The sequence below is a fragment of the Pavona decussata genome, unplaced genomic scaffold, assembly GCF_977016875.1.
Source record: "Pavona decussata unplaced genomic scaffold, jaPavDecu1.1 SCAFFOLD_6, whole genome shotgun sequence".
Lineage (NCBI taxonomy): Eukaryota > Metazoa > Cnidaria > Anthozoa > Scleractinia > Agariciidae > Pavona > Pavona decussata.
The window spans coordinates 3405826-3476475 of record NW_028145430.1 but is presented as its reverse complement, the minus strand read 5'-3'; the positions used below and the strand labels follow the sequence as shown (position 1 = coordinate 3476475).

General features: G+C 39.7%; 6 protein-coding genes across 8 annotated transcripts in view; 3 read left to right on the top strand and 3 right to left on the bottom strand.

Annotated features, from left to right (window-relative positions):
* The window catches only part of LOC146489221 (protein-glucosylgalactosylhydroxylysine glucosidase-like), a 7857-nt gene extending 2313 nt beyond the window's left edge, over nt 1-5544 (top strand). For both annotated transcript variants that reach the window (XM_085107189.1, XM_085107182.1), the window contains 4 exons: nt 680-1017; nt 1937-2454; nt 3634-3795; nt 4329-5544. In XM_085107189.1, coding sequence (XP_084963315.1) covers nt 680-1017; nt 1937-2454; nt 3634-3795; nt 4329-4784 — 1474 coding nt within the window. In that variant the 3' untranslated portion in view covers nt 4785-5544. The remainder of the gene's footprint in view (nt 1-679; nt 1018-1936; nt 2455-3633; nt 3796-4328) is intronic.
* A 3212-nt stretch (nt 5545-8756) lies between these two features.
* On the top strand, nt 8757-15639 carry LOC146489220 (protein-glucosylgalactosylhydroxylysine glucosidase-like). Of its 2 annotated transcripts, XM_085107171.1 has the most exons (7): nt 8758-9502; nt 10265-10464; nt 11105-11442; nt 12521-13038; nt 14012-14173; nt 14620-14964; nt 15537-15639. In XM_085107171.1, the coding sequence occupies exons 1-7, from the start codon at nt 8891-8893 to the stop codon at nt 15549-15551; spliced, it is 2190 nt and encodes a 729-aa protein (XP_084963297.1). In that variant the 5' UTR covers nt 8758-8890; the 3' UTR covers nt 15552-15639. The 2 variants fall into 2 exon arrangements, with proteins under 2 accessions (XP_084963290.1, XP_084963297.1); XM_085107164.1 differs by lacking the exon at nt 15537-15639 and having other exon boundaries at nt 8757-9502; nt 14620-15125.
* A 2878-nt stretch (nt 15640-18517) lies between these two features.
* On the bottom strand, nt 18518-30886 carry LOC146489218 (uncharacterized). Its single transcript, XM_085107143.1, has 3 exons — nt 30752-30886; nt 20654-20904; nt 18518-20041 (listed from the first exon to the last, which is right to left on the bottom strand). Exons 2-3 carry the CDS (start codon nt 20724-20726, stop codon nt 18777-18779), a joined length of 1338 nt encoding a protein of 445 aa, XP_084963269.1. The 5' UTR covers nt 20727-20904; nt 30752-30886; the 3' UTR covers nt 18518-18776.
* Nucleotides 22780-28338, top strand: LOC146489219 (uncharacterized). The gene is made up of 2 exons (XM_085107152.1): nt 22780-23713; nt 27738-28338. Exons 1-2 carry the CDS (start codon nt 23319-23321, stop codon nt 27895-27897), a joined length of 555 nt encoding a protein of 184 aa, XP_084963278.1. The 5' UTR covers nt 22780-23318; the 3' UTR covers nt 27898-28338.
* A 4158-nt stretch (nt 30887-35044) lies between the features above and the next one.
* On the bottom strand, nt 35045-58308 carry LOC146489217 (protein transport protein Sec23A-like). Its single transcript, XM_085106732.1, has 23 exons — nt 58111-58308; nt 57910-58028; nt 57723-57780; nt 53977-54063; nt 52681-52761; nt 52061-52132; nt 50972-51058; nt 50411-50514; nt 49811-49955; nt 48832-48891; nt 48428-48526; nt 45342-45457; nt 44585-44708; nt 44412-44492; nt 43855-43944; nt 42046-42242; nt 41041-41179; nt 40264-40337; nt 39499-39586; nt 38744-38830; nt 38295-38450; nt 37644-37936; nt 35045-35885 (listed from the first exon to the last, which is right to left on the bottom strand). The coding sequence occupies exons 1-22, from the start codon at nt 58210-58212 to the stop codon at nt 37778-37780; spliced, it is 2325 nt and encodes a 774-aa protein (XP_084962858.1). The 5' UTR covers nt 58213-58308; the 3' UTR covers nt 35045-35885; nt 37644-37777.
* A 2271-nt stretch (nt 58309-60579) lies between these two features.
* Nucleotides 60580-66004, bottom strand: LOC146489216 (tumor necrosis factor family member eiger-like). The gene is made up of 3 exons (XM_085106696.1): nt 65847-66004; nt 62124-62274; nt 60580-61088 (listed from the first exon to the last, which is right to left on the bottom strand). The coding sequence occupies exons 2-3, from the start codon at nt 62257-62259 to the stop codon at nt 60733-60735; spliced, it is 492 nt and encodes a 163-aa protein (XP_084962822.1). The 5' UTR covers nt 62260-62274; nt 65847-66004; the 3' UTR covers nt 60580-60732.
* Nucleotides 66005-70650: the final 4646 nt, after the last annotated feature.

The window sequence follows — 70650 nt, the reverse complement described above, 5'->3', positions numbered from 1 at the left end:
TATTTACCGTTACAGAAACAGCAAAAAACAACAAAAGACAAAAACAAAACTTAAATAACTAGTTGGTCGGTGATTTTAGACACGTTGTTTCGGAATTGAGCAGGTTCAACAGAGAAAGTAAAAACAACCGGAGGCAGGGAGTTCCACTGGACTATAGTTCTAGGATAAAAGGAAAGTCTGTGAAAGGTAGTAGAAGTGGAAATCGGGATGAAGGAGTGATCATGGACATGTCTATACTTCTGCGGGTTGGTGAACGCAAATTGTCGCCTGGGTTCACTGCGACTAAGTTGTTGAAGGTCAGGCGCGCATCGACTCTCCTCTGCTCTAGGGTTTGCCAGTTGAGCTCTGTAAGCATCTCTGTCAAGCTTGCTAATTGCTGGTATCTCCCTAGTGCCCATCTGGCGGCCCGTCGCTGCACCATTTCCAACCTGTAGGGACGATTTGTTTCTAGTTGATTCAATTTCGTCAAATTAGGTGCATGACTAAGTGACCAGTATTATGCTCTATTTCGGTCTTCAAAGATTGGAGTGAGAATACGGTGTAAAACAGCTTTCAACAACGCTGGGTTTACATTAGTGAGCATCAATAAGTGTCTTTGGTATTTACGTAAGCATAGTTGCTGGTGCTCATTTAGCTAATTGGGAATGGACGAACTCATCTTCCTGCGCGTTGCTTTTAGAGTCAAGGAGCAGCTGCTCGCAGAACACAAGGCGGCTTGGAAGGCATTATGGGACTCTGGCCGTATAGAGATTGAAGGCGACTTAGAAATGGCCCAGGCGGTGTACGGCAGCATGTATTACATTCTAAGCTCTACCCGGCATGACTGGCCGTACGGGTTGAGTCCTGGGGGTCTACCTGCTGGAGAGGAGTACATGGGGCATACATTTTGGGATCAGGATATTTGGATGTACCCCCCTCTCGTCCTGCTACATCCGGACTTGGCCAGAAGTTCTCTGAGATATCGTAAAGATCGCCTGCCGGCAGCGCGCAGAATCGCCAAACAGTACGGCTATAAAGGTAATGGCGCAAACACATCACGTGATTATCCTAACAATCGTCAGACATTTACAGTGCGGCTACTGTTACCAATCAGACTACAGGACAAGAACAATGAATTTCAACCAAAGCCGATTGAACCAATCACTAGTCAGTGGTAGGAAAACAACAATTGAAACCCCAAAGTTTTGAGTTATTCACTGTTCGTATCGCGTATTCTGATTAATAAGTTTTGTTTAAGAGACCCCGGTAATAGTAGCCGCACTGTGACAGGCCTGATCGATTCTTCTGAACCAAGAGAATACCGTGAACGTCATAATTTGTTATCGGTTCTTGTTTTATTGTACTTTTCAAAACTCGATCAGCCGTTGTTTCACATTTTACTAGAGCAGACTGATGAAGCAATTCTTGTTTTGTTATGACTTAGACGATTCCTAGTCAAAACAGCTCTATCGATTTCTACGATTTCAGTCATAGTACACTACACCACAGAAAGCGTAACTGGGCTTAGATACATAATTCCATGTTTTCAATATAAATTTTACATATTATATAATCTCCTGTTGGGAGCACTCGGATTTCTTTTTTCCTAGTATGCCAGTGTCACTCACTGAATAATACATCATTCTCGTATATTTGAAGTACACGCAGATTTTTTGCAGCAATCGGCTACTGAACAATGGAAAATAGCAACGTTTGTGAGGAGCAAATCACAAAGTTTATTTGGAGACGAGTTTTGTTAAAAAATAACGATGGGAAAGTTTGTTCTGTCATAATGTAGTTCAATTAGATATTACCTTTGGCGATAAACAGCTTGTTTAAACAGTACAATATCTTAAGATAATTTGTACCCCGGCTAACTTAAACCTTCAGGCTAATTAGAACGAAAAGTGTTATCCCATCTTTTACCGTTTGGCAGTAATTCAACTATATTCTTTAGGCGCAATGTTTCCTTGGGAAAGTTCCTTCACAGGCTTGGAGACGTCCCCAGGGGAAAGATACGGGAAAGCCCAGATCCACATTACCGGGGACATTGCTTTTGCCGCTAAGCAGTTCTGGAGTGCCAGCAAGGATCTCAACTGGCTGCGGGAGATTGGGTATCCACTTGTCTATCAGACCGCGGAGTACTGGGCCAGCAGAGTGGAGTACGACATAGTCAACGATAGATACGTCATCAATCACGTGATGCCGCCGGACGAGTATCACTACCCTGTCAATAACTCGGTGTATACTAATGTGGTGGCTAAAATAAACCTTTTGTTTGCCAAAGAAGCTGCCGGAATATTAGGAAAGGAAGTTCCAAAGGAGTGGTTAACTATTGCGGAAAAGTTGACCATTCCTTTTGATAGCGAAAACAATTATCACCCAGAATATGAAGGTTACACGTTAGACAAGGAGGTCAAACAGGCAGACGCAATTTTGATTGGATTTCCACTTATGTACGAAATGGACAAACAGGTCAGTGTTTTTATTTCCAGTGGTGAGAGCACTCGCCTCCCACCAATGTGGCCCGGGTTCGATTCCAGGACTAGGCGTCATATGTGGGTTCAGTTTGTTGTTGATTCTGGTCCTTGCTCCGAGAGGTTTTTCCCCTCTCCTCGAAAACCAACATTTCTAAATTCCAATTCGATTTGGAAGTGTCCCTAATCAGTGCTCTGCGCTAAAGACATTGACACTTAAATAAAGCGATTTTTAACGCCCGCGACTCTTCAGTGGCTTATAACAGCTCCGTGCTCAGGCTCCTAATAACACCAATGAGGACCCAGGAGCTCGTGTATGATGGGGATACGAAGTAAAAATATTTCAGGATCTAAAATAATAAAATAGGTCTTCTCGGGAATTTTTGACAAATCAGCCATTGTAGAAACGGACTAAATTTTCTCAAACTAACCATGCAACCAACCAGTCATCCACCCACCCACCCACCCACCCAACCAACCAACCAATAGCCTGCAAATACAGCCGCTTCTCATCGCTCCCGGCCCCCCGAGGGGCGCCCCTCGATGAGAGCCGGCTGTATTCGTAGGCTAACGAACGAACTGGCCAGCTACAATTGGCAGTTCAAATCTTGAAACGCTGTCTGTTCAAAACTTATCCCTTAACTTCTTTCACGTTATTAAAAGTACAACACAGGCGGTAACGACGCGTGCCCCGATTTGGCAGTGAACCAGGAGAAAGTGGAAGAGTGTTGCAACGACTCTTGAGAGTCGTTGTATCTATTATAGATAGCTAGCAAACTAACTAATGGATGACTGACTTATTCGCTGACTGACTGACTAACTAAATAACCAACGACCCAATTGACTGACTGATTGACTGGCCATGAGTGATTTACTGTCCGTCCGACCGACTGACTACAAAACTACTTACCTGTACTGACTTACTTAGTTATTGTACTGTACTTACCTGTACTTTTAAGTAACGTACTTACTATACCGTGCTTACCGGTACTTTTAAGTAGCCTGGTTATTTTCTTGACTGTTTGTTTGATTGGCTAACTAACTGATTAATTGATTTACTAGCTCAGTAAATAACAGACTGTATTACCGGATCTTCAGTTTGTGAATTGTTGGTTGCGGTTTTCTGGTTTCTCTTTTTACCTGTATCCAGTAACTACTTTTCTTTTGTGTTACGCAGGTTCGTTATAACGACTTGAAGCTGTATGAGGAGCGCACGGACCCTGATGGCCCGGCCATGACACACTCAATGTTTGCTATTGGTTGGCTTGATTTAGGAGAAAAACAAAGAGCTGAGAAACCGTTTAAAAAGAATTACGCCAATATCCGAGGCCCATTTAAGGTAACGATATAATTCAGTCGTTGTCACTGGGACCAAATCAGGAGCGTTCAGATGGCCTTGAAAAGGGATTTCGCGCAAAACAAAACATTTTGATATGTTTGGACTCTTTATTTGAATGTTTTGAAGACAATAACTTTTGCCCGGGAACGAAATTTACGCGCTGAGGTCGCCTTTCAGAAAATCTTTCTGGCCAGTTTTTTACAGTAAACTCTTCCGAACAGATATTTCACCCAAACAATACAAATTAAAGTGAGTATAAGGTCAATTTTTCAACTTTGCTTATAGTATCACCGACGTCCTTTGCTAAGCGTTTTAAACTCACTCTTAATAATCGAGTTTTGAACCGTAGAGTTTGCGATCCATTAAAGGTGCCAGTAACCCTACCTTCCCATCAGAGTTTGAAACAAAAAGATGCAACTAGTGCAAGGCGCGGTGGTGTCATGGTTACCATTGATTGACAGTTTGAAAGAAACACATAAAACACTGTGTCTTGTCAGTCGAACGTTTGTCTAATAATTACTTGTGATTGCCAGGTATGGTCAGAGCGTCGTGATATCTGGGGAGCTGTCAACTTCATCACAGGAGCTGGTGGCTTTTTGCAGGCTGTAGTTTATGGTTACGGAGGATTCCGGCTGAAGGATTCTGAACTGGCTTTTAATCCTACGCTGCCTCCAAAAGTCACAAAACTGACAATCAGCGTACACTATCTAGGAAGTCTGATGGATTTTGGGATTAATGAAGGAAAAATCATGATCACCCTGGTGTCTGCCGGTCCCATAGCACCTAGCCTAGAGGTTTCAACAGCTGAAGGAGTACTGAGCTTGGAGCGTGGTAAACCTGTTACTGTTAGTAGAGACAGGGGCGTGGTGCGCATGTCGGATTCTAAGCCACACATCTACAGCAGGTCATGTGACCATGCTCCGTTTCACCTTTGCCTGTTGTTGTTGCTTAGCTTTTGTTTGTATCTTCTTTTGACGCGATACTATTAGTGATAATGATCAAAAAGGTACTGCTTACCAGCAAAGAGATGTCTCTAAATTGAACCAAAGCCGGCAGCCGCCTCCGCCCGCCCTACATCACTCTATTACAGTAACCCCCACTAGTGTTTCTCCAATAGTAATTCGTCTTACCAATGGTGATTGATCTGTATGTCCTCTGAGGATAGACATCTCTGATCATCTCCTCTGCATTCCTAGCCGTGACCAGCGATTCGAACTAAACTGATTAGTGGAACAGTGGAACATTGTACGGCTGATTGTAGAATTGATTTTTTTTTAATTTGTGCTAATATAGGAATGGCAGTTAGCTCATCACCAACCAAAGCCGTCTCTTGCTACATTTCCTATCGTTGCCTAAATGCATGAACACCACAGACACAGATATATTACGCGCTCCGGGTAACTGAATTCCTTTTATGGCGTGTTTGATTACCAGGGAAGTTAAGCAATGACGACAGCAACGACAACGCGGCAAAACTGAATAGGTTTAATGACGAAAAACAGTCGCCCTGCGCGTGCGTTTTAAATTTTGCTACATTTCTTTTCCGTCCTCTGCAAAACACCGACGTGAAATTACCCAATTCAAGGTTTTGTGGAGAACGTAAACACACGACGGTGAATTTTCAAATCTCTTTCTTAACTCGAATGCCACGCCTACCAGTTTGGTTCCTGGGTAGTTCGCCATTTTTGTACAAGTTGAATGACTTAAAATAATCGCGAAGTAGCACAAATAAAATAGTTATATTTACAAGTGATGTTTTCGTTGCTTATTTCAAAGGCCTTTCAAAGTGACGGATAATGGCGTTTTCGTTTCTGAACTATTCCGAGGGCTTTTCTCGTTCCAGAGATATGACATCACAAATAGTCTCAGTGCAAAGATAAATCACAAAATCAAGAATATCTCGGTAAATATTAGAGTGATGCTGCTCAGACTTGGTACCAGTAATGGACCACAAAATGACGCCTACTGTGGCAACAATTTTATTTTTGGATCTATTTCATGCTCGATTGACGTTCTCATATTTTGTCTTAATCAGACATCGTTTACTCCCAATGAGCTGGTGAGGAGACGTAGGACAATATGGGCACCTCGTGCGTTTCAAGTAGGACTGTCTGCCTCTCCTTATATCGAAAATAGAGATATTTGGTTCATAATAGAAAGGGACTGGGGCCGAAAGTAATACCATGGCAACGTCAAAATGGGTGTCATTTTGTTTCTTTTAGAATTTTGTTTTTTTAGAATTTTTAGAATTTAGTTAGGTGTCCACTATTAGTAGAGGGGACTTCTCCCCTCAGCTACATTTCTTGACACGTTAATAAAGTTATTATTATTATTATTATTATTATTATTATTATTATTAATATTATTATTATTATTATTATTCTTACCTGGCGTAGATTATTAGTGCCAAGTTTGAGCTCACTCCAATATTTTCCGAGATATTCTTGATTTCTTAATATATCTTTGCACAAATACGATTTGTGACGTCATCAGTTTTTGAACAAAAAAAAAAGAATATCTCTGGAACGAGAGAAGATATACATGCAAAGGAAACGCCATTCTTGCTCTCTTTGAAACGACTTTTTGAAAGACTGATTTTGAGTTGCTGTTGCAAATGCACAAGAGACTTTTCCTTGAAACTTTAGACCATGCAGAATGCGGGCAATGAACGTATTGACATTCCGGAAATTTGTAAGTCAATCACGTAATTTGTTTTCTCGTGCGGCGATCGTTCGTTACATGTCAGAGTAGCACGCGCAAGGTGTGAACCAGTTAATCGATAGGCGTTTGCTTCACACAAGCAGGCATAGGATCTGTTCTGTTTACTTCACCACACCGATCTGTATAACTTATAATCGACGAAGTAAAGTAGGTGAAAATTTCATTCACTAAACTGTCCACTTTATTACATTTAGCAAGAGAGGATGAATCCTCTCTTTTGTTTAGTAATTCCTCATTTATTTGTTATTTTCCAATACGGCCATCCTCAGTGAACAGATGTTTACATATTCGAAATTTAGGTTGTATACAAATCTACGTTATTTGAAGCCTTCAAAAATACGGATTCAGGTGAAGCATCCCATTGTCGAACAGTCCTTGGATAAAAAGGGAGTCTGTGGTATTCTGAGTAGGATTTGATAGTTGTAAATGAGTGTTTCTTTGTGTGTCTAGTTTGTCTTATAGGTTTCTTTAAATTATCACGTGGGTTTACTGCAAGGTTGTTTTCAATCTTAAACAGGAGAACGAGGCGAGCAACAGCTCTCCGTTGCTCTAGAGTGGGCCAGTTGAGCTCTTGTAGCATTTTGGTGACACTTGCTAAAGGGTAGTTTCTGAGCGATACCCATCGAGGAGCACGTCGTTTTACCATTTCGACTTTATACGTCCCATTTTTTCAACACCAAATCTTGAGTCCCAGATGGTGGAGCAGTATTCCATTTTTGGCCTTAGGATGGTTTTATAGGCCTTTCCTCTAAAGTACCGTGATTTGACTTTGAGATTTCTTTTCAAGAAGCCTAGAGTTTGACGACCCTTTGCCACGCTCTACTGGCCGTGACAGATAAGGACTCCGAGATACTTGGTACTCTCTACCGTCTTCAGGATAACTCAGTACAGGACGTAGTCGTGAGATATCACTACTCTTCTGCAGCTAATCCGCAGAACTTCGCTCTTCCTGGGTTGAATTCCATTAGCCAGTCGCTTTCCCAGAGTCCGAGATTTTGGAGGTCCTCTATAAGTTGATGACAATGATTTTGCGGGTCGATTGCGAGTACGATAGCTGTATCGTCTGGAACTAAGTGTACATCGGACTTGGCATCTGATAGGTCATTTATGTACACCAAGAAGAGCGCTGGGCCAATTACAGAGCCTTTCAGTACACCGGACAGGACTGCGAGGTAAGACTATTGCTCTCCATCCAGGACAACACATTGCTCTCCGTGAGATTCATTCCTCATTTTATTGTTGTTGTTAATTCACAAGTTGGATGAAAGCTAGAAATCTTAAATTTACAAAAACTGTTCGTATTTCTGATTTACAATTACAATGACAAGACAAAACGACAACAGAATGGATCTTACAAAAGTAAAAAAATTCATTCCAGCTAGCACTTCCATCACAAAAATTCATGTAACTATTTCAAGCACACCCCATGATAGTAGACCAGCCTCTACTCCTGATCATTTTTCCACATCACCTTGCACTCTTTTAATACTCCTACCCACATTTCTTTGCTATACTGTTGGAGCTTCACATTACACCCCTGTCTCCACACCTGTACCCTATGCCGGTTAAATCCTAATTAATACCCTGCAATATAATCATATGCAAACACTTAATCACCCAGCCTAGACACATGTACGCATTGCGGACCGTTTTTAAGGGGAATCATATTGCCCTCCTCATGCCAGTCTCCATCCTCGGAGACCCAGGGGCAGTTAGTCAGGTAGCAGGGATTTTCGTGGGCCCTGCTACCCGACTAACTGCTCCTGGGTCTCCGAGGATGGCCGGTCTCCCAAAAACGGCTGCGTGGGAGGCTATTGACCTATCAGTTTCATGGTCCTGAAACGTATTTACTTATTCTATACTTGTAGCCCCCAAAGAAGGTTTGTTTTCCAAACCGACATATCTGGCAATTTGCATATTTTTCCAGTTTATATATCTAATAGGTTTTTTCGTCTTTTTTCTCTTTATTTTTTTTTTATTTTTTGCCGTAAGGACTAGTCCATTTAGGGAGTACCCCCCCCCCCCCCTTCCGGCGGGAACGACTGACGATTAGAGTTATCCATATCCACTGGTATATTTTAAGTGTAAGAAACCGTGTGACAGTGGTTTATTTTCATCCTTTGTTATTTTGCTCGGTAAGTTGAGTTGTGACGTTTGTTATTTAAATAGCTTCTTCCGGTTCTTAGCCGGGCCGGGGTTAAAAAAGAGATCTGTTAACTATCATTAACCCTCATCGACAAGATCACTCAACACTCGTTTGTGCTTGTTCGAGCCCTGGCTGTGAACAACACCTTCAATTCACTTTGAAAGGAAGGAAGGAAGGTGTCTGTTGCGAAGCTAGGTTCAGTTAGGTGTCCATTCAATTCTTGGCACTATGAACCTAACTCGCATTTTAATTGTCGCTGTAGTTTTGCTCTGTAGCATTGTATCATTAATCTGTTCAGCCCCAGCAGTGAGTACTCCAACTCGCTTCGTCACAAACAAATTGCCGCGGGCACACAGCAGAAGCTCAGTGTCAGACAGCAGAGATGGCAACTTTATGCCTTCAGTGGGGAATGGCTATCTTGGCACTGTGATCTTTAGTGATACAGTGCATATTTCTGGAGTGTTTAATGGTCCGGCTAATCCGAAGAAGCACCCAATTTACCCGATATATCTTTATCAACATGCGCACCGAGCCCGTGTGCCTTCCACGGCATCTGTTAATTTCAACGTCAAGGGAATCACAGGAAAGACTTCGTATGCGCTGGACGTGGGAGAGGGAGTCTTTTACAAATGGTTCAAAGCCGTGAATTTAACAGTGGAGCAAAGGGTTTATGCGCACAGGACAAGGAAAAACCTGTTAGTTGTGGAAATCACGGCGAAGAACAACGCGGGAAGGAATTTTACGATGGACATTGTTCCAAATCTGGGATATATCACCAGAGATATTCTGTTTTACATGACTGAGTCTGGCAGAAGTGACGCTCTAGCTGCTACCGGACTGGTAGGTTTCATTCACGTTAGCTTAGTTTTTGTATCATAAAAATATCCAACATTATTTCCCCTGGAAAAGGGAATACGTGACCACAGATCGTCTCGTGTATCACTGGCAAAACAAAACCACTGTGTATTCATTTCCGGTGTTGCAATTGGCATGCACGGCATAGAAAGGAGACGTCGAAATACAAAGGATGCTGTTGTCTAAAGTTGTCTGTAATATCCCATTTCAATGATCCGATTTCCTGTGATTATAAAAGATAATCACATGGGGTGAGCACTCACTGGAATGTTTTGGTGGAGACCGGTTGTGAAAAACGCACAATACGTCATCTTCCATACCTCTTTTCAGGCGTTAAACAAGTCAACTACGCGAAATACAAGAGATGCATGTATGTCAGCATGCACCAACTTTGTTTTAGCTGCATTCTCATACCAGGCTTCATGTTAGCACTTCACATACCTTTTCATGTTTAATACTGTATGTACTGATAAGACGCGTCTTATAATCCATCTGTACCCAATCTTCACCACTCTTGTTCCTACGTGACGTGTGTATTTGAATAAGAATCCATTGGAATCCTGCTTTATTTTTTAATTTTTTTCTCTTGCAAAAAAGCTGATTTTTAATTGTCCAGGGCCCTTTATACCTGAATTTCAATGGGATCACATTTTAGTTTTAATTTCTTACACAAATGCACAAAATTCCAAAAGTGAAAACTGAAACGGCTTGACTCCCTTTAGAATGTTCATTTGTTGAATAATTTAGGTAAACCAAACTGAAGAGGGTGGAAGTATCCGACCTAATGTGGCCATTGTTTGGACGTACCCAGACCCCAGCCATCCCCTAACTATCAGCAGCAACCCCGAGGAACAAACGTGGTATTACATCACCTCCATAGCAACCAACTTGGATACCAAGTTCAACCCTCTCTCCGAAGCTCTCTACCAATGGGACGAGGCTATGCTGTAAGTACTATTTGGTTTTTACATACCTACGTGCAAAGCGTGAAGAGAACCAGCCAGGGAGGTCAAAGTAATAGCTTCTTCGATTCAAGTAACGAAAGTCCAGCTGATGGAGGACAGTTAAGGAAGGTACCTACTAATACCGAAGTATTTTTGCGTGGCTTATGACTACGCGGGAAAAGCAGATCTTAGCAAGGGTTATTGAAATCCAAAAAGAAAATTGGGCGGTAACCACGCATTTTTCAGAGATAAATAAGCAACAATTATTTAAAAAAACAGTAAAATACAAAGAAATGTGTGATTTTTTTCCAAATTGAAACTTTATCTCTGAAAAATGCATGGTTACCCCAAATTTCCTTTTTAGATACCAAGAGCGCTTACTAAGTTCTGCTTTCTCCTCATAGTTTTAAACCGCGCAAAAATATCCCTGTATTACTAGGCACCACCCATAGGAAACAGGAGTATTTCGAGTTGCGCAGAACGCATGCGCAGTAACAAAAGTAGGCACCGTCCTTAACAGCGAGAGCAAATAACCGTCTTTAACTATGGCCACATTCTTTGGCGATTCTGTGCACTGTGCTGCGATATTTTAGAGAGCAACTGGCCGCTTCAGGTTAACTTTAAACGTGTGCGTTGTTTTTAGAGTCAAGGAGCAGCTGCTCGCAGAACACAAGGCGGCTTGGAAGGCATTATGGGACTCTGGCCGTATAGAGATTGAAGGCGACTTAGAAATGGCCCAGGCGGTGTACGGCAGCATGTATTACATTCTAAGCTCCACCCGGCATGACTGGCCGTACGGGTTGAGTCCTGGGGGTCTACCTGCTGGAGAGGAGTACATGGGGCATACATTTTGGGATCAGGATATTTGGATGTACCCCCCTCTTGTCCTGCTACATCCGGACTTGGCCAGAAGTTCTATGAGATATCGCAAGGATCGCCTGCCAGCGGCGCGCAGAATCGCCAAGGAGTACGGCTATAAAGGTAATGGCGAGAGTGGCGACTCTCACACGTGACTATCCACCGTGGTATTAAATGAAAGTTAAATCTGTATTACAACGAGATTGTGTTTAATGTAGGATGCTATCTCTGAGGAGCCGCCTTTCTGTGGATTCGATCAATTTTCCTCGTAATCAGTTATTCCGCAGCAGCACAGTGCACAGTAATAGCTTTTCAGCAAAGCGTTTCTCGACCGCTGGCCTACAGGAAAAAGGGTTTTGAGAAAGAGATTGAGCGTACCACCAAGAAACTATTGAAATATCTGAATATCTGAAGGTCATAACATGTCAAGTTTCCATTGTACTTCCTCATAGTAATAGACCCTTCTCCAAAATGGCGGCCGAAAATTCAAATAAGTTAAAATTAAAAACGTATACCAGCACTAGAAGAGCACTTTTACTTTAGTAACCTTGCAAAGTTTCAGCCTATCAGGTGTAATATCAGCTGAGAAAATGTAAGTTGAGAAATGAAAAATTTACAGACGTTTGTATGACCCAAATTTGTCAAATTTCATCTTACATTTCCTAAGCTGATATAACACCTAATATGCTGAAACTTTGCAAGGTTACTAAAGTAAAGGTGCTCTTTCCAGTGCTGGTATCAGTTTTTCATTCAGTTCAATTTAAATTCATTCAAATCTGTTGCCGCCATTTTGGAGCAAGGGTCTATTAAAAAAAACCACACATATTAGAATGAAATGAAACTAAAAAAGGCGTTAAGGACGGCGCCTCCAACTAAAGATGTATTTTTGCTAAGTTTATGACTACGCTGAAAAAGAAGATCTTGGCAAGGGCTGTTAGAATCCTCAACGAAAATTGGGGACAACCACGCATTTTTCAGAGATGATCAAGCAAAATTGCGAAGTTACCCCAAATTTTTGTTTGGATTATAAAAGCCCTTGCCAAGATCTTTATTCCCCACGTGGTCATAACTGAACCGCGAAAAAAATACCTCTGTATCAGTAGGCCCCGAGTTTCCCGGATCATCTCAAGATGGAAGACTGTATGTACAGTAACAAATGGAGGCACCGGCCTTAAGTTATGGAATATTTTTATTACTTCAGGCGCCATGTTTCCTTGGGAAAGCTCTTTAACAGGCCTAGAGACGTCCCCAGGAGAAAGGTACGGGAAAAACCAGAATCACATCACAGGTGACGTCGCTTTTGCAGCTAAGATGCTATGGGAGGCTACTAAGGATTTGCACTGGCTGCGGGAGGTTGGGTACCCCCTTGCATATCAGACCGCGGAGTACTGGGCCAGCAGAGTAGAGTATGATGCTGAGCACGATAGATACGTCATCAATCACGTGATGCCGCCGGACGAGTATCACTACCCTGTCAATAACTCGGTGTATACTAATGTCGTGGCTAAAATAAACCTTTTGTTTGCCAAAGAAGCTGCGGAGATTTTGGGCAAGAAAATTCCGACACTGTGGTCAATGATAGCAGAAAAGATGTACATTCCGTTTGATAGCGAACATAACTACCATCCGGAATATGAAGGTTACCTTCCAAAGGTTCTGGTGAAACAGGCAGATGTGGTGCTAACAGGTTTTCCGTTAATGCTTGAAATGGAGAAAAAGGTAATATTCGACATTTCGGGAAATTACTCCCATAATTCATTGAATCGTGGGTACTGTAAGTCAATAACCTGTCATTTCCTTGAGTGACACATAGGATTTTCTGGTTGTTCAATCTTCACTGGTTCATATATTATAGCGAGGATTTACATGTACTCTTAAACGGTATTTTTGCTTTGAATGATAATGCATCTCGGTTAAAAGGGAAGTGTCAAGGGATTTGGTGTCATTTCGTAAACGCCAAAACATTTTCCTATCAACTGGAAAAGCCTAAACATAACGGTCCAGTTTTGCTATAAATTACCCCCCCCCCCTCCCCCCCAGTGCACTAAAAATTGTCGCTGCCTATCTGGGCTCACAAATGGACTGGTTCGGAATCGATTCCAATTTCAAAAGGACTTGTAGTAACTTTTTTCAAGTTCTCGCCTTTTCCTTTAAAGAATGCAGTTGATTGCTTTCTCTCAGTGGTCTAGTAATATATCAAACACGAGGAAGAGTGTTTCATCCATTTTCCAAACACCGAGATGTAGGTTGGAAAAACGAGGCCCAGCCGAGATTTTTTAACCAACTTCGAAGCAAAAGTTCACAAAATTTTATGATAATTAAGATCACATTTCTAAACCTCCTTCACGGTAGTGATTTGCTTTGTTTTGGCTTGATGAATTATTAATGAGTTTGAGAATAATATTTTGTATCCAAGTGAAAGTACTGTTGCACCATTTATACCAAAAAGGTCAAGATCCCCCGACACTTCCTTAAGCTGCTTTGTTTATTCGCTGAAAAATCAAAATAGACCAGAGCTCTGCTGAGTCCTAAATGAACACGAGACTTCTTCTGCTGTCTTCAGCCGTTTTACCATGGGATTATAACTTTACTTTTGTCGACGAACTCGTTTTCTGGCTGCCTAAATCAGACTGTCAACTGACTGTCTCATGGCTAGAAAGAGAATTGTTATGCTTCTCCCTTGTTTTCTCAGGTTCGCTACAACGACCTGGCTTATTATGAAAGGCTAACGGACCCTAATGGTCCCGCCATGACACATGCAATGTTTGCTATTGGCTGGCTGGAAGCTGGTGAAAAGAAGAAAGCAGACCGCGCCTTCATGAAGAATTATGCCAACATCCGGGGTCCTTTTAAGGTATTGAGGTGTTTGCTAGTCAGTACCTTGTGTCGTCCAAACGGGTACAAAGAAACACTCATGAATTGTCGATCGTGTTCGTGTGGCTAGCAAATTTTTGAAGATATGTTTGTAAATGAATAATTCAAAAAACCTTATGGTTGATCAGCTTTAGTTTTCTTTCTTTCTCTCTTTTCATTAAACTTACTGACAGAAACTTTACTTCATTGAAATCTTACTAATATACTTATCGATAAAAGCAGTTTTGAACGTGCAAACAGAACTAAGAGAACTGGTCATAACAAGTTTGTTCGAGGAGGGCCCCCTTGTCTGGGGTAGGAGGGTTATCGAAGACACCACCTCTTTCATGAACATTAAAACCGTTCAGGCGTGTATCCCGCTAACACTTTGTTCGCGGGTTCTCAAAGGATCAACGATTAACGTTCGAAATTTTGATAATTTGACAGGTGTGGTGTGAGACGCGATGGAACCAGGGTGCCGTGAATTTCATCACAGGAGCCGGAGGTTTTCTTCAGGCTGTTGTCTACGGATACGGTGGCTTCCGTGTCAAGACGGATGGTCTGTACTTTAACTCCACCCTTCCCCCCAGGGCAACCAAGCTTTCTTTACGTATACACTACCTGGGAAGCTCCATCGATTTCGAAGTGAAAGTCAGTGGTGTGACCTTTACTCTGGTGAGCAGTGGCCCTATAGCTCCGGAGCTGGAGGTGCTGACAGATGAAGAAGTGTACCGCCTGACACCAGGCAAGCCTGTTGCCATGGAAACAAAGAATGGAGTGGTACGACAGCACGTGAGTAGGGTAACGTTTAGGGTATCGTAAACTGTTCCAGGATTCCATCAAAATTATTACAAGCTTATTATTAACCAACCCTGGGAGAGTTCTAATACCATCTAATATCGGTAAATGGATTGGTTTTGTCTGTTTAACTAGAGTTACCTACTTGCGGTGAAAAAGATATACTTGGTTGCTTATCCTGGTTCCTTTAGTGACAGTTTTTGTAAGAGTTCTGTTTGTAAGATTGCTATTCTACTTTAATGGGAGACTTAAGGCTGAAATTGTGACCGTCTACTGTCGCTCATAGGCAGGAAACTCTGGGCTGCAATTTCTCTTCCTACGCAGGGGTATAAATGAGTACCGGCCAAGCGTTAGAGAGAAACGAAAATATGCTAGGATGGTCACGAGAAGAGAAGTAATGATTTTACAGAAACCCCGCCTTCACCTTGCGCGCATCAGTCAGATGCACTAACCATCGAGTGAAGGATGGGGGATTGCTGGGCATAACGTGATTCCGAGTGGATGTTTTGGATTCAAAATCAATTCAGTTAGCTGTTTGAATGTGAATTATTTTTATATCTTAACAGGTCGCGCTGAAATGATTTCATCCGTGCGCTTCTGTCAGAAAGATGGGATCTGGGACACAGTGCATTCCAGACCCTTTTGTGTTTGATTAAAACATTAAATCGAGGACTGTGCCTGTTTGGCTTAACACATACAGGGGAGGGGGAGGGGGGACTGTGCCTGTTTGGCTTAACACATACAGGGGAAAGGGGAGGGGGGGACTGTTCCTGTTTGGCTTAACACATACAGGGGAGGGGAGGGGGGAGACTGTGCCTGTTTGGCTTAACACATTCAGGGGAAAGGGGACGGGGGGACTGTGCCTGTTTGGCTTAACACATACAGGGGAGGGGGAGGGGGGACGCAGAATAATCGGTATTAGTAATGGGAGGTGGGGTGACTGAATGGTTTTATACGCTAAAGATGACAACCTTGTGTTGAATCTTTTAATGCTTGCGAACGCCGCATTTTGAACGGACTGGAATTGTTTCAGTTGGACTTGCGTTCATTAGTTTTAATAACTCATTCATTTATGGCCACTCATGTTTAGCAATATTTAGTCGGTCTCATTCTTAATCTGTTGTCTGTTTGGTTTAGACTAAGAACCTTTAAACTTAAACTTTGATTTGATCTATTAAACTCAACTTTAAATTTTATTTGAAATAGGTATCGTTATATGTAACAAAGGTTAAGTATTGCTGAACGATATATGGTAAGCATTCAGGGCGGTTGGTTGGTTAACGTCGCATTGCAATACAAAAGAAACAGATGCTAACATTCAGTTATGTAGTATATAATCCGAACTACTGCCGATCATGCGTCATTCAGGCACGCAGCTGAGAGGAAAATTGGTTTGGGTGAACAATGCGGAGCATGATTCATAAGCCTCAAGCCGAGAAGACACTCAACAGCATTCTACAGGAATGGACATCTAACCTACTCTGCACCACAGACATTTGCTTTTTCCTTCCCACAGAATAGTGCGTACCTTTTGCAGTGCTGCGAATATTAACACCAGTGACATTTTTGGGAAATCTCGGAATGGCCCATACGAGGATGCTGACAGCTGCCCTAATATGAGTTGGAGGAAGTGCACATCTAATCTTGTACTCTGCTGCAGTCTGTCTTGAGTTGGAGGTACTGTGGCTAGTAGAAAGCTTGTTCTGGTTAGCCACTGCAGCTGACATCCCTGTTAAACCTTCTTGTATCATGGAATGTCACGCATGCGTAACATGGCGAAAGGAGGTCTCAAGGTACAGACATAGATGTGACTATATAGAACACCAGTACTGGGGGGAATGGTAAGCCAGGGAAGCTGATGGATAATCCAGGGATCTGCCAGGCTGCCTTAAAAATAGTAGAAGTAGTTTACATTTAGGCTGTATAGGGACAGTCATGTGAATCAGAAAAAACAAGACCTGGCACATCTAGCATTTTTCATGGAAAGTTTCGGCCTCTTTATGGTTCAGCACCACCTCACTAAAAGTCAAAAGTTCGTGTTCTCGTAAACAACCGAAATAACGACAAATAAACTATAACACATAGCAATAGCAATAACAGTGACAACAACAATATCATAATGATTATCGTAATCATGATCATGATACCATTAGAAAGTTTAGTACGTAATGTTGAAAATTTAAGTAAAGCATTTGTAGTTCGAGCAAAACAAATGCGACAAAATTTAGTACCATTCATATTTTGTTGAACACAATGTTGTTATAAGTAACTATACTGAATTGAACGGGGTGGTTAAACGGACGAATTCAACATGTCGATTCCACATTCAACATTTAGTTGAACATTGAAGGATTAAATTGGCTTTATGATCTGGCAAAGGAATCCAATATAGTGGATCACCCTTAGAAGAAAAGCAACATCGAACGATGTCGAATGAAAAGTTTGAACAAAGTCAAACATTTCCTTAACCAAAACCGACATGTTAATGTTCTATCCAACAGTGTCGATAGATGTTTTATCCAAATCCTGAAGACATTTGGCGACCCCTTTCAACATCACACTATAAAACTGTTAAGAATAGGAAAACGTTTTCCGCAGATAGAACTATAGAGAAACACGAGTTATAAGCGGCTGGTTCCATTACTGATATGAGTTCTCCGACAACTTCCCCAAGAATTGCCACTAATTTTGTAAAAGTAAACAATTTTTTTTATCCCCTATGTTAAATAACTCGGAAAATTTACCGTGTTTCCTCAATGTAGTAGGATTACGGCATTAACAACAATCCCAGCGCGTGCTGATCATCATCATCATCATCATCATCATCATCATCATCATCATCATCATCATCATCATCATTCATTCACTCATTCATTCATTCATTCATTCGACTGCGCGGATCCAGCGAGCAAATCTTTTTCAAGTTACGGGATTCGTAGCCAGACAACATGTTAACAAGTTGTTTCGCGCGTCTCCCAAGAGTCTCTGAATGTAAACCAGGCGAGAGGTGTTTGGTCGCCTGTGCTCCTTTTGACAGGAGGTGGTGTCCTTTCGGCATCTTAAAAATGTGGCCCAGAACAAGCAACTGACGCGACCTTACGAAGTTCATATTAAGGACGGTGCCTACTAATTCAAAGGTACTTATTTTTGTGCGGTTTACGAATATGCGGGAAAAGCAGATCTTAGCAAATGTCCTTGAAATCCAAAACGAAAACTGGGGGTAAATAAATGAAGAACCCTTGATGGAACAAATCCTGGCGTCGCTATCACGGTGTGTTCGTTTGATGCGCGTGCTCAGTAAAGGTTATTTTATACACACTAGTAAACGAGCGATTTGTTGATTGTAACATCATCTGAAGAGAACGTTCTTCACCCATTCCAAATGTTCAAGCCAAATAGATTTTTCTTCGCTTGATGTATAGCCATGCATGGTATTTTTTGTTATTGATGTGATAATCAGTTGGAATCCTTGTTTCAGAAGTGGGGTTCCCAAAGTATTTTTTCAGTGTACGGTTAAATATATAAAAGCATACAGTCAAATGATGTCTTAAGAAGAGAAGTGTTTTTATTTTTGACCAGTTTTAATTTGAGTGATTAACTAAAACAGACACAACAAACACATAAAAACGATGAAGTCTAAACCGATTACGTAAGTCAAATTGGCTACGGAAGTACGACCAGTTTATATAAGTAATCATGTAACGCAGTGAGAGCGTAATAATAGAAATCCAAAGGAAAGAGGGGTAAAATGATGTTCGACTGTCAACTAAAAATCACTCTCTCATGTTATCACTGCCGGCATCGAATCAGTGATCACTACTCATCGGTACAGCTATATCATGCTTCTTTTTGACGACTGTTACTTCACTGTCGGGCGAGTTGAATCGTACAGCGAAACCAGGGCCCTTGGAGAATACTCCCTTCAAACCGTCAACATTAATAGTATAACCTTGGCTGTTTCTCTCTGGTAGCGGGCTGGCATTAGGAGATGGACCCAAATATGCCGGCTGATAGATCGGAGCTGGCGGGCCCAAAACCAAAGGAGCCCTCAAAGGTGCTTCAGGAGTGCGCCATAGTTGTGGCCCTAAGTACTGAGGAACCTGGGCAGTGTTTTGTGCTCCTGCATTTCCGGCGTAACTTAGCTGTAACTGCTGTAGCATTGCTTGTTTAGTTTGAAACTCTCTCATTGCCTCAAGCTGTCTTTCTCGCTCGCTGATCGAGGCTTCAATTTGACCTTGTCTCTCTTGGAAGCTGGGCATCAGTGCTTGAAGTGCTTGATTCATTTGGTCCGATATAGCCACAGGTTTTATTTTCTGATTTTTATCTTGAAACTTCTCGTTCATTAGATGAAGCAGTTGTTGTTCTTCATCATTAATCACCTGGTTAGCGTTCCTCCCATCTTCCTTCTCGCCTTCTTCGTCTTCATCTTTTTCGTCATCATCATCATCACCATGTTCCTTTTGAGATAGTTTCGTATTATTACTGACTTGCTTATTTTTATTTTGTTCTTCATCAGGCCTATCTCTGCCGTTTGCAATACGTCCTTTAATCGCTGAATCACCTTTATAACCCGCTTGTGTTTGGCTATCGTTTCCTAGAGTGGACCGGTGCCTTGGGGGCTCATCCTCGTTTTCATCCAAATCAGAGTGGTCTGCATTCTTCATCAGTTTCTCTAATAACGCCTCATCATGTATTGCATTCCGAGAGGCTGTACCTTCTTCGGTGACTATTTCATCGAAATCCCCAGTAGGTTCACTTGCCGGATGTTTAATCCACGAGACCTTTGGAAAGCGGGCATTTGCTATTTGTTCTTGAGTATGATTTGTGAAAAATGGTAAAGGCATCTTGTTTACAGATCTGTCACTTGGGTGAAGCCTCTTTTGTCCTTTTGGTTCGTTTTTTAACGAGATATTCTTCACGAAGAGCTGCTGTTTCTTTCTTGTTCCTCCGGTGGTCAGTTTATCTTTTAGTTTCTTCCAGCCTGAATATAAAGCTGCATTGTCTTGTAATGTTTCCCTGCTTACGTTTTTTGACGCTCTCCCTCGCAATAGTTTTTTCAAGTCATGATATCCTGGAAAAGAAATTTTCAATTTAGCTTCAAGTTTTCTTCATTTTATTTCCGTTTACCATCCCCTCTTACGATGGTGTCTGGCTTCACTACTTCTCAGACATGACGTCAGAATGTTGACAACGTGTAAACAAACTGACTAGTTTGGAGTTTCAGCTATGTATCGCCGTTCAGTAAAGATCAGAAGAAGATCTACGATGGTGAGCCATTTGGATGGTCAGTGTACTTTGGTTTATCCGAAGATTGTGATCTCACATGCTTTCTTTAATGTAACGATTGTCTCTACCATGATTCTCTACGTTTAAATGAGTTCTGCCATCGATTCACAAAAAATAGAAAGGAAAAACAACACCTTGTTCTTTTAAGGGGCGTTCTTTATGTTTACACGAGTATAAGAGGGGGTTTGGTTAATTTGTGATTTCAAGAGCGGTAAATCTCACGGTGTGAAATAATCTCAAGGTGCCTTGATCCTCTCGTGTCAATCATATCATTTCTGCGCTTCATGATTAAACTTTTAGCTCGACACAATTATGGATAACTCATATGTCATTACTCTAACAGAACTGACAAATTGTAATCATAGTTACACCCGGAGAAGAAGAAAAAGAATTATACCTTTCTTCGTTCCCAGTCCTCTGGACGCATACAGTGCAAAGAAGATGATCATCAAAAGTATAAACAGTCGCATTGATGTTTTCAGTTATAATCGACAACTGGCTTTACATTTAGAGACCGAGCACAGTGTAAAGAGCATTTCAGAAGCACTGTTACGTATTCGTGTGCTTGTGAAGTTATTCATGCCCTCTTAACCATGACAGCCTGTTGACGGTCACCTGCGGACTGACCAAACGTTACCTGCTGTGTACCTCAGTCATGTCCAATACTCACCACTTGTTCGGGTCGTGAAAGTGCCTTTACGACTCGTACCAGTCGTACGAGCAAAGTGGTGAGTGTGACACTTTTAATGAAAATAACATGACGTTTGATTTGGTAAAACTGCATCTCATTAAAGGAGGTCCTGGCCTGCCAAATTCGTACGAATCGTACGACTCGTTCAAGTGGTGAAACTGCATCTCATTAAAGGAGGTCCTGGCCTGGAAGATTCGTACGAGTCGTACGACTCGTTCAAGTGGTGAAACTGCATCTCATTAAGTAAGGATTCTTTAATCCATGAGCCGAACCAAGCGCAGTACACATGAATATATCTCGTTCTTTAATCCATGAACCGAAACAAGCACGCTACACATGAAAATACCTCGTTCTTTAATCCATGAGCCGAAACAAGCGCACTACACATGAATATATCTCGTTCTTTAATCCATGAACCGAACCAAGCGCAGTACACATGAATATATCTCGTTCTTCAATCCATGAACCGAAACAAGCGCACTACACATGAATATATCTCGTTCTTTAATCCATGAACCGAAACAAGCACGCCACACATGAATATATCTCGTTCCTCAATCCACTGAACCGAAACAACCGCGCTACACGTGTATATAACTCGTTCTTTAATCCATGAACCGAAACAAGCACGCTACGCATGAATGTATCTCGTTCTCGTTCTATCAGCGTGAGCGACCAAATGATGCGTTTCTCGTTGAAACAGAAAATGAACTAGAAGTGAACAAAATTTAAACTAGGGGCTGATGCTGTAAAATACAACAAATATATGTTTTCTTCGTTCTTTAGTGTGAGAAACTAAATGATGCGTTTCTTACAAAACAAAACCTTACAATCGACTGGCACTAGGAAACGTGTTTTCCTGACGACTAATGCAGAATACTATAGATTAAAATTAGTATTTTGTGGAAAAAGTAGACTGTGCGGTAGTATTGGTCAATAACTTTAGTGGCATTTGGTGGCTCCTAAAGGAGTCGTTGTGAGAGATCATTTTGTAATGACTCTCTTTTACTTCGGTAACCCATCGAGGTACAGAAGTTTGTTGTAGTCTACGTCAAAGTAGAACCACAGATGGCTTTTCTGCTCGGCATTGTTGAGGACAAAATCTACTTGTCTTGCCCTCTTTTCTGCTTTAACTGTTGAGTCCGCCCAGTGCTGCGCCAGCATTATCCATCTTCTGATAAGGGTTGGCTCACAACCGTTGCCGATGAGAAAAAGAACCAACTTGAAGGTTTCGGTGTCACCCATGGGTTTTCTCCAGCATATGAGCCGCATTTCCTTTGGTCACGATTTTAAAGGAAAGAATGCGTCCCCGTCAATTACTCTCGTCAACTGCCTCCTTTCCTCCACTACTTCTGCTCGTGACAGTAAACAAGTTTCTTCTCGATACAGACGAAACGTTGCCATCACGCGTCCTTTTGAAAAGTGCTCTATGAAAGCTGCAATCCTGCATCATGGTTTAAATACCCTCAATTACAATTTTGTCACCTTCTCTCGACAGAAAGGTTGATTGTTTGGATCAACAGTTATTCAATGTAATCGCACTAGCTGTTGTTGGTTAATTTGCCGCAAACAATCGGCTCGAGTCTATTCAACCGGTTCCCATCAACACTATCATATCTACCAGTCGTTCGATTTGCTGTTAGGTTGGCATAAGACGGAGTTGTTTTAATCCGCTTTATCAGCGCGCTGGCCGATTTAAATTCCTTATTCCTTTTTTAAATGCCTTATTAAAAAAAGAAACCTCTGAATTTCGATCATTTCCTTTGCTTCATTGTTCTTTCCTTTTATTTTTAAATAAACAAAGGACTCGCGTTGCTCGGTTGTCAATAGTTGACAGCAAACACCTCCAATGTCTTAAAATGATTTCTAATTTCATCTCATCTTTCTATTGGTCAAGTTCGATTCCTTCCCTGTGTCGGAAACAGGAAGCGCTTCAGTTTACGCGGAACCACAAAACATAAATTGAAGTATGGAACAGAAATAAATATCAACGAAAACAGAAGGTAACGATAGAGGCAATGAAGTAAAGAAGAAATGAATGTGTGTTTGTCTTACGGCTTGTTTTAAATACTGGCACAACACAAGACGTTCTCAACATGTCAACGACAGTTAGACTTAGACTGAATTACGGCCATTTATTTCGTGTCGGGTTTGTGTTTCAAACCATTAGCGAGATATTCCTGAGCCTTACCAGTTTTGCTTCCGTTGTAAAACAGTATATTTATGGAACCACCCCTCAGCAATCAGCAAAAATGTTGAAGCCTTTACTGCCGAAACTCGTAGTCTGTTATTCTTAAATCCGAATATCGTGGCGTTTAGTGAACGCGAGTTTCAAGAATTCCATGATTTTACCCTGAGCTGTGGACAACCAATGGGAACTGTACTGGTTAGTGAAAGAGTAAAATGTAGAAAATGTGACAAAACCTTGGTTTTAGAGAAAACAAGTCATCCAGGGGTCATCTACCACACATATCGTGGGACTTACATGGGGAGCCGCCTTACCAAACATTGTCGAACATGCCAGATACACGAACACTACGGCCAATGGTCAATCCAAGGTCAAAAGTACTTTGATGCTACTACATTGAAACTGCCATTTCTGCTTTCTACAGAAGATACTGCGTTTGATATGACATTGTTGAGCGAATGTTCTAACTTGTTATGGATCGGGGCCGTTCCTTTCTCCACTTTTGCCACTGACTACAGAAGGCCCACGAACGAGGCAGATGCTGAAAGTGAGACGCCTAAGACGAAGAGAAGAAAACGGTAGGACTAATTATTTACTTTCATGCATTTAATTTATGCAACGAGCGCTTACCAATGACTTTGCTACAAAATCGTTTCGCTACAGTGCAGTTTAGTCGATTCGATCGCTTCGTTTTAAAATTGACATATTCTCTAATATCTAAACTCAGCACTTTGCTTCTCATTCAAACGCTGTGAAACGTAGAAACAGCTAAGGTAATTTTTCACCTGAACTCACTTTAAGAACGAGAAATAATCACATTTTCTTACTCAAGGGACTGTTCATTTTTTATGAGCATGGGGGGGCTGGTGGGATTTAGGGGGGCCACGAGAAAAAATGGCAATAAAGGGGGGGGGGGGGGGGGGCTACCAAAAAAAATTGAGTGAAAGAGGGGGGAGGGGGGTCACCAGCAATAATTGGGTAGTAGGGGAAATTGAAAGTGGCTCAACACAGAGACAGATGAAGAAATTGAATATTGTTAGATGATAAAAATTGACAAAGATGAAACATATTTACAACGCAATTATTTGGGGTTAAAATAGTTAAAGGAATTTTATTTGGTGTTTGGACTTATTACAAATTATATTTTGGTTTGGGGAATATCAGAAAAAGACCAGTTAACTCGTTATGCAGCTCTCTAGAAATAATACCTCGTGGTTCGACTTAGATGTTCTCAATGTGTGGTTAATGTATAAATTCTCCTGTCATGAATTCGGTATGAGTAGCTGTATGTTTCCGCGGAAGCACTTGTGATCGTACAGATATTTTCAATTAAGTTTCCTACAAAAGATAACACCTTGTTTACCTTACTTTATAAGTTTTTCCTCAACTTGACCTTTCGACGGTTTATTCCAGGCAATTGTTACTGTTCTTATTTTTAGTCAATTTTGGTAGATTTTCTTAGGTTCTTTAACCGAATTCATGGTAGTTGATGTTCATTTTAAAGATAAATATATCTAAATAATATCTGTTATTTTAGGGTGTTTTTGAAAGTAAATACTATGGTCTTAGGGTGATTGTGAAGATAAATATCCTTTGTTGTAATTCTGCTATTAGCCACGTACTGAATGTATAATTCGAACTTTAGATTTTGTTGACCACGTACTCATTTAATTTATGGAAACTTTTAACCAATCATCTTCGACGAAGAAGGCTAACACCGTCAACGAATCGACTTCTTGTTCAATTTTTAAACAACAACTTTTACTGTTTTTCAGATTATCTTTGTGAAACCTTATTGTATAAGTCTGAACCTTGTAATTTTTATATTGGTCTCCTTGCTTTGTATTGACTGGACAACTCAAGTTTCATGGTGATATTTCTCTAGAAAGATGTCTTTGACTTGACTAATAGATCGAAGGCACGGATGCAAATAAGTTTCTTTCAGCCAATCACAGAAGGGTTCCGTAAGATTTAGTTTGCGTTAAGCAGATGGTTGTCGAGTCAGTATAAAAATGGGTGCCATCTAGTTTTAGCAGAGAAGTGATTGTTGAGCAGAGTAAGCTGAACTTATGTCAGAATAATAAAGAAGAGCAACTGAAAAAGCTGTTGGATCTTTGTTGAGGCGAACCCGGCTAATCCTCCCGAAAAAGTTTCTTCAACAATATTATTTCAATTTTATTTAATACGATTTTCCTAACCACTTTTAATTCGTTTACATACTGAGGTCGAAATCTGCATTTCATATTAACAACAACTGAGGAAATGAAGCATATCTGTTGGAAAAGCAATAATGAATATAAACTGAAGTAGACACCTATGTTTGTACAAGTTCAAATTAATATAAAAACGTAACAGTCTCACTATTGAATCATCCGTGGGGGAGTAGTTTTCTACAAAGTGGTTGTACTCAGAACTATATCAATAGATTGTTTGATGTACTGTTTAATAGTACTCACTTTTATAAAGACTGTTGATTAGTAAATTATTTGAACCCAGGAGTATCAGTAGACTCAGTAGTATGCCTAGTGTGAACATCCAGGTAGTTTTTAATAATAGAACTGTTGTTGGTGACTTCAGTTGACGGTACATCTGAGCCGTAGGCTATCTTCAGAAAAGCTTGTAACTGTCATTTTTAATAGCTGTACTTTAATATCCAGGCGAACCCCTTTGAAGATCAGCAATGGCGGAAGAAAAAGCACAATGAGGAGGTTGAACAACTACATGAGGCGTGCCATGCGAGAGAGTAGAATGTCCGCCCTGGTTCTAATGCATATCAAATATGATACGCCTGTCAATCTTGACGAGATAGTCAATTTGTTTCGAAGGCCTACACCCGAGAATGATGCAGTTTACCAGCTTGGTGTATGACTATCAGCAGATCGAATAGCTATCAGAACTTGACAGGGCGCGGAATGTACATTGAACTTTCTTGTTTAAGTTGAGACAATAATGCCGCAGAAATGATGTATATAGCTTAAAAAGCTGCTGTAAAACAAATTTGTGATTTGCCTAAAATGGGTCTCAAAATGCAGGAAATGAGGTTTCTGGGAACCTAGATTTTCAAAAATTTCCGGGGGAGCATGCCCCCGCACCCCCCTAGTAAGAGCGCCTCCGGCGCTCAACAAACACCCCTATCTAACCCTTACCTACGCGCCTGATATCTGTGTGTCCGCTGTTTTTTTTTTCTGTTTAATATGACTCGTAATCGTTGATTTGTATGCTTCGATCCGTATTTTGTTAGTCAGATCTGTACGTGTATTAATTGTTTCCACTCGAAGGGGATTAATTTCACGTTAAACATTTGCTTGATTAATTTTTATAGTTCCTCTAAGAATCTAAATGGAAATTTAGGGTTTGCCGTTGCCGTAAACGTGTTGCTATCTATAAAACGTTTTGTTTTAAACAAGGGAAATCTTTACCTAAGCAGAGAACGGTAACTTTTTAATAGTACTGTAAAGAAATCACAGTAACAATTACGTTTATCTTTGATATAAAAAGTACATAAGCGTTTTGCTAAAGTTAGGAGTATGATTTGTTTCTGGTTGGGCGGAAGGGGGGGGGGGGGGGTCATCAGAAAAAAATAGTTTCTGCTTGGGGGGGGGGCATGTGGAAAAAAATTGCATGCTAGGGGGGGGGGGTCATACAGTTTCGTAGTGGCAATTAACCAAATCCCACCAGCCCCCCTATGCTCATAAAAAATGAACGGTCCCTAATGGTGTAGCGAAACGAACGTGTAGCGAAACGACTTGCTGTTTCAATAAACTGAGTTTCAATCCGCTTTTCTACCGACAATTCTTTAGAACAGAGAACTTGAATTTTTTTAGTGCGATACCCTGGATACCAGATCTAGATAAAAGTGCGACAAAATTTCTAACGAAAATTGTGCCATATGCTTTTGTTGTTGCACCGTTGCTTTAATGCATCAGTCAATTCCAGCTGTGCCCATCCCCCCCCCCACCCCCGGCAATAGTGGGGCATTTTCCCACACTGTCCATCCCGGGGGTCGGGCATTATCCTTCCACCCAATTACCCCAGGGCATTTGACCATCTCACTTTTTTCACCCTCCAGCATTGTCGCCCCCTTAATGACAAATTCATCGAAAAATACAGTATGTTTCTTATTGAATTTGTCTAGATAGGGCATATAATGGGACGTAGAGCTGTAGAATGACCTATTTTTGTACTAACTACGGGAAACAAGACCCCGCTAGGACTTAATTTGGCCTGAATTAGCTTAGATTTTACTGAAAGTAAGACGAGAAACGAAGAAAATAAAACATTTTTGACATGTTTGAGCCACCACCCCAGGGCATTTGAACAACTATTTTGTCCCGGCGTTGGGGCATTTGCCAGTTTATTTTGAAAAAAACCTAGGATGGGCACTGTTGGAATTGACTGGTGCATAAAAGGTACAGGTACAAACCATAATTGAGACAAATTAACCCACCCTATTTGTTACCTGGTAAGTGACCAATGACATGTATATATAACCCTTGAGCCCTGTAAAAGGGGGTCCAATTTTGTTTTTAAATGTTTATAAGGTATGCAGCATCTTTGAAATGGTTATATATCATTCAAACAACCTTTATGCTACCTCAACAGAGACACTGCAGAAGATCTGAGACAAATGTTAAGACAACGGCTTGTCATGGATAGACGAAGATTAGAAGAAGGCTTTCTTCTTTTGGCTTCCATCGAGGCAATACAAAAGCACAACCTTCCTTTATCAACCCTACCAAGTGATAAAAAAAACAATGATTGAGCTGGTGACTAAGGAGTACAGTGAAGCTTTTGTGAAAAAGTGGGGTGGTATGTATATGCATTTGATCCCTTACATCATTGTTGTTCATTATTTCCCCTTTTTTGTGTTATAGCCCTCTGTAAATCACATGATGATTTGTTACTGTAATGACTTATGCCAGGGAATGAATAGAGTATGGCTGAATGGGCTTTAGGCTCTTTTTTTTTCCAGTCTGTTTGGATGGCTAAAGTTTTTAGTTCAACTATAGGACTTTTAATGCAACCAAAACACCGGTTCACATTAAATGACACCATCAATTTCTTATTCCACTCAGATACAAATTTCATCATTTATTGTTACTGTAACTGTTCTTAAATGCCATTGTTTATTAAACATTATTTATTATCAATATGTACACTATTATAGTGGTGACCTTAAATTTAAAGGGACGACAAACTCGAAAACAAAAGGTTGCAATGCATCCCATCATTTCAAAGCCATTACCCCAAAACACATGAATATTAATAACATTACTTATTATTAAATCCCCAGTCTCTGATAATGCATTGCCACATTCTGATAGGTAATTCTTGATTTTCAGCTCATATACATGTTCCTTATATCTAAAGTAGAAAATAATTGCCCTAGGCGTTGCTAAGCTAATTTTGCCTTTGGTGGAAGGGAAATTAAAGTTACTTTGGAACATGGAAATTAAGAGAAACGCCGGACAATGCCACCTCAATAACAACAATAGATTAAATCCACAAAGCTTGGTTAACACTTTATAAATTACCTGCATTCATTGATGGCACATATATCTCAGTTTCCTTTAAAAACAGAAAAATTACACAGGCCTACTGTACTATTTACAATTTAGATCATGTAACAACAACAACAATATCAATGGGTTACCTCAAAATATTTCAGGATAGCTAACAAATCCTTAACCACTATTTGGTTTTCTGAAACAGATTAAGGAAATTTCATAAGAAGGGCGTAATGCCAGCTAACCTTAAATCACCCCACAACAACCTAAATTCCGCCTACATCCACTAAAATTAAAAGTTACGTTCCACGCAAGTTACCTTCAATTCTACAATTATCACGCACCTAACTTTAAGCTTAATTAACTAGCTAATGAAATTTTGCTTTCTTCATACTTATAACAATTACGCCGTATCAATATCTTACCTCCGAAACATTTTTCTGCAGCATAATGACTTCAAGAAACCGCCATATTGGCGAACTACGTACCTTTATAAACACTCGCACCAGGTTCCCTCGTCATAAGGTGGCACGGGCATGTTGATGTTAATCGTTCCCACAAATGCCAAATACAACCGCATTAAATGTTTACCACTCGTAAACCCGAAAGCCACAACAGATTGCCCGGCAATTTTACCTAAACTAAATTGGGGATATTTTCTAACACTGCCAAAGCGTGCGTTCTCCAATCAACATTTCTTTGTCGACTCGATGATGCTTGTGTCCGCGCGTACTGTTCGACTACAACCGTCATTGCGACGTCCCTAAATCGACAAATCGTGCAGGATATCCCAAGTCTGACGCCATAAATAGATGAATTATTACACTCGCAAACAATGTCTGAGTCCACCTGTACAACTACACAACCGATTCCGGTACTGGCTACGGCCCTTCGTCCTTGCAAACACGGGCTGATATTTTCTATTAAGGTCTCCCTAATGTAATGCATTTTTCCACTCGACCGATTTGTTTTGTCGACTCGACAATGCTTCTGTCCACCCGTACGACTCGTACGAGTCGACAACTGATTGTAAGGGCCCTACAGCCTTACAAACACGGACTGATATTTTCTAAGTCTCTCTAATGAGATGCATTTTTCGACTCGACAATTTACTTTGTCGGCTCGAAAATGCTTCTGTCCACCCGTACGACTCGTACGAGTCGACAACTGATTGCAAGGGCCCCACGGCCTTACAAACACGGACTGATATTTTCTAAGTCTCTCTAATGAGATGCATTTTTCGACTCGACAATTTACTTTGTCGACTCGGCAAAGCTTCTGTCCACTCGTACGACTCGTACGAGTCGACAACAGATTCCTAGGGCCCTCAGCCTTACAAACACGGACTGATATTTTCTAAGTCTCCCTAATGAGATGCATTTTTCGAATCGACAATTTACTTTGTCGACTCGACAAGGCTTCTGTCCACCCGTACGACTCGTACGAGTCAACAACTGATTGCTAGGACCCTATAGCTTTACAAACACGGACTGATATTTCCTAAGTCTCTCTAATGAGATGCATTTTTCGACTCGGCAATTTACTTTGTCGACTCGACAAAGCTTCTGTCCACCCGTACGACTCGTACGAGTCGACAACTGATTGCAAGGGCCCTACAGCCTTACAAACACGGACTGATATTTTCTAAGTCTCCCTAATGAGATGCATTTTTCGACTCGACAATGTACTTTGTCGACTCGACCACCCGTACGACTCGTACGAGTCGACAACTGATTGCTAGGGCCTTACAGCCTTACAAACACGGACTGATATTTTCTAAGTCTCCCTAATGAGATGCATTTTTCGACTCGACAATTTACCTTGTCGACTTGAAAATGCTTCTGTCCACCCGTTCGACTCGTACGAGTCGACAACTGATTGCTAGGGCCCTACAGCCTTACAAACACGGACTGATATTTTCTAAGTCTCCCTAATGAGAAGCACCCCTAAAAATTAAAAGCAACATCATGTAATTCCACGAAAATGTAACTACTTCACCACTTGCACTAAACAGCTGACCAGTGGAACAATTGTTCCACGACTCGTACGAGTCGTAAAGGCACTTTCACGACCCGAACAAGTGGTGAGTATTGGACAACCCTCGTGTACCTTGGCACCAAACCAGTGCCATGTCCAGCCCGATAAGTGGATTAATTGTGTCCATAAAAAATGCGCTGATCTGATTGGTTCTTAGCAGCCATTGTTTATTGCTTAATTTGGCTATTGCAGCTCCCAAAACTGTCCAATTTGACCTGTCCGATTACAAGCTGCTTGTAATCAGACAGCTCAAATCAGACAGTTAGCCAATGAAATTTAACTACCTAGCCCATGTTAACTAATCAAAATCGGGGAAAAAATCTTGAATGAGCAGGTTGCCAGCTAACTAAAAATACTTATTCAGCGCATTGACCATAAAATGTTCTAATGCGCTTTACAGTGAAAAGTCATTCGAAGGCTTTCCTAAATAAAAAAAGTCTGAAGTGAGACTTGTAGTAGAGCGAATGACCAAAGGAAATTCGTTCATAATTTAGGAGCGGCAAACATATCTGCGCGATCATCAAGAGTTTTATACGACCTTGTTCGAGGGTGCTGAAGTAACATTCCATCGTAAGTGCTGCGAAGTCCTATTATCATTACTAATCAGTAAAAGCGTGCAGTGGACTTTTGTTAACCAGTGCAAGGAAATCATAGGCACTTAAAATAAATTTTAAGGTCAAAGGATTATCGGATGGAAACTAGCGGCCGAACTTGATTGCTTCACTGTGCCTTGCCGCTTCCTCAGTTAAACAAACCCCATCGTTCTTTATGGTCTATTGTTAGCCCGAATAAATGCTGGTTCAGATAAGTTTTGGGGAAACAGCCTTTTTAATCTTGCCACCCCGTTATTGTGCGTCCTCGTTTTTTTGTTCGGATAGACGGTATTTCGCTAAATTTTCTGTTCAAATCACATTAGTGGTGATAGAGCTTGAAAGGACCTCCAAGGAATTATCAAATAAGTTCATTCTAAGGGAAACTATTGCACGAATTTCTCGATGCAAATACGATAAACGTTTTTGCAAACTCTCAACTGGAACCATCGTCGAAATATTCTCTTTAAGTATTCACTTTTTGACTACCTTGACTTACTTTAGCTATGAACGACATAACTAGAAGAAGCACTAGAAACACCCCAGAGGTATAGGCATATGCACTGGATTTTTGTGATGAAGAATCATCTGCAAAAGCGAGGAAGAAAAATGGCGAGTTGAGGGTTGTGCGTTCTTTGCATGACAAACGAAAACTTTGAAATATTGGCGCCCGAATGATGTTCGGGAAATCAGTCGCGTAGTCTGAAACTGGTGCAATTTTTTCACGACATCCACTGATTTCATTCTTCCGCGATAAAAACATAGGTTACTTTCTAGTCACAAGGGCACTCAAAATTCGACGACCAACCCGGTAGTTTTAAATACGCGTGCGAATGATGCGAAACTTGTCCTTTCATTCGCACGGCGAATAAAATTTCGGGAACCAAACGATCTATTAAAATCACTTAGCTGATCGTTTTACATTCACCTCTGCAAATGTTACCTGTTGCATAAAATGCACTGTATGGAAAAAGTTAACATTGATGTGACGGGAAGGAGACTAGGCGACCGATTTGGCGAAAGTCTTCAAGACGAAAAAATGAGATGTATCCAAACCAGTCGCTCGACACTTTAACCTGCTCAACCATTCTCACAAACACATGACAGTCCATGGCAGTCTACATCATGGTACAGAGAGCCGCAGAAGTTTAAAGCAAAAATTCCTTTCAAATTGGCACTCATCTACGGAATCAATTTGTTTCAGTAATCTATTTATTTTCCATGTTACCATGTTCCCACCAATAGCGAAGCTCCATTGCACATTATATAGACTACACACAACTCCCGATATCGAAGGCAGGGGAGGGGTCCGCCGGGGATGGAGCCCATTTCACTCTCTGTAGTATGCTGAAGGGTGGCGAATTTTAAGGTGGCCGAACACAGTTTGCGCGCGCTTTACAGATTCTGTTAGTGATGCTATTAAGCGCGCGCTAGGGTTGTGGTAAGCAAATACTATTGATCCCTCGATTTTATACCAAATGGATCACAAAGGTAAGTTTTGTTCTTAAAATGACTCAGTTTATCGTTTGCGAATCCTTCTTCATTTATCGCCGAACAAAGAAAGTGAGTTCGCAGTGAGCTAAGCCTTTTTGTACGCTTTTCATCTTTGCTGAGAAAACCAAATTAAAATCTACGCATGCGCATTTGAGCAAAAATTTGTGACTGGTTGTTTTTATGGAAATGAACTGTTTTCTAAGGAACCGCTCGTTAGAATTTCGTGAAATTTGACAAAACAGTAGGTTTTTAAAAGCGTAACTCGCCTACAAACAAAAAACAAAATCTAACAGAGGGTTACCTCAAAAAACATTGAAGCGCAAAACCAACATTTGCAGGAGATCTCTCTGTTAAAATAACATGAAAGTAGCATCGCTATGTCAGTATTTTGTGAGTTTTTCTGGATACAAAAAATGGAAAAAATCTAACGAGTGCATTTTCTAAAACTTAAGGAAAACCATTATTTGTGGACGGTTAATAGCTTGCTGCGTTGCCATGGCAACGTCAACTTGCTCAACAAGAAGTATCAAAATTTATTCCTTCTTTGTTAATCTTGCACCATGCTAATTTCGGGTTCTCAGAAGTACGTAGTTTTCAAATAATGTTTACCAACACCTGTATACTAGAAAACTGTGTTCGGCCACCTTAAGGCGTTCTTAAAATAGTCTGTGGACAGAAAGGGTGGGAATTAAAACATATCATAAAGGATATCAGAAAATGAGCACAAATTCCTGGTAGAAATCGCAATGCAAAGATTAATGTGAACAGTCCTTCCGAGCCCATAACTTAGTTAGCAGGTGACATCAAGAGAGGGTGATCTCTTAGTGATATTGTCTTTGGCATATCTTTGAAAGGGGTACAATTTTTATGCATGTAAAAGGATGTTCTATTTCGTTAGAAGTTAGTCTGTAAATGGATAAGGGTTGAACCCGAGCACACTCCGAGTGATCCACAAGTGTTGGGACGACTCTCTTCAAACGAACAGAATACAAGAGAGGGGAAGCCGAATATGATTGGCTCATAACAGTTAGACTGAATTCTATATGGGAAACTCTTCAGCATCCAATGATATACAACAAAGATGTCGAGGAAACAGAACGCTCTGAAATATTTCAAAAACTCATTAATACTTCATAAGCCCATTTATCTATCATATGGTCGATAAATAATAATACATCATTCTCATTCATTCACTAGGCTTGAAATATACTATCACATTTATTTCATATAACACACGTTCGACATTCAAATCCTAGCAGTATATTTGTCCCATGAACCTAGTTTAATGGCCTTAGCTCCCACGAGTCTCCTGTAGCTCAGTGGTACAGCATCCGAACTAGTAATCGGAAGGTCATAGGTTTGACTCCTGATAGGAGCACTCCGATTTTTTTCCCCAAGTATATGCCTGTGTCACCTTCTAGAATAATACATCATTCTCACGTGCAGTGGTTTTAAAACTCCTTATTAGTATGCGGTGTTTAATGTTTTTCTCGTATGCTAGTTTCCAACGTTCACGTAAGCATCATTGTTATGAACTCTCCTGACACACGCTTTTCCAGGAATGTTTTTTTTATAACACTGCTGCTCGTGTTTTAAACATTACAAAAAACATCGTGATTTAGATGCAGGTGTTTGAGACGTTCGGAATAGCTCGAGACCCACTATAATGGGTCCTCAACTCATAACTTGGTCAGTATTTGCTGAATAATTTACAGTGAAATTTTGTCAGCAGATTGGTCTCGGAAAGTTCTTTGCATTTCAAAGGAAAAAAATGGCTACCCTCTGGTATCTATGATGTGGTTTACAACTCCACGCGCACGGAGTTTGAACGAAGAGAGACTATTTTGGCTGTCGACAGAGGCGACACAGAAGCACTTTGTTTGCGTTGTATGCCTTCAGCTTTGCTGGATCAAGAGAACGAATAAAGTCATCTTTGTGAAAGTTCACTGAAGCAATCATGAAAATGAGATGAGCGTTGAAAGTGGCTTATTCGCAGATGGAGCCAAGATAATGGAACCTCGGAACTGAGGATTGGGCATCTCCGTGTTGACGCCCTAGAACTGTTGTTCATCACAGGTTCGTAAGAGCAAATGACTTTACAACACATTGAGCACATAATTTATAAATTGCGCTGGGATTCTCTTGGACCTCCTGAACCTGCGTCAACGACTTGAACGTCTACAATATCAAAACAAGCTGCGTTTATCCTGCATCTGTCATACATGAACTAATACATCACTGAGCATGTTACTTGCTGAATTACAACACATGAAAACAACAGTAAGGCTTCAGTTTGGTACTTTATTGAGTTATGACCAATATATAGAGAGAACATTCGTGTAATTTACAACCCAGAGGTCCATAAACAGAGTTGTAAAAATAACAAAATCTATTTCAGGGCCGGTTATTCAATGCAGGATTAAATCAAACCAGGAAGTGTCAACTCTTATTGAAATACGAAAGTATTTTTTGTCTTTCATTTTTTGACAAAATGAACAAACCTTGACATACTGTTAACACTTGATTAGCCGTAATCAGCATAGACCTTAGCACGATTTTGGAAGCCATCTTGATGGGTAGGCAAACACGTCTTGAAATAACAGTGTTTGCATGGAAATCCGATGTCAAATAATTTTCATAAAACATTGCTTCTGAAAAATTCATAAATTGGAAACTTTTGGCACTAGGAAAAGGATATAAAAAAAAATTGGAGGGATGTAGCTGTGCCAGAAAGGGTCCAGCGGTGTTTTGAACTCAGTTCCATACATTTCCCTGTATTTTTTTTCCGCGAACTATTCAGTTTAACAGCAGTTCAAGGCTGGTTCGCTTCACAGACAAATGTATGGAAATGTCAAAACGCAACTAGATGCACAGCTGCATTCCTCAGTTAATTTCTGTAAAATCCTTTTCCTAGTACCTAAAGTTTCCAATTCATGAATTTTTCAGAAGCGATGTTTTATGAAAATTATTTGACATCGGATTTCCATACAAACACTGTTATTTCAAGACGTGTTTGCCTACTCGTCAAAATGGCCTCGAAAACCGTGATAAGGTCTATTGGAACCACCGGGCTTATGATAAAAACTCTCAAAGCACGAGGTAAAGCCGGCATACATAGGTTTCTAAGGCCAGGTTCATACGTCGAACTTTACATGAGCCGAACCTAATACCTATTAAGGTCGACCCAAATAATTAAGTTCGGCAGTTGATTCAGACGTCGAACCTAACTGAAGTCGAACTTAATTAAAGCTAAAGTGAGAAAGTAGATTTTCGTGGTCAGCGGCTGTTGTTTTTACTCAACAAGATTCAAAATGGCGGGAAAGATGAATTTTGACATGGAAGAGCTTGTTTGGTAAAATAATAAAGACAGGCCAAACACGGCTCCTACTGGGCGAGATAGGAAGAATATGACCTTCAGAGCTAATTTACTCTCACGAGTACGTCTTTCAAAGATCTTCCTTTTCTGTACGAAAGTATAAGGAAGGGTCTTTGTAGATCTCCCTTAGCAGAGGCAGATTTTCTATCAAGTGTCATTTACTAGGAGCCATAATCAGGGATGGAGACCGTAACGAGATGCCAATTTGACATGTGGGCCTTTCCCCATGTATTGTACCAAAAAAATCTATTTTTAGAAAAAAATTGCGCCATACACGCGTGCGCGCACGCGTGTAAACGGCCAGGATCGCGCGTGGAGAAATTGAAATTTTTTTCCACCTGTTCAAAACGGCGTCCAAATTTTAAAATTCTGCCTGGGAATATCTCCTCAGTTCCCACATTTAAGGAATTAGACTCTCACAAAGAAAAGGTAACAATTGAAAGAAGTTGGAATAGGCGGCCTATTGATCACATGACTCTCACAGTAAAGTCAAAAAGGCGCCAAAACGGTGGCGCTGCGTGCGTTGCTACTGTTAAATGAATGAAAAAAGCTTACACTCTACGGACATGTACTCAGACAGGTAAGGACTTTTTTATCTTTAGTGAATTTTTTCTCAGCTGCTTTCCGTGTCACATATAAGGTAGTAGCCCCACGCAAATTTGCGTGTATTCACGCGGGTTTATGACGTGAGAAGGGGGGGGGGGGGGCAATTTTTTCTAAAAATAGATTTTTTTTGGTACAACTCATGGGTAAGCGTGGACCCCACGCTTACGGTCTCCATCCCTGATTATGCTCCTGTATTTACTCATCTGAATTGTTTAAGGTTAGGCAAAGAAGGGCGATATTCCATAACAAACTTCAAAATGTTTTTGCGGGTTTTTAGTTTGTTTTGTAGTGCCGACATTCTTTCGCGGAGGTTGACTTCTGAAAGAGTTTTATTATAAGGTTATCGAGTTAACCTCTATTGCGTAATCTCTGTTTGAATAGAGTAATGTTTTCTTCAAATGCTGTTTTTGAAGATTTTGTTCTGAGAAGTCTTGACGCTTCGCCTTTGATATAGCCTGTATTGGGAAGTTTCTGTCGGTTTGAAGTGCGTGTGCACTTTAAGAATATATTCTTTTTTTTTTTTAATCTTTCGCGTCTCAGACAAGTATATTCGGTTGTTTCGAAACAAGAAGAACAAGCACATTCCTCTTTTCCCGCCATCTTGTTCAGAATGAAGTCCTTTGCGCATGCCAAGTCGATGGAACGCGCAGACCTCTGGGATAGATATAATTTATATAATTTATACGTAACGTATGCATTTGGTTCGGCACATGAAAAGTTCGACGTCTGAATCGAAGTCGAACTTTTGCCGTTCTATTCGACTGGCGCAGTCGAATAGAACGGCGGGTCGACCCAAATACAAATCTGTCGATCCTAACTGATTCATACGTCGATCTTTACATGCGCCAAACCGAATGATTAGGTTCGGCTCATGTAAAGTTCGACGTATGAACCGGGCCTAACAGGCTTATTACATTGTTTCTTTTTCTCTGTAATCAAGACGAAGGAAAACTCCTCTGTATTCTTCTTAAAGAATTTTCTCTGAGAATCTCCGTTGAGAATCCACAAAGAAGTCTTTCTGGCAATGAATTCTTAGGAAGTATTCGACACGGCTAGCTTTTTGAGATGCTCCATGAACACTTGTAAACTGACGTCATCAGTCAGGACAGGCGCGCCTCCAGCATCTTGGCCCCAGGCGAACATGTTGTTATGGGTCTGGGACGGGTTCACTTTGGACAGCAAGAAACGGGCCTGCAAGCATGAGGGTATTATTGAGGTTAGTGACTGTGAATTGGTTTCATTCTCCATAGCCTACACCTACTGCTTTCTTGGTTTTAACAACTCCAGAAAGATACATCTCGTGATTTAAGTGTAAATCGGGAGGGAGTGTAATCGAGAGGTTCTCAAACTGGGTTATCGAGTCATTTCTGTCAGCTGGGTATTTAGCCTTACATGTGCTTGCTTCTTTTATATAAAATCACGAACGATGTTTTCAAAAAATTAAACATTTTATAGTTGCACTAAGACTATCTGCCCGACCAGTCGTTGATAGTAAGGTACGCAGTTTAGCGTGCTAAGTAAAGAAAAAGCGAGTGGACAGTGCAGTTACCTGTGATCCGTTGTGTTCAGTTTCTATGTACCGCGGCATTGGGAAGCGGACCTGTAAAATCTCCCCAGCATCATCAACTGGACCTTGAAGAAGACTACGAAAGCTTTCATACTGAGGGTCATTATGATAACCGGCTTTTTTCCACTGTGCGATTGTCTGATGGGAAAAAAATTAAACGAAATCACCCTAAGATCTCTAGGCTATTTATCCTTACAACAACAGGAAAGGTACAAATCCAGTATCACAAGACGAAGGCAAAGTAGCCTTCAACAGTTGTACACTGTCAAATAAACAGTTACTGTTAAATCACTGTCTTTCAATTTGTCAATTGTTTGTCCTTCAAAGCTCCTCGAGCAAGATGTAAATGAGGAAAGCTCGTTAGCCCACATACTTAAATTGAGACAATTAAGTTACAAGACAGTTGTTAAAAACCCGTTATCGATCCTTACCTCTCCGTTGTAAATGAGGATCTGAAAGAATGTGTCCAGGAGTAGAATTCTGTCCGGTAGGATACTACTGGAGTCTAGCAACACCGGCTGAAACAATACAGGAAGAAAACGAGTGCTTATCTTTTTACACCGCAACCCTTCAACAGCGACTTATAATCAAGGAGTAAACGCGAGAGTCGACCGACTCAGTCATCAGCAAAGAATTTTAATTTAAAGCGAGAAATATTTTTTTTTTATCAAATGCAAACAAGCGGCAAATACAGCCGGTCACCGATTCCAGTTGATGTAGTAAGAAGTAGTAATCTTCATTGACTAACACTTTGATTAATTTCAGGAGAAGTATTACATGCATCAAATTTCATAAGAAGAAATAACAAAGGGAGCAACTGTTAATTGGAATGGAGGCTAAAGGAACCGCAAGGTTTTCGAGTTTTCGAGTTAGCCCCTGGTAGCTGTTTAGATTTAATTACAATAAAGAGCACCAAGGAAGAGAAACCGGTCTTAGTAACTAATGCTTAATGGTGATAGCGTTTCTATCTAAATTACTTAGAGACAGTAAATAATGTTTTACATTAACCCTTGGCTAAAGAAAATGTACTGAGGTCTTTCACGTAGTGAGGAATATCATACCAGAGATCTATTGCCTGATAGGAGAACATTGATGATACTGACTCGTGTCCCTTAATAAGAGGTCCCGGACCAAAGACAAGATTCAGGTGCACAAAGCAAAGCAGAATTTATTATACTGCACTAACCTCGGGAGGTCCTTGGAAGGAATATGAGTACAGAATGGGTTGAATCATAATCAGTGAGTTGGTAACATCTTCACGGTTCAGTATGTGTCTGCAAAGAGAACCAGCAAAGCCACAAACAAGGATCAGTTTCTCAATAAGTAAAAATCACAGTGGGATCGTCTTATACAACTCCCACAAAGGATCAACAAGATATAACCCTCAAAAAGAAGAATTCGTCTCAACTCGTTTATCTTATTAAATTGTTACATGTTTTTAAAAGTATTTAGTTCTCGAAGTAAATTCAAGAGTTTCGATATGAAACAATCAGGAAAAGTGCCACGAGAAAAAAAGACTGTTAAAGTTCACTCTCTCTAATCAAAAAATAGCGACGACAAATAGTCGTTAAATAGTTTGGAAGTAAATCAAAGTATCGACTGTGAAAGCAAGTGAATGGTAACACACTTGATAAAATGAATATGAATATATGAAACATATATTTTGAACTGGAGGTGAAACATCAAATAGAAGAAAGATCCTCGCAGTTATTTACGCAAGTAAAGTAGTTGGGAAAAGAATTTTTTAAACTGCTTAAGTTGCGTAAATAACTGCGAGGATCTTTCTTCAATTTAACACACTTGATTAAACAAAGCCACCAAATTACCCCTGTTACCACTGTACTCTTTCCTTTGCTGTACATTTGCATTCTGACAACATGCCCATCCTGGAAACCTACTTGTTCTTTCTGAGACATCTGAACTTATTTTAACTCCCAGTGGAATGACTCACCTGTAGTAAGCTGTCTCGTCAGGGCTGTTATTGAACACTTGAAGAAACTGAGAACGCCTCAAATGAAACATAAACTGAAAAGAAAACAGACATGCAATCCAGCTACGGTCTATAAGTACAGGTAAAAACTGTGGGGGGAAGGAGAGGGGGGCAGAACGTGATCACTGTCATTTAAAATATGTTACTTTGTATCTCTGGGACAGCCTTAAAATCATTTTTGAAAAAAAAAATGTAACTGAACAGGTCAATGTAAAGCATGCCTTTACCTGTTTAGTTTAGTTTAGTTTGATGCATTTCCCACAACAATTGCAATGATAAAAAGAGATAATAACAAAATTCAACATAATTTTATTAACTAATAGCAAATAAACCAAAAGTAAATGGGGGGGGGGGGGGGGGGGCAGGAGAAAGGAACAGAACTTTTGTCTCAGTTGCCATCTAACTCCCTCAAGGTCAGAAAATCTAAAATTACAAACAGTAGAAGGGTATTTGAAATATATATTACAATAGACATTATTAAAAACAATTGCAATTATCAAAACTGAGGACTTCTCACTTAGAAAGATAAAATTGGAGAAGACTAGTTTTAAACATAGTTAACAAATTGTTTGTTGCTTTAATCTCTGATGGCAAAGAGTTCCATAGTTCAACAGACCTAATAAAATACAACTTTCTATAGTTATCGTGATTGTGTTCATGAACTAGGTTATAATAATTATTGGGGTTATATTTCCATGTTTGATAACATGGCTCAAAGGTGCGTTTTAATTTTCTTACCTGAGGATAAAGAGAGAAGTTCTCTGCGAGACGGAAAGATCCTGGGTCATCCTTGTGATATTCACCAAACTTCTGACACAGACGTATGAGCATACGATCTAACCACCGTAACACATCTGGTCCATCATCGCCTTCAGCTCTAACATGCAAAATAAATACAATATCAAAATGGTGGCTTCACAAAATATTTTCTGTGATATATGGCAGGGCAACTCCAATATCTCAAAAGAAAAAAAAAACAAAAACAAAAAAAAAAAACAACAGTTATGTAACATTTTGTTGACTGACAAATATTGCGACAGCTGTTCAACATGCTCATGTCATATATTTTATTATTGGCCAATTAAAAAAAATAATAATGTTATTAAACCTAACAGCTTGCACTCTTCCACTCCAAATGTTCAACATGCAAAAGCGAACATCAAGTCATGGGGACAGAAGAGCACAACACTGTCTAGTAATATATCAAACACAAGAAATTAGTGTTTCATCAGATATGCAAACACTGAGAAGTAGGTTGAAAAAAAGAGGCACAGACAAATTTTTTAAAAACAACTTCAAGGTGTTTGGATATCTGATGAAACACACTTTCGAGTGTTTGATAAGGCTTCTCAAATGATCAATAGTTCTCAAAGAAATTCAAGGCTAAAGTTGGCAAAATGTTATGGTTATTAGGAACACATATCCAAATAGCCTGTTCCAGGCTCCTAGAGAGATGCGCGAAGGAGAGTGCGAGGAGACGAAAACGAGGGGAGCAACCTCCTTCGCGCATCTCTCTAGGAGCCTGGAACAGGCTAATATCCAAACCACGGCCAAAGTAGTGATTTTCTTTGTTTTCTCTTGATGAATTATTAATGAGTTTGAGAAATATTTGTTGAACAATTCAATTCTGACACAATGTACATGTAAATAGAATGCACAGGACAGAACATCACAATTAAAAAAATTATTAAATTTGGTGTCCTAACTTATCAACAACAAAAAAAAAAAAAACATAGAACCAACCTGAAGACAGCTATCCTGCTCATCATAACAGCAGCTGCTTCTTGGTCAAAACTCATGGCTATGTGTTGTATATTTGTTGAGTCTACCCAGTTTCTTGCACATGTTGTGACTCGTACTCTCCGCTGACCACTGGAGTGTTGGTATTGTGTTATAAATTGCATGCACCCTCGTCCACCCTGAGGTACTGGGGCTGTGTGCTGCAAAGCACAAACAAAACAAGTGCATTTCTTATTGAACAGAATGATTCAAAGAACTGACTTCATAAAACATCAACACTTTGTTGATTGAGAGACAATGATCAAGAAGGTTCCCAATCACGCACATTACATGAAAATAATGCACGATTTTGTATCTTTTGATCGGGAAGCCCCTTTTGACCAAACACAGTTGTGGAGGCCAAAAACCTGAGTTATAAATCAGTTAAGACAAACCTCAAAATATATATTTTTGTTAACTGAGAAACTTTGCATTTCAGTGTATAAATTTGAACTTTCATTTTAAATTTCATGTTACAAAATTTTTTATTGAATTCCCCACTCCAGAAACTACAGGGAGACTGCTGCGAGTGAGGGATCATGAGTCCATTTGGGTTGATGGATGAAAATTGTGCTTCCCCCCCCCCCCCCCCCTGATGAATAAGTGCATTTCTCAGCAGTCAGTTTTACAGGAAATACTCCTTTAAGGCGAAAACTATTTAACAACAGCTATGCTACCCCAAGAAAATGCTAAAAGATGTATTTATTCGTCAGCACGAGGTTCATCCATCTACCCAAACAATTCCACAATCCCTTACTTGGTCCAGTCTTATCATAGGTTCTGGAGTGGCGAGTTATTGTACCCATTTTAGTAATATTTGACAAGTACACGTATTGTAACTCAGTGGGATTAGTTACTGAATTTTTTGTGCATTTCAGTAAGTTTGGCACACAGTCAAACTCTGTTATAGTTAACTCTTGCCTTGCGGACACCTCACTACTACGGACACCCCGATAACACGGACAGCAGCTAAATCCCATCAAAAATATATTACAGGGCCCAGTTGTTCAAAGACCGATTAAGCTACCGTAATCCTGGATTAACGTGAACTTTGATTCGAGTTTAATTACTTATCGATAAAGATTTTTCGAAAAGATTTTTGTCGTTCAGTTTTGACTTAGCCTTTTCTTTGCCTTTAGCTTAAAATTTGCTATCTACGACATTTTTAACAAGTAAAATGAGAACCTCGGTTAACTTTTAATCAGGGATTAGCGTTAATCGGCTTTCGGACAACTGGGCCCAGATGAACTCCTGCTATTATGGACTCTTGCTATCAAGGACACTAAACTTGCAGTCCTGAGGGTGTCCACAATAAAGGGAGTTGACTGTATTATAGACACTGTTGGGAACAGAAAGTGTCCTTATTGTCGAGTGTCCTTATTAAGCTGGTTAAATGTGAGGAAAGCGCATGGTACAGGAGAAAGAAAACTGTCCGTTATAATGAGGTGTCCATATAAGGTGGGGTTTGACAATAATCATTATAATTTTGGAAATATTCAAGATAAGGATAACCTCAGGTATCTTCTTTTCACTTCCATTTCTTAATACAGTATATCAGAATAAACCAGTCAGTGCATGTCGTGTATGTCCTCATTCTAAGGCTTTTCACTGAGGAAGTCCTCTGGTTTTCGCCCACAACATAAACAGTCAAAATTCCAAACTGATCTTGATAAAAATAACAAAGGAAGTGAACGATAAAGCCTGCTGATTATGTGGGTTTAACAATCTTTTATGCTCTGAATTAGGACAATTAAATCTCTCAATTTTTTTTACCTGATTTACTATTTCAAAGAAAACTGCAAGAGTTGTCTGAGGTTCCAACCCACAAACCTTCCATGCACAAGTTCCTCCAACACCAATTTCCTGAAAAGGGAACACCATACAAACCGTAAATCACTTGAACTGTCTATATTGCATTTTGCAGCTTCAGCATTCAACTTGCATGAGGCTGAGGACAACATCAAATAAGCAAGTGGTGCATGCTTAGCATTTGCACCTTGGAAGATTCCTGGACAAGACATACTGTGCCTGAATCATTCAAAGCTGGCCCCTTCCAAACACATTGATTATTGAGTACATTAGAAACTTTGTTCAGTTTTTTATGAGCATGGGGCAACAACAACAACAACAACAACAACAACAACAACAAAACATGAAACTTGGGGAAATATTGGGGAACAGATGAAAGCTGCGGAACCTGTCAAAGATTCAGTTGTTTCTTTTTTTTCTTTTATTACATTGGATTCTAGATCCCCTGAATGTTTAGTGCCTTAAACTTTTATTATTTCTTGAACACATTTCAAAAACAGTGTAAGGTAACAAAATCTTACCGTTTCTGAAACATTGGGTCCTTTTCTGTCCATTGATATACATGGTCCTATTGCACCAGATACTCTTAACTCTCTTGATGTCTAAACCAACAACAAACAACACGGTTAGTGACCATTTACAACGGTGTAACTCCAGAAGCTGCAGTTTGACCTTTGTACAAAAACATAATCACCTTGACTTCAAGGGTTGCACCAAAAGCCATTTTGAATTCTCCACGCATGTCTTTGGCAAACACTCTCTGAAAGGTTTGTTTGAACAGTGCTGTGTTGAATGAGTCACCCATCACCATGTAGCCCCTAAAACCAGGCAAACAAACAAAATCAACACCTCATCTCTTCTTACTTAAATTGTCGCTGGGATATACAGACATTTAATTAACAATTATTATAATAATTATTATTATCCTGCGAAATCGCACAGAGTATCGCCTGATACTTAGCCAACAAGGCCGTAGTGACAAGTTGGCTAAAATCAGTGGGATATTCCACAAGATTGAGCAGGATAATTGTTTTATTACTCAACACATTGATAACAAAGCACAGTTTTATTGCAGAAGAGCTGGAGACGATCTTGATTTCGCTATTTTTCTCCACACCACACGGAATTACGTACAGCTGTATATATATCGCAGGATATCTGTTGACTGCAGACAATGAATATTCAGTACACCATGACCATATTTGGGCAGTGTTACAATGTGTTGAATAATAAAAGCATAATAGTTTATTAATGAGTAGTCATTGGACATTATAGCTACGATATGCAGTCTTTCAGTTCACACAGATTAATTGTGTCAAAATCATATTAATGCTGTTTCACATGACTGTATCCTATAGCTGTATAGCCTGATTCTTAGAACTGAAATAAAAATAAACATGTTGTTATTGGTCTTAGGAATGAAAGGATTCTATCCACAGTAAGTGACATACCCTGTAACATTAGGAAAGCCCTTGATCTCATGGAGTCCAGTTTGGTCCAGCTGACAGGCAAATATATCCACAACATGGCCATTCTCAGCTGCTCGCCGTGACAGTGCCTCATAATGCTGCAAATAAGTAAGTATTAAGTAAGTAAACATTATTTATCCAGGGTGGCCCATTCAGCTACATTGCTGTTATCCAGAGGGGCCCTGGTGAATAGAGACGAACAAGAAAGTCTACCTTTTTCTTTTTTTCATAATGGGTTATTCCAGAAAAAAATCCACACCCCCCCGACGGATGGGGTCGTTTTTTAACTCCCTCTCTCACCTGGATTTCCTGAAGCACAAGACCCCCCCCCCCCTTCCTGTCTGGATTTCCGGAAAAAAATATTAGGCTTAAATTTAATTTATTTTTAATAGAAAATACGCACAACACGTCTAGAAGATGTTCTTTTTTAATTTCTAAAGCTTCGGCTAATATAAAAAACTCTATCGCGTGGAACTAAAAGAAGAAAGGAGCAACAATGCGAAAAAGCAAACGAGTTCATCCTTTGTGTCCAATGGACAACACCCATGGAATCTTAAAACTGCGCGCAGAAAACGCACTGGCTGCTTGTTCAACTGTGCTACGGACGATGGGACTTCAGAGAGGTTACCACTGTATATGTTGCAGGAACCCGTCCAAACTTTTCTCCTTCTGTTGCTTTCGCAATAACTTACGTTTCCAAAAGTTTTTTTGAGGTACAGATGGCTACAAGTTCCTCTCGAGTATTTTCGACGAAGAGAGAATGTTTGGACCAAAATTCTTTGGAATTATCTTCTTCAGCTAATAGCTCTGCATCTTTGCTTGCACAAGAAAAAATTCTTCTGCCTGACGCAGTGGAATCCACGCTAAGAATGCAATGGCGAACGTGAAATTACACAACGGTGGCGCGCTGGGTCTGGTACGAGTAGAAATGTGTCAGGTGTTTCAAACTCTTCGTTGCAACAATGTTGCGATGGCTCGTTCTTTACTATCTTGTTGTTTGCGTTTTCTGCTATAAAAGGACCTGCGAAGGAACTTGGATTATCATTTATTTTAGGTGAGAAATATGTGAACAAAATATTTCTATTATTTTCAGGGTCTGAGAGCGCTGAAGTGTCACCGAACTAAACGTTCGAATCGCGTGAACTATCGGTCGAAATGACTCCTGCAGAAGACTTTCTTAAGTTCAACCCCCCCTCCCGCCTGGATTTCCAGAGTCTTTGACCCCCCCTCCGGTGAGAATTTCCAGAATCCCATCCATCGGGGAGGTGTTGAATTTTTTCTGGAATAACCCAATAATGAAAAAGCTAATGAAAGAATACATTGTTTTGTGAACTACATGTAAAAGAATAGTTCTCGTTGATGCAGATGCCCTTCTCACATCCATTTGGGCTTGAGTGGATAACTCCTTTGTTCAAGGTTTGACAAAGTCTTACAAATGAACAATTTATTGTCCATTGTCAATTTATTGTTTATTGTTCTGAAATGTCTGTAAACAGACAGCCCTGACAGAACTCCCCATATGGACTTGATTTTTACATGGCTATACATTTATATTTAGCTATTTTACAGTTTGCAACATTTAAGGCCCCTGGTCAAGACAGCCTCAATGCAGAACTCTTCAAGGCAGACCCAGAGCTTGCAGCGCAAGTTCTTCAGCCACTCTTTACAGCCATCTGGGACAAGAAACAACTACCAGAGGATTGGACGGAAGGCGTCATAGTAAAGATCCCGAAAAAGGGAGCCTTGAGCAATTGTAACAACTGGAGAGGAATCACCCTCCTGTCTGTTCCAAGCAAGATCCTTGCAAAAATCATCATCAAGCGAATTGAAGAGGCAGTGGACCAGCAACTCCGAAAGGAGCAGGCCGGTTTTCAACCAGGAAGAGGGTGCACAGACCAAATATTTACTCTGCGAAACATCATCGAACAGTGCACAGAATGGCAGAGACAGTTGTACATCAACTTCGTAGACTTTGAAAAGGCCTTTGATAGCATCCATCGAGAGAGTCTATGGCGCATTCTCAGGACATATGGAATACCGCAGGAGATTGTTCTTGTCATCAAGAGTTTCTACAACAACTTCACATGCAGGGTAGGAAGCAGCAAGACCAGCTTCAGCGTGAAGACCGGTGTTAGACAAGGCTGTTGTATGTCTGCGATGCTCTTCAACTTGACAATCGACTGGGTGATGAGGCAGACAACAGCAGACCAAGCGCGAGGCATCAGATGGACCCTCTTGACACAACTTGAAGATTTGGACTTTGCTGACGATCTAGCACTCATGTCGCATACCCACCAGCACATGCAGGAGAAGACGTCCTGTCTAAATACCTTTGCACAGCAAGTAGGCTTCAAGATCAGCCAGAAGAAGACGGAGGTAATGATGCTGAACGTATCAAACCCATCACCTGTCACAGTAAATGGAGAAGATCTACCAACGACCGAAGAAGGAGCACTGTCAGACATGACGGTGGGGCAGGCAGCGACATCAAGAACCGCCTCAGTAAGGCCAGAAATGCGTTTAGAATGATGAACAACATTTGGAAGTCATCCCAGTACAGCACCAAGACCAAACTAAGACTGTACCAGAGCTGTGTAATCTCCACCCTACTGTACGGCTCGGAATGTTGGAGGATGACAGAGAGCGACCTCAACAAGCTGTCCACCTTCCCCACGAAAAACCTCAGAAGAATCCTACGTATATTCTGGCCTGAAACCATCTCCAACCAAGAACTTCTTGCTCGCTGCAACCAGGACAGCATGGGAACCATCATTATGCGAAGATGATGGAAATGGATCGGACATGTCATGCGACGGGAGGAAGACAACATCACTCGCACAGCCCTTCACTGGACACCAGAGGGGAGACGCAGGCGAGGACGACCCAAGATCACCTGGCGTTGGACTGTGGAAGCAGAACTGAAGACCTTACATCATACCTGGGGAACCATTCAGAGGCTAGCTAGGGACAGACAGGAGTGGCTTAATTTTGTTGCTGCCCTACATGCCAAGCCGGCATATGGGCATGAGTGAAGTGAACATTTAACATTTTATAATTTATTTTAGTACCTTGATAGCTTTTCTGACGTGTCTTGCATTATCCTTCTCAAGATCGTGATGTGATCTCATTGGATTCTTCAACTCATTGTCAGCCACCATACCTGGGCCCTAATGCCATCAAACATAAATGTATCACTTTCAGTAATGTTATCAAACATTCATTAACATGAATTACTAACATGTTTGGCATGTGTACAGCTGTAATCCCTGCTTCCTCAAAAAAGGTTTTTTGATCTCTACATACAGTCTACAGCAGGCAGGACTGGTATTAAACCATCTGAAGACCACAACAAACATAAATTTGGAAGGTTTTAGGGGGTACTAGACTTGATCCAGATTTGCTTAAATTAATAGTCATTTTTGTTGGACATGACTGTCCTCATTTACCCTACTCTAAAGATTCATCAAGTTACCTGTGTTCCAGGGCCACCCATGAACAGCATGATCCTTCCACCCGTGTTGGGATATGTGCACTAATGGATCAAACAAAGACTAATTAATACAACTTAAGCACATCTTAAAATTATACTACAAAATTCTACAGTACTGGTTTTAAAACAGTAAGTTGAAAGTCTCATTTGAGTCTTGATTCCTCTATTCAATCCTTGGCACTCAAAACTCACGATAATCGAGGCTCAATCATTGAGAACTAAATTGAGAATTGAGTAGTGTGAGTTTGAGAAAATAATGAGTTTGTCACTTGACTTATTCCTTGATAAACTTAACAACTGGATAAAGTTATTTATTGGCCAAGTGGTCTTAAGAAAGGAAACAGCATCAAGAAATAAAATGTAACAAACTTTACTTACTGCAAAGATTCAACCTTCTAATCAACACCTCTCCAAAACAACTCATTAAGGACGGTGCCTACTACTATAATACCGAAATATTTTTGTGCGGCTTATGACTATGCGGGAAAAGCAGATCTTAGCAAGGGCCATTGGAATCCAAAAAGAAAATCGGGGGTAACCACGCATTTTTCAGAAGTAATTAAGCAGTAATATCTCTAAAAAAACACCAAAATATAAAGCAATGTATGGGATTTTTTCTTAAATTGAAGCTTAATTATCTCTGAAAAATGCATGGTTACCCCCAATTTTCTTTTGAGATTCCAAAAGCATTTGGTAAGTTCTGCTTTCTCCATATAGTTTTAAACCGTGCAAAAATATTCCTGTATTAGTAGGCACCACGAGTATCTTGCGATGGGCAGAACGTATGCTCAGTAACAATAGTAGGCACCGTCCTTAAAATGCACATAATTATACTACAATAAAATCTACTTATTTAACTGAGAAAAACTGCTATACAGTATGCTTTTTTCTAGCATTTTTTCATTTTCGGACTTGTACCCCACACTACAGCTCATATCAAGGCAAAATAAATACACTGTACCTCCAAGAGGCCTACAGCAATCGACATTGCTGCACCAGTTGACCTCAGAGGTCTTTTTCCAGTGGCTACAGGCCAAGGATCTCGCTGAAGTTCTCCCAGTAAATCAGTCAGGCTCATATCACACTTGTGGACTGGCTGCAGAAATCTAAGCAAGGAGGAAATCAATCAAACAATCAAACAATTTGGTAATTCAGGTTATGCTGAAAAGGCAGCTAGCAGCTGATGTAGACCTGTGATAGCAAATACTCAAAAAATATAAGAAAGGAGTAAAAAGTATTAAAAACTAAAATTAAGAGAATAAAACTGCACAGCTGTAGCTACTTTAAGTTGAAAGTTAAAAATCTTCACATGTTAAAAATACTTAAACGTTAGTACCCTTGTGCACAGCAGACACAGAATCAATGAAGAAATAACCAATATTTTGATATTATAACCCATACAAATGTTCCAGGAAAAAACAGTGTGCTTAAATGCCCTGGTTATAGCAATCAGACTGCAGGCCCTTGCAAACAAGTGGAGCCAACAATAACAACAAGTGATTTGCAGTGCATGTGATATTAGTGGCTACACTGTTATTACGGTTTCATAATGCCAGTGTACCTGTTAAACATGTCATTTCCAGGTTGCTGTTGCTGTGGTGGAGCAGGTCCTCCCCTCATCTGAGGCTGTTGTCCTCGCCCACTGGTTCCCAAACCAAGCATGTCCTACAATCATCACACAACAGATGCACTCAAGATCTCTACACATAAAATACCACGGCATCATCCTTTAAAATGTTATAGAAATTAAGTTAATATACTGGCTAATGAGTTCACTAATAAAAAGGTACACAAAAAATGTATGTTATAACATGCAATGAACATAGATTGGTATGTAAGTCTAAAAGAAGGCTTATTCAAAACACAAACTCTTGGTACATGTACAGTACATGTATAATAACATGTGTTATTATAATACTGTGTAATTAAATCCACCATACAGTGTACACCAAATTGAACGTTAATCTCACTTCATACACCTTTCAAGAAGGACTTACTGCGCACACTGACAGTAAAGATACATGTGCACAGGCTCCTATTTAAATTAATATAAATTAAGGTAAATTAATATAATTATGAAGTATAAATTTTATAAACACAAATCTACTGCAGATAAAAATACCTGTATTTGCTTGGCATTTAAGTCCTTTGTTCCTCTAAACACATAGCTCTTTGAGCATCCTTCACATCCCAGCTCATGAACATGAACCTGACAAAATGCATTAAAAGCAAATGGATAATCACATAACTGTTTTGTTCGAGTTATAATGAACTTTGATAAATTCTTTATAGCATCATAAATAGTTTATACTTCATGAAGTGGAACAAGTAAACACTAAAATTAATCTCAAGAGGAATGGTAGTGTACTGGATAGCACACCAGACAACAGATCTAACCTCTGCTATTCTGTTGTAATCACTAACTCTTGTGTAATTTATAAAGTCTTAACAATTGTGCATATAATTTTTTTCCATTTCTTAAGTATGTAAAAAATATTCTTTACATAATTCTTACTTCATTATTAAACTGTACATGTACATGTCCATGTAAATAATTTATTAGCCAGGATCATCATCATCATATTAGTATCTGTGATATTTATTTAGCGTTCCCTTTAAGTGTTTTTTTAGCTGCAATTCTTGTTGTGACACTGAAATGAGATTATCTCACTTTTAACTATTTGATATGCTCTTATGAAGGGCAAGTGCCCGAAACTTCAGCCTTTTAATTTCTTTATTGGGGCAGTTTACCTTATCAAATAACTTTCAAGATTAAAACAACTCTATTAGCTACTGCTACCCAACTGATGTTTGTACTACCCTGTATCATAAGCGAGAATATTATAGAGCTCAATTCTTTATTTATTTTAGTTGCATTTCTCTTTAACACAATTTGGCCTTTATCACAATTAATTGTAATACATACAATGTTTACCAGACTGTTCAGGGTTTTTGTTAAGTATTTGAATAGGAGCTTGGGACCAAATTTAGTTTAGCAGGGACCACATGGTAGATGTGCTCTTACCCTTTTGTATGCAGTGTAAAAATAGCTGGGATGAAGTCTATAATAGGCAAGTAATGGTCCCTGTGTCCCTGCTCTAACAAAAACCCTGCTGTTGTGACAAATAAAAGCACAAGGTCTAACTCCCAAAAGAAATGTATGTACATGTATCTCGTCATCCAAAACACACATGTTATTTAGACTTCTTACCATTTTCCCAAAAGTAATGAGTCCAACTAATGCATTGGGTGGCATAAGACTCAGTGACATCTGCAGGGATTCCTAAATACAGTAAAACAGTTTATTGTATTACAGTTGAAAACAAAACATTATTTTACAATGAAACATTGGAATAATGGAGTGTCATTTGCACTGAATCATAAAACCACTGACCAGCCTATTCTACCTAACAAATTTATATGAACACAGCAGAGGGTGCAAGGTTTTATCCAGTAATGTGTCTAAGGGCAATTACTATTCACACAGAACAACCGGCTGGAAAGCAAGAATGTGTGTGTATAGGTTGCCAAGTGTTTTACCAGCTCAGATAGGGAAAAGGGAAGTAACAAGTTATATGAACATTTATGTCAGTGATTCAGCTCCATTATGTTCAGCTGTAATTGGTCAAACCAGAAGGCCATAACAAAAAACTGTCTGGGAACTAACAGGGGAATGTCGAAGCAGGTTTATGGTACATTCTCCTGTCATGTATAGTGAAAGGATGTACATTTCATAGTGGAATAATGGATGAAAAGGCCTAGTTTTAAGAAACAACAATGGTGTTTTGACCGACACAACAAATTAAAGTAAATTAAATGCAATTAGGTTACCTTAACAGCTTGGAAGTCTTCGTCATCCATGCAAGTGTCCAAAACTATCAGATAAATCAATGGCCCAGATCCGCCACCACGCTAAAGAAAGCAATCAATATTTATGCCAAGTGTTAATGAACACTTTGCACAGAGCAAATACTTCTGATGTGAATGCACCCCTTATACTTGACTGCTAAATGTAAATGTTCAATTAACTTTAAAGATCCAAGGCATTATGCCTTGAGTGAAAAGCTAAGGGTAAAATAGGAAACTAAAACTTTGCAATGAATTTCATCTCAGCAGGGAAAAATACACTGCCTTTCAAGAAACAACAAACAACCATGGGTCAATATATTTTTTCAATAACTCAAATTCACATATCATAACAGAATTCAGGCATTACTACAGTGTTCATTGAGCCTAGCACAAGTTTGTGATTAAAGGTATCTACCTTGAATCTGAAGGTTGTGGTTTAAAGCCAGCTTAGGGTAAATGTAGGTGAAGGGTCTTTTAAAAATATTATTTTGTCTACCAAAATAATAGGAAAATTTCAGGGGTCTTACAGTTTTGACTGTTGGTATGAAGCCAGATTGGAGTCTCAATTTGGAGTCTCAGAGGAAAGCCTCTGGGTTGCAGAAAAAATAATTATCACTAGTCTTTTTACTGTGTGACAAAGTCTTGAATTTAATATTTGCCACCCCTTAGCTTCTGCCATCATGAGCTTTCTTAGACACGAGTGTTTGCTCCAGATTCTCTCTCTTCACCCAAGTAAATGGGTATATCTTGTAGGTTAAAATGAATCCAGGTTAAAATGATTTCAACCTAGGTTGATTTGTATTTTCCTTTGTTAAGGTTGGGTAATTTACATCTGAAGCAAAGGAAAATAGAAATCAACCTAGGTTGAAATCATTTTAACCTGCAACATATACAGTAGATGGCATACTGCTGGCTGTGTGAACCACCTGTGGCTCATTTACAGCAAACTACAGTGGAGATGGATGGGTAACAGAGACACAGAAGTACATGTAACTGACTCAGACACAGAAAAAGACGGGTGCAAACTGGGACAAAATTGCCATGTGAGGACTTTTGAATACATTAATTTTAATGACAAATTTGACCAGTTGACAAGTTTTTTTTAAAGTAAAAGTTCAGTCAATTTTCTGAACAGACACTATGTCTGCACCAATTTAAGAATAATTATTATTCAGACATTTTAGAAATAGGGTTAAACAGTGTCTGATGACAGACTTCAATCTCCAGCACCAACCCAGCTGTCTATCTCCTATCCTGACTTATCAGTAGTTACGATACCTGTATGGTGTATTCAATGGTGGAGAACTGCGGAATAAGCTCAGCAGGTTGGTGCTGTTCAGTGATTCCAGCATACTGGGGAGGGAACTGTTAAATCAACATAACCATCAGTAAAACTCAGTGGAAATACAAGTAAGTTTGTTTCCACCAGACATGACTCATCAATGACATTAATGAGTAATCAATCCAGGTAATTAATGAGTAATCAACTGATTGGTCATTGATTATTGGTGATGATCAATGGGTATTTTTTTTTCAATAAACCTTTATTTCCAACACATACATGTACAACATTAAAAGCCTAAAATGTACAATACTGACAACACTTCTTTGATAAGTATTACAATATAAGAAGAAGAGGAGATTTCACTATATATATTTTAAACAATCTTTTCAATTTTATATTTATATTTTATTTTTTTAATAAAGTCCGGGAGCAATAGAGGTGGTGAGTCATTCTGGAGCTTTTTTTCATAAATATAATAACGTAGAAAAAGGAGGGTATAATCTAATTTCTTTGTTGGAACACTCAACACAGAAGAAAGACCAACAAGATGCCTGCTATACTGGCATTACGCGTGATGCTGGGGCTGATTCATTTATTCCAACTGTATGCTTCGCCGATTGATAAAACTATCCTTGCTAATGGAATAGTTTGAGTCACGACGATCGCGTTACGTTGTTTTCCGTGTGTTACGCGACTCAGACTATCAGCGGAAATTTGTCAAATTCCATTACGATAACGTAAGCTTCTCAATGACCTCTTTTTTGTCTCGCGTCGTGGCCTAAGACTGTCAAACAAAGCACGATTCCTTCACTAAGAACTCACCAATTTCCACCGTTTTACGATTCGGGTGCTTCTTAGAAGTTATTCTTTCGATTTACCGCTTCAAAATGGTGAAATTTCCCTTTGAAAACGGCACACTTGAGTCCAGAACATGTTAAAACAATATGGCGCGACTTAATCCGTCTTTAATAAATATATCAAATGATGCATTGACGTCACACAGGTAGGGGTGAGTGGGTCCCCTCCCTCGCGATATAAGCGACAAGAATGGATTTTGATTGGCCTGCTGTTGTTGAAGACAATCAGAACAATACATCCCGAGTAGGAGAGGGGAGAGTTTAATGAATACATTAATGTACCGATTTGTGACTACGAGGAAGAAAAAAAAGAAATCGACCCGTTTTTAGACACGGTATGCCCCTTCAGGGCATCCAGCGTAAAAAGAAAATCTTCAGTGTTTAAATTAAAATTACAATTATTTTCTACATTAAACCATTGTAGCACATCCTGAGTAAAAGACTTTGTACATTGGCACTCTAAAAAGGTGTGGTCTATAGAGGTTCTCCGCAGTATATGCAATTACTATCTGATTTAATATTAAATCTAAAGAGCTCCTTTTTAGTCACAATAATTCTCTTAATCTATTTTCTCTACACGTCTTTGGAACAAATTTAAATATCTTTCTCCAGTTTGTTTTCTCCATTGGAATAGTTTTATTCCACCGCTTTGGCCCTATTTGTTCATCATTATACTTCCTATCAATAATTAGCCAGTAAAAGTCTTTGCATTTATCTTTTAGTACAGTAGATTAACAGTCACATTCTCATCTAAGCGAAAAGATTCTGGATCCTCGATGTTAATGGTTTCAGAGATGAATTCTTGTATTTTGGCTTCTATCAGAAGGTGACTTGGAATAGCTGAAACAACTTGGTAATAGTGAAGAAAGGTGGTCTTTTGTAACGAATATTTCGACTGGAAAACAGGAAATGGTAGAATTTGTCCATTATCATCCAAAAGATCTCTAATCGTTCTAATACCTTTCTTATACCATTCCGTCCAGAAAAAGGTTTTGCCATTGATGCGAATGTCCCTATTATTAAATAGGATTGTATTCCTTCCTTGTTGGCATCCATTTACAAAGGTTCTTCAGCTCATAGAAATACAGCAAAATATCCTTACAAAAAGAGGGTATGTCTTCAGAGTTATTTACGTGATAAGCACATATTCAAAAAGAAAATTCAGGCATTACTATTTGAAACTTTGGAAACTCTGGACAGTTATGCTGAAATTAGCGCTCTTATTTCTGAAATAAAAAAGTCATCTAAATTACAATTCAATCATACATTATAATTTTTTTTCTTCACTTTTTCTTCACTTTGTACTCTTTTGACAAATAATGTATTCAAGACTGACTTTTTTAACGCCTTCAAATAGTAATTTGTTTCTGTATGTCCTTAACACCGCCTGCCTAGATTAGCTCACTATTTGCAGGCGGTGTTCATTTGTAAGTAACATTTGAAAAACTTAATAAAACTTGAAACTTGAAACTAAGAGAAAATGAAGGCCTCCATATTTCTTAAAAAGATGATCAGGAATAGATTTCCAACTGGGATGATTATTCTGTTTAAGTCTCGGAATCCATGCTAATCGTAACGCTTTAATCATTGTTTCTATATTCGTCATAAGTAGGCCACCTTTGTCATAATCCTGATAAAGTCCTTCCCTTTTGATTTTGTCTCTGTTATTTTTCCAAAGGAATCTAAACAGCCTACCTTTGACATTGTTAATGATATCTTTTGGCACATTCAGATTTGAAGCTGAATATACCAATGGGTATGATGAACAAACATTTTGTGGCCTATCGGTTACGCATTAATGTCATAGGTTATGATATGATTACCTACTGATTTATACTCAGATAACATGTATATATTATGCTGCGCATCTATTACGATTTTCTGGCATTCTTCTTTATTGTAACTGACTTTCATGTTATAAATCTTTACATGAATGGTTCACGAGCGACGATAACAATATTGATTTATACTCACAGATTACACATGTATATATTATGCTGCGCATCTATTACGATTTTCTGGCATTCTTCTTTATTATAACTGACTTTCATGTTATAAATCTTTACGTGAATGGTTCACGAGCCACGATAACAATAAGCAAAGAGGAATATAATTTGTGCATGCATGGTTTAAAGGGGAAAGTAACTGAAATTATCTAAAGAAATCCAAGACTTGTCTCTAGTCTGTTGTAACGTATAGGCCATCTACAAGAAAAACTAAATGGCATGTATCGTATTGATTTGATGAACGGTAAAATTACCAAACAGGAAATGTCCAGAAGGTCAAGTTGTCTGTCTTACTCTCCTGGCTACAGAGTCTGGAAAATATATGTGAGAATTTTGGACAAGTTTTTCTGCCAGGGCAAAAGCTGCCTGTCTGAGGCAATGTAAATATGCAATTGTTTTTATCTCTTTATTTTCAATTTGATATGGTTTTTGTAGATACGAGATTATGTCAATAACAAATTGATGTCATGTATGACTAATCAATGACTGAAAATTTTGTGGCGTATCGATTATTCATCAATCACTCATAGATCATTGGTAAGAATCAACGACTAATCAACTGGTTACCCATTGATTACCTATTGATTACTTATTGATTTCATTGATGTCATTGATTAGTTACATCTGGTTTCCATGACCATCTTTTCCCAGGCTTACACATCAAACTCTGGGTCATTAGGTTACATATAAGTCTTACATTTTATTTTGTGATTAGTACAAAAGAATGAAGCAGTTAGACAACTATTTTAGTTTGAGTAAAAACTGGGCCAGAGTTCAACAGCTTTCTATAGCCATACCTGTAAAGCATGTCTACTAGGATTTAAAGGCTACGTGTCTTAATTAGGCTTTTAGGATTAGGGAATTAAGCTTACATACCGCATTTCGCTGGAAGCAAAAATTGCAGTGCCATACTTTGGATCGGTAATCCACTTGACTGACGAGAAAAAATATGAAATTAAAGTTACCAAAAGCTGTAGGCTAGGAGTGAAAGACCTGTGATATAAACTCGTGATACAAGTATCAAAGTAGTGACACAATCGGTATGCGAGCATATAAAACTTACCAAAATGGGTTTAAAACTGCTCTACAAGTGTTCCTAGTACACAGAACAGGATCATAGCATATTGGAGGAAGTTCTGGCCTTTCCTTCAATGGTGTGAACATGCAACCAACGGGAACAACCTAAACAAAATCGTGAATCAGACACATTTCAGTCAGCTAACCACACGACCTTCAAAATGGAGACTGAAAGATTTTCAATTACCATTCGGGTAGCTTCCAATCTACTCGAAGGCCAGACATTCCAGCTAAATCTAACACCATCACGATCTTCGTTTTGGTTTATAAAGTCTTGATAAGTCGTCATTTTTCACCAGAAATGGGCTAAATCCACAATTCGACGACTAACTTTGTCATCCAACAAACTCGCCAACAACTTTTGTGCCACGTCGTCTTTGTCCGCTGAAAACTGGTAACTAATTTTTCGGCTTCCTCAGTCCCAGCCTCGCGCGACCCGCGACACCTACCGGATAACGCGGTCGCTCGAAGCACGAAAATTGGGAAGCTAGAAAAAAGAAAATAATTTTTGGAACACTAACAGACAGTCGACAACCACGCAAGAGCACCCCAGGTTGCTAGTGGACTAACTTGGTATTCGTCTATTAATTATCAACTACAAATTCTAATTTTAAAACTTCACTCAGAATCTTCAACATTTCTTATTTCTTTTAATTTTACCAATTCTTCAAGAAAACTTATTTCCTTCCAAATATACCTAAAAATCACCCAAAAATGCATAAAACACTCCAAATCATTGATTTGTGTTATGAATGGAGGGTTTTTGTATTGCTTGAAATGCAAACAAGATATTTCCATTTGACCGATTTTGAGCGGCGTGAAAACGGCTTTCAGGTGAACCCCCACCTTAAGCAACGACGACGGCAACGGCAACGAAAACGTCACCCGAAAATATATCTTTATTTCATTTGCGCTACTTCGCGATTGTTTCAACTCGTTCAACTTTTACAAAAATGGCGAACTATCCAGGAACCAAATTGGTAGGAGTGGCGTACAAGATAAGAAAGAAAATGAAAAATTCACCGTCGTGCGTTCACGTTCTCCACAAAACCTTAAATGTGGTCATTTCACGTTGTTGTTTTGCGGAGGACGACAAAGAAATGTACCAAAACGTAAAATGCACGTGCAGAGCGATTGTTTTTGCTCATTAAACCTATTGTTCTGCGACGTCGCCGTCGTCGTTGCTTTCTAAAGTGATTATTGCGGCTAATATGGACGCTTTTTTTAATTCAAGTTTATTTTATGGAGCTTTTATTTATCAAGAATAACAGGTAGTATAAACATTGTTGAAAGTTTATAGAAACACAACAGATACAATGTCAGTCCCAACGGTCGACTGGTAATTCTGTATTTTTTTTTACGAAACACATCCAAATGTAAGGGACCGATCGTTTATTGCGTCCTAGTGGGGAGGGAGGGGCGCGGTGGTTTTCTAAAAAATCGAGTGAATGAAAATTTTACCCCCCCCCCCCCCCCAAAAAAAAAAACTTTCAAACAAAGTCAGTTTACCCCCTACTGTAATGACAGTTTGGAAATTTTACCCCCCCCCCCCTCCCCCTCATGGTTGGCCTGGTGGTTGAATTGTTGAGAACGTCCTGGGCACAACGCTTTGTTACATTGTATTTAATATGGCGGCTGTCAAAAGTCGCTAGCTCTCTGAATCTGAACTGGCAAGAGAAACGATCAGAAGTTAGGCGAAATTCAAGTAAGGGAACGTACCTTAGATCATCTCTTCAATGTCTTGTTAACAACGATGTTTTGTTATTGCTGGAGTCTATTCTTCAGTCGTCAACTTGAAGGCGACACAGAAGGTCAACGCAGTTCGGGGTTTGAAAGCAGTACAGGAGCATTTGATGTATGGATGTAACAATTGTTTTTTTTTTAGATAATTGCCATTATTTCAATAATTTCTAAATACATTTAGTTGGTACCTTTTGTATGTCTTAAAATCTTACCCCCCTCACTTTTCGAACAAGGTAAAAAATTACCCCACCCCCCTCAAAAAAAGAGCTCGTTTAAAACAAATTACCCCCCCCCCCCAGGACGTAATAAACGATCGGTCCCTAATCAGTGTTATACCAAGGTGTTTTGACGGTCTCAAAAACCGTGTACGCTGATAACAGGACAGTAGACAAACTTTTCCAGGAGTAGTCTACGTAGCAAGCGTTTGTGTGGGGTTTTGTGAATCTTTCGCCTTTTGACCGCCCGGAAATTTCACCGAAAAGCGAAAATACAGAAAACTCCACGGAAACGCTTAGTTCGTAAGCTTTTCCAGGGAAAAATAGCCGGTAAAGCCGACAGATACTTGAAAATTCGTCCCAATTTCCGTTCGCGTGGTCAAAAAGCGAAAACGTACAAAATCCCTTCATCTTGACGACGTAGCCAAACCAGCGAAGGTCATTCAACAGATTAAGTTAGCTGGATACATTTTCTTTATTTTTCAACTCTTGGTTGATTGGTACCAATTTGCAGACGATAGTTATTCGTTTCCGAATCTGTATTCGACGTGCACGTATAAATGATCTCATTTACGTCACCCGGATCACAGCCGGTCAAATGTCTTCAGCTGTTCCAAGACTCTCTCATGATACTGTCGACAATGTCCTCACCTTTCCCTTCCCGCATGTAAGCCCCACCAAGTCAAAACTTTCAAACGTTTTAAGTCCAACCTTTTGAAAAAGTTTAATAGTTTTCCTGAAACATGAATACAGCAAAAAAACATAAATTACGAGGCACTACTTCTACGTCTATGTGGACAGTAAAATCAAAATAAAAACTCAATAAGAACTGCTTTCAACTGTTGTTTTCTTCAAGCAGAGACCATGTACGCCCCAAAATAGCAATGATGTCGGGATAAATACAGCTTAGTATCGTGTATGGTGGCCTTTACATTGAGTCGCTCTCCTGCCGACAGGACAAAAACTCCTCCGGCCGATGCGGTTAATTCAACACCATCTCCAGGCACGTCCTTGTTGATCATGAGAAGAATCCTGTTGCCTGCGGATACTAACACGCGATTTCGGTTGTGAGAAGGCCTGGCGCAGAAGTACACCTGGGCGTAAACGTAATAGCGTCCGGTATAAGGCACTGTCAACTCGCCATTGTGGAACTGAAAGCCACCAAGCACGTGACTGTTTGGGTCGCTTGGGTTCCAGGCGGTTATGACTGAGGAAAAAACAAACAAAGTAAGTTGTAGTGTATATAACCATTTTTTTTTTCGAAAAAAGGACCGGTTCCTCTTCAGCTCTGAGAGAGTCATGGTTCGTTTATTTCACGCTATTTACACAAGATTAACATGGAAAGAAAAGTATTACAACAGATGATTACAAGATAAAAATAAATACAGTACAAATTATAAAATGTGTGTGGTGGTCAAAGTAGCAAAGGCTTTCTAGTTGACCACCAAGGTTGAGTCACGCAAGCTAAGAACGCGAGGAGGCAACGAACGAGGCAAAGTTGAGTCACGCAAGCTGAGCACGCGAGGAGGCAACGAAGAAGCCTCTGAACACCAAAACTCCCCGCGCGGTTCCCTGGCGCGCGGAAACCTGACCCACGGCTCCTCACCTACACATCGCGCATGTACGAGGTTGTAGGTTCTTTTATCACTAACACTGACTCGTGTTCACATTGGAATAAACCCTCAAATGGAAGAGATTATTGGCAATCAAAGCTTTTTCTTATTACGATGAGAAGCATTGAACAAACACCAAAAAGGATTACTGCAATTTAATGCAAATATTGTAAAACGTCGATAATCGAGCCCTACTCTCGTCCCAGGGTGGGGGGCCGGGCACCCTGAAAATGCGCGAAAAATAACTGTATATTTTACTAAACGAAAAAATGGCGTATGTACTCTAAAAAGAAGAGAGTATCTGTTAAAACATTCAACAGGAGCAATTTTAATTTTCAAGGTAACAATAATTTGAACTTTTGGATACGTTTTTGACCAAATTTACAGTCGGCTTAGAGGTAGCTGTGACTGTTCATGGAAGGAAATTAAACCAGTGCAAGACACACAGGATTGAAATTTATTTACGAAAACGTTTGCTCTGAAAAACCGTTTCCAAGTTAACGGGAAAATAAAAGAGAAAAGAAACACGTCTACCTCTATGTAAAGCAAAATAATGAAGACAAACTAATTTCTAAGTTGTACTGAAGCAGGTTGTATTTTAAACTTGGTGGCCTTCACTCTGTACATACTTTGTTCTTTTGGGCAGTGGATTCCTTCTCCAATGCCTTCCACGTGAGCTGACGGCATGGACGGGAACTGCGGTGCGCCCTGGGGAAAGCCGTATCCCGGGTACTGTTGCTGGTACGGAGGAGCTCCACGCTGCATCTCTGAAATCACAAACTACAGAAAAAAAAAATTGGCATCAAAAAATTTGAAATTACAAACTAGATATGAATTTGACATACACTTGAAAAACGAAAACGTGAGAGGATTCCGGATAGGTACTGTTATTCTGTTTGCGTTTGTTTCAAAAACTAAGGGTGCATTCTTTTGGGGCTATTCCAGCTATTCTTATTCCTGTTTATGAATAACAGAATACACGGAATCTCAATTTCGAAAAGAACGCTCCTAAAATCTGGAAACGGAATACCCATGGCGGAGGTGACCTGAGAACTACTATGTCTGCGCGCGAGCGGCCGCGTAGGATTTCCCGCCAAAAATTTCCCAAAAGAACGTGTATTCTGTCTATTCCGAGTAAACCGTATTTCTTCCATTCTGTTCATTCTGCTATTGGGAGCAGAATGAACCGAATGATATTCCGTTCATCCCGAAAACGGAATAGGTCCCAGAAGAACACAAATACCGTCTATTCCAAGTATTCCTATTCCGGATTAGTCCCAAAAGAACGAGCCCTAAGATATTCAGACGAAGGATCACCCACATACTACTTACTAGCCACGCCAGGCGTAAAATAATCAAATGACATAAGGAAAGTTAAGACTAAGTAAGACTGACCAAAGTCCATTTAACAACACTAGATTAGTGAATAACTTTTGATATTCAGTTGTAACCAAAATACTTCTGTTGAAACACGCATATAATATATCAAATTAATGACTAAATAGACTAATAAAAAAATTGAGTTTTGAAACAGTTACGAATTGTAAGCTTCAGATATCTAGGGTACCAGATTTACCATTTTATATCTTATTGACCAAATTGGACAGAATCATATTATAGTTCGCCAACATTTGTCTGTAAATTCTACCTTCCAGCGCAGGGGATAAAAGTATCTAACTAGGTGAGCCACGCGAAAAAAAAAAAAAAAAAAAAAAGACTTATCATTCGGAGCCGTTTGGATTAGTTTATTTTTGCCAGTTGTGTACGCTAGCGCTGTGGCATTTGTTTAGGCTTATCGCCTCGGATTAACTGCAAGATTTCAGGGAATGCCTACTAAATAAATATTAGCTATACAGACATAGGATCCGAAAATTTCCGTTCTCATGATGTCATGTTTATGCTACCTATCTGCAGTGAGATTGCAGGATGTTTGTTTATCACGGATACGAGAGTTTAATGGGCGCACGTTTAAAGTTTAAAGAGCTATGGCTTCTTGTAGTTGTTTTCAGCTCCCTTGCTTTGTGGCCTCAACACTCGAGGTATTGCGTTCTTAGAGCTGAAATATACCTTCATTGTTTTATGGCTTATCTCGCATCCACCAGATATTTAAACCTAAGCGGTCGGCAAGTATCTTGTGAGTCTCTAGGATGCTGCAGTGATTTATTTGTTAAGTGTCTGAAGTAGTTTCTCAGGCAAGAATCGAGTTTCGGTCCTTCAGTGGACCTCATCAGTTGCCGCTATAAGGTAATCTTTCTTGGATGATTCAATGATAAATCTGTTCCCACATGTGTACTTTTCGAGAGGATCGAACGCTCCTCTTTTTCTTTTAACCAGGTATAACTCCTCTTGTAGAAGGTGGTGGTAAGGGGGTCATCCCCCCCAAAAGGCATTTTTTTGCTGAGGGGGGGGGGGGGGGGAGGGTCATACAATATCCAAATGGCACTCCACCAGATCCCAGCTAGCCCACCTAACTAGATAGACTTGTGGAAAGTTTTCTATCATGGGTGAACCTTAGAGGTACCAGAAACTCGTTTTGTGGGCATGCATAAAATTCATTTTTACCCCTTGAAGGTACAAATTCACAAACAAGTGGATTTCGTGAACTGAGAAATGTAATAATTATCTCTAGATAGAAGCATCTGCTTATAAGAAAGCCGGAGAAATTGAACTGGTATAGGTCTAAACATGGAAGGTAGTCTCAAGATTGGGTCGCATGGGTATTCCCCTGATCTCAGGTCAACTCTGATATCCCCACTGCTTGCCACTGACGAAGACAATTAAACTAGTATTCTTTTTTTCACTTACACTTACTTTTTACAATTACATAAACCATTTGTAGGAACTTGAATAACCAATTACTACACTGACTTGAAATAATTTGTCATTTCAACATAAATAAAGGGAACTTCATTTGGCAACTGTCCTGACTGTAACTTGCAAAAGCAACATGTGAACTAGATTAAATTCTTTGCATCACAAGGAAATACAATGACCGACCTAAAAAGAGCAAACTAATCAGAAAATCTAGAATTATCAGTTCTAAAATTGTTGAATAATGTTTGTTTAAAACGTTAATTGCTAAAATTGGCTGCGCAAGCTTATGTCAAATTTCAAGTAGCTTTCAATACCTTATTATAGGAAATGAACGCTTCATGAAATAAAAGGGAAAAAATTCGCATTAATTTAATTTAAACGTTTAAATTTCCGCGTCATTAATTAAGTGATGCGTTAATTTCAGCGACCTTAATTTCCATTATTTTTGCCCCAAATTTTCGATACTCTCCAGAAAGGAAAAAGCATTGTTTTATCAGGGTGGAGAGTATCAGTGGACACTGTCAGGAACGCTCAAAAGGGTCACATTCCTTTGCCAGACCACCAACATTGTTTGTATTTCGGATTGCACAATTTGTCCCTGTTGTCTGAACAAATTCAATTTCTTTGTGTAAGTCGCGTTAATTTCCCTCATTTTGAGTTTTTAGCACCTCTTTCGAGTTAATTTCCTTTATTGGCAAGTAATTTTTCCTTCAATTCGCGTTAATTTCGAGAACCTTAATTAATACAAGCGTTACATCAACTTACATGTAATTTCCTAAAATAATCTAAAATGCAAATTGTTAATATTCATACGTCACGTCGCTTTCCCAAAAGCAGAATATTCGATAAAGCTTCTCCAGCCAAAAATGTCATTCAAATAAAGAATACATATGCTTTTAGAAGTAAAAAACTTGCGATTTTATTGCATGCGTGCAAACACGCATGTAAAATTTGCAGCTGTTTGCAGACACTTCGCCTCTGCGATCGTCTGGACGGCTTTGCGAGGCAAATATACAGTATATATAGAAGTTCTAGACTGATTTCTGTTCAAATGACCATATCACTTACACTGCTGTTAAAAAGCATATCAACATTTGGAACAAAACAAAATTACCCAACTGTAGCGTTTACCCAGGTCTTGTAAAATCCGTTTGAAGTTCGAAGATTGGGTTTCAATATCTGAGCGGAATTTAGATTCGTTCAAATCCGAACGCGAAATGGGATTTTATCGCTTTTAAGACCTCCTTGTCCTCTTCTTTTGGCGGTTGATAATTCTTCAGGGATATGTCTTCCCATTTTAAGTTCCACTGAGATGAATCTTAATTGTAAAACGAACAAAACAGGTCTTGAAAATGGAGGAGCGATCCGCGAGAGCTAGCTAGGCTCCATGATGCCATCACAACACGAGTTCACGGCCAATTTGCGGTTACTAGTGCTACAGTATTACCTTATAAAGAAGCATTTTTCGCTTTGTTTAATGACTACATTCAATGGTTTATAAACTGGGTATCTAGAAATTTGTCAAATGCAAATCCTACCTTTTCTGATGAGTTCTGTCTTCTTTGTACTGCCGAGGCGGTGTGGCACTCAGATTGCGTTGCATCATGGGTGGATTCAAATATTACCCCACTTCCGGGTGTCACGAAAACGAAGACCAAAGACCTCGTATTACGAGAACTAAGACCCCATCTTAGCTTTGGTATTAAATACGAAAACTAAGATCCGCTAAACATATTAACTATTAAAATTATGAGTCATACAAGAATTTAAAATGGTGGCTATAATTATGAAGGAGTCTGAGTTTTCGTACCACGACAACCAAGACCTTAAGAGCTTAAATCATGCTTAAATCCATTGCAGAATCTGCAGAATGTCTTGCCGTTTATACGGGTGTTTAAAGGAGCAGTATCATGGAAGATATCATGATTTTTGGCCAAAATTCCCTAAATTTAAACTTTGAACACTGTGTTAATTAATTTCCCAATCTCTAATTTAAAGAAATATTAATAGTGATTCTAAGATGAAAGGTTGAACCAAAATATAGTACAACCGGCGATTTTTAGTGCATTCCAACACGGAAATTTGAAAACGTCCGCCAGACGTTTTCAAATTTGAACCCCTCTCTATCTTGGTCATCTGTCGGCAAAAATATCCGTGGGTAGTTTCTTTGCATTCTGATAGTCCTTTAATGGAATTTTGTCATTATATCTTGGCTGCTATCAACTGTATAGCATCTTTCCGATTTTCAACGTGTTGCTAAAAATAGCGTGATACTGTCCCTTTAAAGCATAATTAGACGTTTTCCCGGCGAAGATACCAGTTTGGCTAAAGATTATATATACGTTTGATAATTATTTGGTCACGCAACCCTAGGTCAATAGCGGAAGTAAGAACACGTTTCATGTCTTGTGAATTCGACTTGAACCGTGTGATCTGAAGAGCCGTGCGCGTGCTAGCAGTAGTTTTATCCCACGTTTTGTCCGCGTGAGGGTCTTAATCCACAAGATTGGTTTAACATAACATAAGAGTTCAAAACAACAGTTGCCGCTCTAAATCGCGTTCTAGCGAAGGAAATGGCCAGATGTGAAGTGAGTTTTACATTTTAAATTCTTGTGTGACAGTCAAAATTTGTAGGGGTCTTAGTTTTCGTGCTACAAACTAAGATGGTGGGGTCTTAGGTCTTAAGTGTAAGTTTTCGGGGATCTTAGTTTTCGTAACACCCTCATTTCCACCGGAACGCGGTCGAGTACAGGTCAGTACACAGCTCATGGCGACCATGGCGGCGAGTACTTAGACAGTAACCAAAGCAAATCACGCAGAATATCACCTGATTCCGGCTTAGCCCGGCGACGAGGCCGTGGGACGGGTTAGCTAAAATCAGGGGATTGAGCCGGGGAGGATAATTGTTTTATTATTGAACACAGTACATTGATAACAAAGCACAGTTTTATTGCAGAAGAGCTGGAGACAATCTTGATTTGCCGTTTTTCTCCTTGACACACGAAATGAGAATAGAATAGAAGAAGAAGAATAGAATAATCTTTATTAATAATCTTTTATATTTATTTAAACACGGTAAAATCCTTAAGGAGTATAAAAGTTAGAAATAACTTTACTATCCTAAACAAAATTCAAAACCTAACTACAACTAATCTAACTAAAACCTGTTTTTCATGTATACTAGAACTCTAACATTAACAGGTGCATACGCCTTGGAAACTGGGCCGTGCTTAACTCCCTCCTTTCTACAATAGTTTAAAAGACTGAATAACAACGAGTGCAGAGCGCAATAGGCCTGTGCAGGGCCTGTGGTTATGGTCGAATTGCCAGTTTTTGATCACAGAAGGATAGATTACAGCTTGATAGTCAGTGGCTCATTCGACATTACAACATTTCTTCGATCCCTGGTCGCTTTGTTCGATGATGGAGTGCCTCAGTCACTTCAGTTTTTGGTAAGATTGCCACACAGCCCCATACATTAATGCTGTGTACATGTTACCACTCAAACTCTATCAATACTAGCCGTTTGTGGAAGAGGGTTAAATCGCTGAAGCGAGATTTCAGTTGAGAAAATTAAGAAAATTGTATCCAGGAAAGGTATTGCCACTGTCTGTTCGGTTCCAGTACTGTGCCACTGAATCTGTTGGGGTGTTATCCCAATTCCGCTGTCTACTGTAAATACACGGACGTTGTTCAGTAGATCCTATTAGTTCTGAAGGAATTCGAAAAGACCCTATCGTACATTCTTTCGAACCACGAGTCGATTTCGTTTCGAGAACATACTTCTACCAGGCGGCCTTGTAGAACAGCAGCGAGTGGTCGTATTGGTTCCAAAGTTCTCTGCCCAAACAAAGCTCAAAATACGGCCGCGGTTTGCCATGATGTGCCTCAGTCCATTGGGCATTGTTTTAGTGTGTGTCCCAGTCCCAAAAGCGGTCGTCGAGTCATTTGTGATACTTCGGTTCCGTTTTATAATATTTTAATTTTATAAGTGACCCCAAAGAGGGGGGTGTTTACCAATTCAATCCACTCCCCCTGGTTACGCCCCTGAGTGGTGCAGGTATAATTAATGTATTGAGCTTGGCGGAAATCTTTCCCAGTTATAATATTGGTTTCTTTCTCTCAAGTTGTTTTTGTCTTTGAAGTCGATTTTGATGGATATTTATTTACCCATGATATAAGATGTTTTAATTATATAATGAGCCATAGTGCGTGTGATTTTTTTTCTTTCAGAAAACTGTTGATATATAAAAACATCTCAAATCTATATTGATCAAAATTTATTTAAGATCATAAACTAAGATGAATAGAGGAGGTCACGCCAGCCTTGTGGTTGTAGGTAGCTGTTGTGAATGGTAATGATAATAAACCTTCATTAAATATTTATCCACTGGGTCGAAGTGCTCTCTGTATAAAGAGCTTCAAAATGTTTGCTATGACTGCAATTTTAAAATATATACAAATCCAATGTACGTGAGTACGGCTTACACTACAGCGAATTTTGCTTGTTTGGGAAAATTGTGATGCTCATCAATCCTAATAATAGCGCGAAAATCGTGGGAAAGTTTTGAGGCGCGCGGTCGACCGGGCATTACGACGTGTTTCAACATCGTATTTTTCATCTCTCCCCTGATCTAGGATATGAAACGCAAAGACGAGGGCCGTTATTACGGTCTGTGATACGAAACATACAACCCTTACCAGCGCCATCTTCGTTAGCATGTCGTTCTTTGTCTCCCAGTGGAACTAACGAAAGTGGCCGTCAAGCTCGCCAGTACCATCAGACAACGACCCTGTTACAGTGTCTGCCAACGAAAATGACGCGTGGACCAAAGAAGAGAATTAAAAAGCCTCTCGTCGAGGTTAAGGAGGAAAACTACGAGCGATTGAAAAAAAAACCTCTCAGACGTCAAAAGAAACCACTGTTCACTGTTAAACAACAAAAAGCTGGCTTGCAATTTGCTTACAAATACCGAAAACTAACAGCAGAAGAATGGGAGGATTTTCTTCTTACAGATAATAATAATAATAACTTTATTAACGTGTCAAGAAATGTAGCTGAGGGGAGAAGTCCCCTCTACTAATAGTGGACACCTAACTAAATTCTAAAAATTCTAAAAAATTATAAAAATAAATTAAAAATTTACATCTTAAACCATATTAATAAAATTTCATACATCAATCGCAAAAAAATCATGTAAACCCTAATCATTCTCGGCATAGGTTGCAGCATCGACAGTTACTGACATTTTCTGCTAGGGCCGTAAGGTCCTGATTACGTATGACTCTTTTAAATTGCTTCAGAGAGGGTTGATATCTTATTCTAGGAGTAGATGGAGGAGGAGATGACGCCCTAAATGCCTTTTTCAGTTACCGAATCCAAAGAATGATGTGGTTTGGGGTTCTCAAGAAAGCCAACTCCCACCAGCATACCAAGTGCAAAATGAATAATTTGTGGTAGAATGACAGGCTGCGGCTTAACAAACCTTAACTTTGCTCCGCAAGGAAAAACTTTAACAACTTGCTATTAAATCTCACAAAATACTGACTTAATAAGGAGTCAAGTCTTTACTTAGCCGCAGATCTACTTCAGAAGAACCCATAAAAAGAAAGTTGTTCAGCTCCAGTAGGAGAATGACCTTCTTGCATGATGGAGCACCGGCTTATACAGCCACGGCTACTCAGACATGACTTACCCAATTTTATCTAGAAAAACAAGTGGCCTGCCAATCCACCAAGCCTTAATCCAGTATCAAATTCTGAAAGCAAAATACCAGAAAATATATGTAATTCAAGCAAAATTATCTTTTGGCAAATTTTGCGGTGTTCCGCCAAAGTTTTAAACTTACTGATGCGATAATGAAAGCTTTTGTGCAATAAAATAAACGCCGACGCCGGCAGCGTTCAAGATATCGCTTACTGTACTGTCTTTTATTCCTTTTATATAGGCCCTCTCAAATTATTATAATAGTAACAGAGTTGATGTTCTTGGGCGTAAATACGTTTTTGCTCCTTCTCAGAACTCAGTTTAGCCTAAAATGAGCCTGAGTCGAGCCAAAAACATATTTACTCCCAAAAACATCGACTCTATTGTTATATTATTTCTAAAATAATTTTGTCAAAAATACCTTGAAATGAAAGTAAAAACAAGTAAAAATATAAATATAAGCAAGAAACTTACAAGTTAATTTGGAATCGTGCTACTACGGTAACACGAATGTCAATCAAACTTACTCTTTTGGCAAGTGCAGTTGATCTTACGTAAAAAGGTGGAACTTCTTGGCCAACTTAGCTTAAAGGGAAGTATCGGCAGTTATGCCCTTAAAAATCGCATGGCAGCCA

What these genes read in the sequence shown, in the direction of transcription:
- LOC146489216 (XM_085106696.1), bottom strand. Translation starts at nt 62,259, where the DNA reads ATGCAGCGTGGAGCTCCTCCGTACCAGCAACAGTACCCGGGATACGGC. An exon ending in CCACTGCCCAAAAGAACAAA is followed by an intron (nt 61,089 to 62,123) that starts GTATGTACAGAG and finishes TTTTTTCCTCAG; the next exon opens with TCATAACCGCCTGGAACCCA.
- LOC146489219 (XM_085107152.1), top strand. Translation starts at nt 23,319, where the DNA reads ATGGGAACTGTACTGGTTAGTGAAAGAGTAAAATGTAGAAAATGTGAC. An exon ending in AAGACGAAGAGAAGAAAACG is followed by an intron (nt 23,714 to 27,737) that starts GTAGGACTAATT and finishes CTACCTCAACAG; the next exon opens with AGACACTGCAGAAGATCTGA.
- LOC146489217 (XM_085106732.1), bottom strand. Translation starts at nt 58,212, where the DNA reads ATGACGACTTATCAAGACTTTATAAACCAAAACGAAGATCGTGATGGT. An exon ending in TTTGCTTCCAGCGAAATGCG is followed by an intron (nt 54,064 to 57,722) that starts GTATGTAAGCTT and finishes TTGATTTAACAG; the next exon opens with TTCCCTCCCCAGTATGCTGG. An exon ending in ACGTCAGAAAAGCTATCAAG is followed by an intron (nt 45,458 to 48,427) that starts GTACTAAAATAA and finishes ACTTATTTGCAG; the next exon opens with CATTATGAGGCACTGTCACG.
- LOC146489220 (XM_085107164.1), top strand. Translation starts at nt 8,891, where the DNA reads ATGAACCTAACTCGCATTTTAATTGTCGCTGTAGTTTTGCTCTGTAGC. An exon ending in CAAGGAGTACGGCTATAAAG is followed by an intron (nt 11,443 to 12,520) that starts GTAATGGCGAGA and finishes TTATTACTTCAG; the next exon opens with GCGCCATGTTTCCTTGGGAA. An exon ending in ACATCCGGGGTCCTTTTAAG is followed by an intron (nt 14,174 to 14,619) that starts GTATTGAGGTGT and finishes ATAATTTGACAG; the next exon opens with GTGTGGTGTGAGACGCGATG.
- LOC146489218 (XM_085107143.1), bottom strand. Translation starts at nt 20,726, where the DNA reads ATGCGACTGTTTATACTTTTGATGATCATCTTCTTTGCACTGTATGCG. An exon ending in AGGACTGGGAACGAAGAAAG is followed by an intron (nt 20,042 to 20,653) that starts GTATAATTCTTT and finishes TTTCTTTTCCAG; the next exon opens with GATATCATGACTTGAAAAAA.